Here is a 72,089-nt window from a genome sequence, read left to right on the forward strand (position 1 = left end):
ACTTCCCTGTTTTAATACTGCTTGTAGATAGTTCTTGGATATCTGCACAAGGGGCGTAACACCAATTTCCACAAAAATGACAATTTATCCATGTGGAAGCCTGTTTGTTTGATTGACCGCAGACTACACAGAGCTTCATAATGATTTGAATGGTTGATTTACTGTAATTCTACTAGCAACCTCTTGAATATTCTATTAAAAACCTCCTTAAATGAAGCTCTAGCTATTTGTATTTCTATTTCTAACTGTACTTGTATATTGGACAGCTTACCATGTACGTTCCACAAAGTCGGCATTTTAATTAAAAAAAAAACGGTCGGAGTTTTTTTTTTCTCATTATGCACTGCGTGCTCCAGGATTTTTTTTATATGGTGCACTCTGACCACACAGACCCATTCTCTCACATGTGAGCCTACCAGCTTTCTCCTGCCTGATTTGAAGCCGCTAGAATTTATGAGTATATATACGTCAAACACGGTACCTCGTAAACGTATATATACGGCCGCGACAGTCAAAGGGTTAAGGGTTAAGAAAAAGTTTGCAGAAAAATACGAAAGCGGTGGTGGTAGAGTGGTAGTGATGGTGGTAGAGGGTGGTAGCAGTTGTGATAGTGGTAGAGGGTGGTAGCAGTTGTGATAGTGGTAGAGGGTGGTAGCAGTTGTGATAGTGGTAGAGGGTGGTAGCAGTTGTGATAGTGGTAGAGGGTGGTAGCAGTTGTGATAGTGGTAGAGGGTGGTAGCAGTTGTGATAGTGGTAGAGGGTGGTAGCAGTTGTGATAGTGGTAGAGGGTGGTAGCAGTTGTGATAGTGGTAGAGGGTGGTAGTGATGGTGGTAGAGGGTGGTAGTGATGGTGGTAGAGGGTGGTAGTGATGGTGGTAGAGGGTGGTAGTGATGGTGGTAGAGGGTGGTAGTGATGGTGGTAGAGGGTGGTAGTGATGGTGGTAGAGGGTGGTAGTGATGGTGGTAGAGGGTGGTAGTGATGGTGGTAGAGGGTGGTAGTGATGGTGGTAGAGGGTGGTAGTGATGGTGGTAGAGGGTGGTAGTGATGGTGGTAGAGGGTGGTAGTGATGGTGGTAGAGGGTGGTAGTGATGGTGGTAGAGGGTGGTAGTGATGGTGGTAGAGGGTGGTAGTGATGGTGGTAGAGGGTGGTAGTGATGGTGGTAGAGGGTGGTAGTGATGGTGGTAGAGGGTGGTAGTGATGGTGGTAGAGGGTGGTAGTGATGGTGGTAGAGGGTGGTAGTGATGGTGGTAGAGGGTGGTAGTGATGGTGGTAGAGGGTGGTAGTGATGGTGGTAGAGGGTGGTAGTGATGGTGGTAGTGGTAGAGGGTGCCTTTTTCAGTGATTGTACTAACTCCTCCAATGTTGCTGGAGTTTTATATAGGGCCACAGAAAACTCCACCTCAGCTGCTGCTTCATCACCATTATGGACGGCTTATGCTCTCAGTGGCCCTTATACACCCAACAACACACCTCTCGTGACATACATAATGACTTATTTTATTCATTCTAGAGTATATTCCATGTTTCTATGTTATTAATATTGTTTATTATGTCATATTAGTTGAATTGTGATAGATAAATAAGCCGCAGAGTTGATAGTGTCATTCTCCAACATTAAACTCGCCTCCCCTCCCTCTGCCCTGTCTGCCATACACCATCAAGAGTCTTCAATAAAGGTAAGTGTGATGTTAAATGTTCACTTATACATTTTATTAGTGCTTTACATTTATTTGGCATTCTTTTCTGCATGTAAACCTATATTTAAGCTAGGGAAGTGACCCCTGAAGTGACTTAGAGCCCTTATGGAGGGGGATTCCCTTTCCAAACAATAACCTCTTCCCTATCTTCCATTCATCAACAACAGCCTTCAATAAAGGTACCTGTCATGCTGAATGTTCAGTCTTTTGTGCATGTAAATCTATCTTTAAGGCAAAAAAAAAAAATTTTTTTTGATACTTTTGGGTGTCTGGAATGAATTAACTGGATTTACATTATTTCTTATGGGGAAAATGGATTCACAAATCGTCAATTTCAGTAACAGTAACACTCTCTGGAACGAATTAATTACGAAAAACAAGGGTCCACTGTATTTGAGGAGGCAGATCATGGTACTGAATATGATATTGTGTATATGGACTTCAGTAAGGCTTTTGATAGAGTTCCACATCAGAGGCTATTGAGGAAACTTAAGGCACATGGAAAAGGAGGAGAAATTTTTTCCTGGGTTGAGGTATGGTTAACGAATAGGCAGTAGCGAGTTTGCATAAATGGGGAGAAATCAGAATGGGGGCACGTCACAAACGGTGTTCCACAGGGGTCAGTGTTGGGCCCCTTGCTGTTCACAATCTACATAGACAACATAGTTGAGGGAATAAATAGCAACATAAGCAAATTTGCTGATGACACCAAAATAGGCTGTCCAATTCATTCTAATGAGGACATTAGACCACTTCAGGATGATTTGAATAGACTGATGCAGTGGTCGGAGAAGTGGCAGATGCAGTTTAATATAGACAAATGCAAAGTTCTAAATGTTGGACAGGAAAATAACCATGTCACATATAAATTAAATAACGTAGATCTTAATATTACAGATTGTGAAAAGGTTAGTAATAATTTAAAACCAAGACAATAGTGCATTAGTGTTCGCAATAAAGCTAACAGAATCCTTGGCTTCATAGCAAGAAGAGTAATAACAGAAGTCCTCAGGTTGTTCAACTCTATATATCTTTGGTTAGGCCTCATTCAGATTATGCTGCACAGTTTTGGTCACCGTATTACAGAATGGATATAAATGCACTGGAAAACATACAAAGGAGGATGACAAAGTTGATCCCATGTATCATAAATCTTCCTTATGAGGATAGACTGAGGGCCCTGAATCTGCACTCTCTAGAAAGGCGTAGAATTAGGGGGGATATGACTGAGGTGTATAAATGGAAAACAGGAATTAATAAAAGGGATGTAAATAGTGTGCTAAAAATATCGAACATAGACAGGACTCGCAGCAAAGGCTTTAAATTGGAAAAATTCTGATCCAGGAAGGATATAAGAAAGCACTGGTTTGGTAATAGAGTTATGGATGAGTGGAACAAACTCCCGAGTAGCCTCATAGACGCCAAGACGTGTAGTTACAAAAATAGATTGGATAAATACATGAGTGGGTGTGGGTAAGTGTGAGTTGGACCTGACTAGCTTGTGCTACTAGGTCGGATGCACTGCTCCTCCCTTCAGTGACATGTCTGACCTCACTAGGTCAAGGCATTGGTTTAAGCTGGTGGGAGAAATGGGGATGCCTCGCATAGGCCAGTAGGCCTGCTGCAGTGTTCCTTCTTTCTTATGTTCAACAACTGAGGTTCCACTGTACCACATACTGAACTGTGCAGGGCTACTATACCTGGAGTATACCTGGAGAGGGTTTTAGGGGTCAATGCCCCCACAGCCTGATCTGAGATCAGACCACATAGTGCAGTGGTTCCCAAACTGGGGGTAAATTACCCCCTGGGGGTAATTTAACCATTTTTGGGGGGTAATGGAGGGGTGACAGAAAAAAAGTTATGAATTCTGAAAATCAAGAAAACAATGCGGTACCCGGTATGAGGATTATTGTTAACTTTGTCTTAGTATATAAAGTTGTAAAGTAAACCTATTATAAGTAAGTAATAAAGTTAAACCAAATAACAATAAACATCAAAAACTAATATACAGTATTAGAAAAGAAGAAATATATAGCTAAGTGTGTGGAAACCCAAAAGTATTTTGACAAGTATGCTTCAGGACAAAAGTCACTCAGTAGCCCAGATCGACCTGTCCAGTACGCGTCACTCACTTCCTGAGGCTGCCTCTATTTCACACTGTCAGTTTATCTGTGAGCATCAGCCGAGGTAGACATAAGCTGGTATGAAGCCAAGAATTCCTAAACTAGCTTCAAGTATGCAACTCCATCCATCCCACTGATGTTCTTGACATCTTTGGTAATAGTCATTAGAGATGCACAATGTTCAAATACAATAAATAAAAGAAAATATCTCAAGTGTTTTAATTTAGCCATATATATCAATAATAACAACATTTTGTGAAAGGGGTAACATGCTTTATGTGGCATGTTAAATTGGGTAACAAGCTGAAAAAGTTTGGGAACCACTGACATAGTGGATCAGGGTCTGACCAACCAGGCTGTTACTGCTGGCTGCACACAAACTGACGTATGAACCACAACTATTGCAACCAAATCTATTCATTTCTATGCTAAGGGCTCTGTGCCTAGGACACAGGAAGTTAGACACAGAAGTAGAATTAGGTGTGCTATGCACACCACAAACTTGTGTTAGTGACTTCCACCTGGATTTCTCTGGAGGTACTGCATGAAGATCTTATTCCTATGAACCGAATCTATAGGAAATGGTAAACCAACACCGTAACATACCATATACTATGTACTAAGAGCACAGGTCAGATTAGTATATGTCAGCATCATCCTACTATCATCTGAACTTTTGAAAAATACTAAGGGCACAACTTCTTTCAGATAGTTCTTTGACTTCTGGATTTCTTAGAAAAAATACAAGAAACAATTTCTTCACCTCAACAAGAAGGCAAAAGACCACCACAGTCACCTTAAACAGGATCTTCATTGGTTCAAGTCACAAAATAAGCATTAGCAGGAAAACAGGAAGCCATGGAAACCTTAGTCTCCTGCTTCACCTCAACAGTTGGGAAACTAAGCATCAAGACATCATTTTCAGTCTCCTTTACCTTCTTCACTTGAGCTGAACTTTGAGTCCTGAATTAAATCCATCACATGGCCAATGGCAGCAATGGTCACTGGAGCACCAGGGTTTGGCTTACTCAGAACCTGCTGATCCTCAGCCACAGTTATTAAACTTGATAACATGTGCCTTTCAAGCATGGAAATATAAACACACATGCAGTATAATGTGATCCTTTATTGACAACATTTCACCCACACAGTGGGCTTTATCAAGTCACAAAGAGATCTACCTGGGTGGAAGGTACGCGAGTATTTATAGGATGAAGTCAGGTTGAAAATGCTGGGTCAGGTGGAGAATGCTGCATGTGACAATCTACCAAGTAGGGTTATAGAGTCTAATACCTTGGGTAGCTTGGAAGAGAGACTGGACAAGTATATGAGTAGACCTTCTGCAGTGTTCCTCCATTATGATGTTCTTATGTGGGATAGCGATGAAGTTTCTTGGCAAGGGGTTCAGCTATGTTACAGAAGCCGTTGTTCTGGTTGAAGTTGATGGATATAGAGAAGTGATGATTCCAGGATTTCTCGGTATCGTGTGCTGTCTTCTCTGGCGATAAGTCTTGTGTTTCTGTAGTTGATTAAATGGTTGTGTGAATTTTGGTGCTGAACACAGGCATTCCTACTCATATACTTATCCAAGACTATAATCCTACTTGGTAGACTGTCACATGCAGCATTCTCCACCTGACCCAGCACTCTCAACCTGACTTCATCCTATAAATACTCGTGTACCTTCCACCCAGGTAGATCTGTTTGTGACTCGATAAAGCCCACTGTGTGGGCGAAACATTGTCAATAAAGTACCACATTATACTGCATGTGTTTATATTTCCATTGTGTTGGTATTTTATACCATTTATTTCCACCTTATGAGAATACATCTCCTCCCTCATTTTGCTTCTTCAATGTCCATCCTAACAACAACAAAAGACTGAAGAAAAAGAACAGCGCTCTGCTTCTCACCACTAAGGTTAGACAGCTTCTCATCCACCCATTAAGTTTTTTTTTTTAGCAAATTCATTCAAAACATTACCAACAACATCGCTCTCTGCATCAAACAGTCACAAACACCTTCTGGTCCACAGTCATCATAACTTTATTGATCTGGCACTTGGAGATAGTGATCCAGTTACCTCTTTAATCCTTTCACTGTCGCATAACCCGAGATTAATAGACTATCTCAGTCGTGTTTGAGGGTAATGTCTGGGTGCGAGTATTATGCAGAGAATTCAGAACTTAAAGATTAGATGAGGGGTTATCAATAGTATTGTTCAGAAGGCTGAAGAGGAGTTGAGATAGTATGGACATTTAGAGGGTATGAAGAAAAATAGCACAAGTAGGGGGGTGGGGGGCTTACAAATCTGGGGTGGAGGGAGGAGTAAGGATCAGCCTAAGAAAGGGGGTAAAGAAAGTTTTGAATGTCCAACAGGCTTGTGAATGTGTTAGAGTGGAGGTTTATGATTTGACTTGCAGTTTTAATGTGTGAAGGGTAACATTTATAAAGGGATTCAGGAAAACCAGTTAGCAAGACTTCAGTTCTAGTGGTGGAAAGTACAGTGCCTGCACTCTGAAAGGGATGGGAATTTTGCAGTTTAGAGGGTCACCTAAACTGTGATGTCAGCACACTTCTGGCAAGAATGAATGAGTGATGCCGAGTGTATTTGCCTCTTTTTTCAGGTTACCCTACCTCAGTGGATGTGGGCAAGTACTAAAAAAAATTCTCAGCCAGCTTTTTAACTTTGTTCAAAAATGTTCATAGTCTTTTACATATGTGCCTCTGGTCCCTGGGCAAGTATCTTAAACTTGCTGCCCAATACCTAGCAGCAAATATATACAGTGGAGCCCAGTGTTTCGGAGGCCATGATTTTTGTGAAATCAGACTTTCGGCAACTTTTTTTCGTCAAAATATAGCCTTTAGAAGTTCTGCAGCCTGTGGAACTCTCTGAAACATGGTATCATGCACAGTGGTGTTTTACACTCCTCACACATAAAACGAGTGTCTCTGCGTTGTTGTGGACGTTTTTTTTTGAATGTGCACAGAACACCTCTTCTGAGCCTTTTTCTTGAAAGCAGTAGCAGGCAGTTGTATTAGGAAGTGATCACCATGCTTCAGACAAGAAGGTAGTTGTTGATAATTTAGTGGGCGGTTTTCTATTGCAGGTGTTGCTCCTTGGTACTTGAATACTATTTGTCTGATGGCAGACAAATAGTATCCAAGCCTTATGGTGGTTTGTTTCTGGTCCTCATCTTGTACATATTCAAAGTTTATTCTCTATAAGGATTACAATGCTGAGTTTACAGAATTTGGTTATTGTGTGGTTTACATGTAGTAAAATAATAATTACAGAGTGTACCACTAGAACACCTAGCATGGCTAGGCATTTCGGGCAGACTTAAATTAAATCTTAAGTTTAAAATATTACAAAATTATGAGGTAAGTTGGTATTATGGCTAAGTGACTAAATACTAGTTTGTGAGTTTAGCAATGTGAATGCTTTTGTTTTGGCACTATACATAGTTTCAGTATTGGAGTATCACAGGCCAACTTATGACTAGTTAAGATTCATTATTTTGAGATTGAGATTGATATTTCTGTTTATGGTCAAATGGGTGAGTGAGTGTAAGTGTTAACCACGAGGTGGTATTCGTGTAATTAGTTGACAGGGTGTATCAGGGAGATAAGATGTTTTCTGATGGTAGTTTTGAAGGTGATGAATGTGTCTGCAGTTTTAGAATTTTCAGGTAGGGTGTTCCAGATTTTAGGGCCTTTGACATACATTGAATTTTTGTAACGGTTTAGTCGGACAAGGGGAATGTCAGAGATGTTTGTGTCTGGTGTTGTGCCTGTGGGTTCTGTCGCAACTATCAAGAAAGCGTTTTAGGTCAAGGTTAATATTGGAATTTAAGGTCCTGTAGATGTAGATTGCACAGTAGTAAGTGTGGATGTACTGAACAGGGAGTAAGTTTAGATCTATGAAGAGTGGGGGTGTGTGTTGCCAGGGATGGGATTTAGTGATTATTCTTACTGCGGCTTTTTGTTGAGTTATTATTGGCTTTAGGTGTGTTGCTGCAGTTGAACCCCAAGCACAGATAGCATAGGTGAGGTATGGATATATAAGTGAATGGTATAGTGTGAGAAGGGCAGTTTGCGGCACGTAGTATCATATCTTGGAGAGGATCCCAACATTATTATAAGCAATGAGCATGGAAATGTCAGGAAGATGGAAAAAGAGTTTTATGTACCACTTATAACTCTTGCGAACACAATCAGCAAACCCAATCTGCATGTCACATTTGTCCACTGAGCGCATATTGAAGGTGCAATCAATCACAGCTGCAAGTTTTAGAATGGGTTCATTGCTGTCACTATGCTGCCTGCCAGTATTTGTCATTTCGTTAGGGTGAACTGATGACAACAGTGTGACATCTCGTTTGTCATACCTCCGAAATGCCACGATGTCATTGGCAGCAAACGCCTGCACCTCACCTCTACTGGTGCCAGTGTTAAACCTGGGCATATGTTTACGATTTGCACGCACTGTGCCACACACATCTGTCATGTTCACTCGCAAAAAAATCACTGAGTGAAAGGCTTGTGTACCAGTTCTTCTTTCTTTCAACACACCGGCCGTATCCCACCGAGGCGGGGTGGCCCAAAAGGAAAAACGAAAGTTTCTCCTTTTGCATTTAGTAATATATACAGGAGAAGAGGTTACTAGCCCCTTGCTCCCGGCATTTTAGTCGCCTCTTACAACACGCATGGCTTACGGAGGAAGAATTCTGTTCCACTTCCCCATGGAGGTAAGAGGAAATAAACAAGAACAAGAACTAGAAAGAAAATAGAAGAAAACCCAAAGGGGTGTGTATATATATGCTTGTATATGTATGTGTAGTGTGACCTAAGTGTAAGTAGAAGTAGCAAGACATACCTGAAATCTTGCATGTGTATGAGACAGAAAAAAAAAGACACCAGCAATCCTACCATCGTGTAAAACAGTTACAGGCTTCAGTTTTACATTCACTTGGCAGGACGGTAGTACCTCCCTGGGCGGTTGCTGTCTACCAACCTACTACCTAGGTTGTGTACCAGTTATCAGTATACAATACATGTATATGCCCCTTACCAAGGTATGGTTCTATCATTGTTCTAACCACATCACCAGAGATGCCCAATAACTTACTGGTATTTTGCAATGTATAACTTCCAGTGTACACAATAATATCCAATACAAGACCATTGTAGCAATCACAAAGCACAAACAACTTTATACCAAAGCGTTTCCTCTTGCTTGGTATGTACTGCTTGAAAGAGTCTTCCTTTGAACAGAATCCAAGACTCGTCAATAACAAGCTTCCTGAAGGGATAAAAATACATATTGAATTTCTCTTTCAGATACACAAACACATTCCTAATCTTATACAACCTGTCGTTTCTGTCAGGCCTGGTTTTGTCTGAGAAGTGAAGCATACGTAATAGTAGCACAAATCGATTCACTCGCATTATATCACTGAAACCTGGGGTTGCAATCAGGCGGTCTGTTGACCAGTATGATTTCACAGTGTGCTTATACACATGTGGCATAAGCATTATTGTGGCAAAGAAAAGATACATCTCAGCCACAGTTGTCTCCTTCCACTGGTGTAGACGTGATTTTGATGAAAGTATTGTGTTCGCCATGGTGTAATTGAAGTATCTGTTGCTTTCCCTGACAACAATTTCCATCAGGGGTTCGTCAAAGAATAACTCGAAACATTCCAGTTCACTGGCATTGTTGCCCAGTGTACAAGATGGCCGTATTCCACTTTGGCTATCATCAAACTGGTGGGGATTTGGAACAAAATTGGCAGCTTCCTGCCAATCCCAGGTGCAGTCTGCTGGTGGGTACTGAACACTGACAGGTGGTTGTGGTTGTGGAGGTTGTGGTTGTGGAGGCTGGTGTGGTGGGTGGGTAGGGGATGGTGGCCTTTGTTGTAGATCAGCTGAGGCAGCGGTGTGGGTGGCAGCATAGGCCACTGCTGGTGCCTCACGGCCGGCACCACCACCACCATGTACATTTTCCATCCCAATTGCAACACTATCATCTTCATTTTCACTATCTGTTCCTGTTGTACAGTCACGGGATGTACTCCAAGATGTACTCCTTCCCCTTGGAATAGCATATGGCACACTACCAGAACGCATATATTGTCGTATATACTGACGCTTCACTGGAGAATATTCCGCTTCACTATTGCTACTGGAAGTGTTTTCAAGAGCTTGTAGTTCATATTCACTATCACTATCATCACCACTGCTCACATCTGAGTCCGGGATATGGGAAAATAGGGGTTTCCTCTTTCGTTCTGGTACAACTGAACGTGAACAAGACGGCCCAGCAGCAGAGGTGGAAGGCTGAGGGTCGTCTGGGTTTTCCCCACTATTACCGGTATTATGGTCATTAGTTTCGGTCACAACTTCATCAAAACTTTGAAACTCATCTTCACTGGCACTTCCATCTGTATTAGAACTGTCACTGGGGAACAAAAGTGTTCCAAATCACCGAGGAGTGAGGAGTTTCTTACCACGAGGCATGGTGAACAAGGTCTACTAAAATGGCGTTCCCACAATGCGCCACTAGGTCCCAGATTTTTTTCTACCGCGCACACCGACCACACACACCCATTCTCTCACATCTAGGCCTACCAACCTTTTCCCTTGAGATTTGAAAGTGCTAGAATTTATGCGTATTAGTACGTCAATAACCCTGGAACATAAGCCATACTACTACGTTGGAAACCCTGAAAGGGTTAAGGTATCAAAGCCCTATCTGGGGTTACTTCCCTTTTTTGTCTTTTACTGGCACTAGGACCAGCTTGAGAGTCACTGTACCCGTCGCACAAAAAATCTGTCCAGAGAGGTCTGTTTCTGGCGTCTCTAAGATCTGCCTAGAATGGGACAGAGCATTGTCATTGAACATGTTGCAGACACAGCCTGCAACAGCTTTGTTAGGGTGATATTTCTCCACAAAACTTTGCAACTCACTCCGCTTTGCACACGTTCTTAAATCACTGAAGAAGGCACATTCTCCCCTCTCTCTTCCTCCTCCTCCTCTGAAGCAATTTCCTCAGCTGCAATCTGTTGCTGCTCCAGTTAAAGGTCTTGCAGCTCTTCAGTGGTTAGCTCCTCCTGTGGTCGTCCACCAACTCTTTCACATTCTGGCCACTCACATCCAACCCCACGGACTTCCCCAAAGACACAATATTCTATCGTGTTTCTCGCCTTCTTTATCAAAGGGCTGGTACTCGGAACTTTCTTTGGCACCATGGTGGCTTATTTAGCAGTCACACTCAATAGACAAGGACAAAAAACAATGGATTATTACGAAATGTTTCAGATGAATGCACAGAGTGATGCTCACTCAATGAGAAACAAAGGCAAACTGAGTCACAAATGCATGGGATGCTTTGTGTGGGCGCTTGAGTGGTCGAGTCACGTGGACGCGTTTGGTACAGACCATTTTCAACTATGAAAACCGAGTGGGTGTACGAAAACTGGGACAAAATTTAGACAAAAACTCGTCAAAAACCGAATCCTACAAAAACTGGGGTATACAAAAACTGAGGCTCCACTGTATTTAGAAGTTTGGTGGTCTTGTTTATATTAACTGCTTAAAGCTGCAGTTTCCAAGAACCTATCAATGACGTTAAGTTAGGACTTACTGTATATAACTTGTAAAAGCTAATAAATCACTTACTATACCTAATGTCAGCCACAATACCAACAAAGAAAAACTTAATAGCAGTCACTGCTTGTTACAGCTGTATAAATTTACTTTACCTGACATAAAAGTATGCATTTTTTGAGGTGTCTTACCTTTCACATGAGCTGGAAGAACTGAACAAACTTCAAAGATCTGCTGCTCTGTAAGAACCAGCGATTCTAGGAAGGTCTCTGCTCGTGTCACAGTGTCCGTTTCTAAATCAAGATTTTCACACATTTTTACACAATTCACACACTGACTGTCTTTTTCATTCTTGCCCTTACACTTTTCTCTATGTGATTTGCTGTCACAACATACAGTTTCACTCTTCAAGAGCATGTCAGGTACACTGTCACCTAGTCTGGCCTTCTTGGAAGGTTTCGCTTCTGGACTTCCGGAATCTGAGGAATCACCACTAATTTGTCTCCTCTTTGAACTTTCTCGATGACTAGAATTATCTGTAAGCAAACTGGCTATTGACGTTAAACTGGGCACATCACCTTTAACATCTTTATCACACGTCCTTAACTGAGTTTTATTGGAAGAGCAAGGTTGACTTGTGGCTACCACACCCATATGACTATTGGCTGCACTATTCAAAACAGAAAAACTGATATCCTGTTTAGAAATCTCTTCAGCGTCACACACAACACTCTGCTTTTCAGATTTTTCTTTATTCTCTTCACTTTCATCTGTCTGCTTTTCAGATTTTTCTTTATTCTCTTCACTTTCATCCGTCTGCTTTTCAGATTTTTCTTTATTCTCTTCACTTTCATCCATCTGCTTTTCAGATTTTTCTTTATTCTCTTCACTTTCATCTGTCTGCTTTTCAGATTTTTCTTTATTCTCTTCACTTTCATCCGTCTGCTTTTCAGATTTTTCTTTATTCTCTTCACTTTCATCTGTCTGCTTTTCAGATTTTTCTTTATTCTCTTCACTTTCATCTGTCTGCTTTTCAGATTTTTCTTTATTCTCTTCACTTTCATCTGTCTGCTTTTCAGATTTTTCTTTATTCTCTTCACTTTCATCTGTCTGCTTTTCAGATTTTTCTTTATTCTCTTCACTTTCATCTGTCTGCTTTTCAGATTTTTCTTTATTCTCTTCACTTTCATCTGTCTGCTTTTCAGATTTTTCTTTATTCTCTTCACTTTCATCTGTCTGCTTTTCAGATTTTTCTTTATTCTCTTCACTTTCATCTGTCTGCTTTTCAGATTTTTCTTTATTCTCTTCACTTTCATCTGTCTGCTTTTCAGATTTTTCTTTATTCTCTTCACTTTCATCTGTCTGCTTTTCAGATTTTTCTTTATTCTCTTCACTTTCATCTGTCTGCTTTTCAGATTTTTCTTTATTCTCTTCACTTACATCTGTCTGCTTTTCAGATTTTTCTTCATTCTCTTCACAGTCATCTGTCTGCTTTTCAGATTTTTCTTTATTCTCTTCACATACAGCTATCTGCTTTTCAGATTTTTTATTCTCTTCACATACATCCATCTGCTTTTCAGATTTTTCTATGCAATCTTCACATTCATCTGTCTGCTTTTCAGATTTTTCTTTATTCTCTTCACATACAGCTATCTGCTTTTCAGATTTTTTATTCTCTTCACATACATCCATCTGCTTTTCAGATTTTTCTATGCAATCTTCACATTCATCTGCCTGCTTTTCAGATTTGTCTTTATTCTCCTCACATACATCTATCTGCTTTTCAGATTGTTCTTTATTCTCTTCATATACATATGTCTGCTTTTGTGAATTACTTTCTAACTTTACACTAATTTGTTTTTCAGAATGTTGAACCATTTCTTCACATGGCACTGTTTGTTTTTTTGACTGCTCCTGAACCTCTATTTCACAAGAATCTTCTGGTTTGCCACAATGTTGTTGAAACTTTCCTTCACATGACTCACTCTCTCTGTCACAAGATTGTAAAGTGTCTTCCTTCACAGGCTTGACCTGTTTTTCATTAGACTGCTGAACTGCCTTTTTTGTAAACTCTTTCAGGTTTTCAGAATGCTTTTGAAACTCTTCCTCTACCAACTGGCTATGTTCTTTAGAATAATTCTGAAGTACTGACTTGCTTTGTTCTATGTCTTTTTTACATGCCTCTCTCTCTCCTCGGGAATAATGCTGGAGGTCTTCCACACCTAATTCCTTCTGTTTGTCATGATTTTCCTGACTCTCATTATCACATGACTGACACTGAGTTTCAGAATGTTGCTGAATTTCTTCCTTATGCAACTCTCTCTGTTTTTCTGAATGCTGTTGAGCCTTGTTTTCACAAGAGTCACTTTGCTTTTTTGAGTGCTGGACCTCATTTTCACATGATACACACTCACTGTCTGAATAACTTAATGACACACTTTGTTTATCTGAATGCTGCTGAACATTATTTTCGCTAGGCTCTTTTTCAGCCTTTGAATATTGAGCCTCATTTTTATAAAACTCTTTTGGTTTTTCTGAATGTTGTTCAACATTTTTGCATGAGTTTTGTTTTTCCAAATGTTGCTGAACATTATCATTTTGTATTGTTTGATTCTCACTTACACTTTCATCACATTCATCATTATTCACATGAGGAGATTTGACTTTCTCTTCTTTTTCAGCATCATTTTCATGATGTGATGCACTGTTCTGTAGTTCAGCTGAAGTTTCAGATTCTGCAAGGTTTAGTGAATCTGTAGAATTCTGAAGAATGCTATTCTCTTCATCATTCAAATGTAATGATTCCTCATCTGTACCCTCATCTAGATCTTCCTGTGGCAGTGTCTCAGATATACCCCTTCTGTCCTGAGGTCTGCGACCATCTCGCCCATTTGCAGCTGGTGAAGAAGTTCCTGCCTGAGCGGAGCTCTTTCCTTTTTTAGAACTTCTAGGGGAATACTGAGGTGATGCACCATTAGTTTTCTTTGAATTAACTGTTGGTGGGCTATCTCGCTTCTTTCTTTTGCGTCCTCTACTTGTAGGAGGCGTAATTTGCAAGTTTTCTGATGCTGCACTCATCCCTGAGCTGTTACTCTCTCTCTGACCCCGTCTCTTTGATGGAGTTGAAGATGTAACACTGTTTCCCACACTGCTGGCATTTGAATCTGTACTTCCTCCTCTATTTCTTTGGCCCCTACCTCTCGGTGATATACTTTTGGGAGATTTATTTGAAGCAGCAGCAGGTGAGCGGCCTCCTGCACGTCCTCTGGGACTAGTTCTTTGAGGAGTGTCTGGTGTGGAAATGCCTCGACGGGTTTTTCTTGGAGGTGACTCCCGAGTTGTCTGTGTTGGGCTGGTATATGTAAGGTTCTTTCTCTGTCCCCGCAGAGTCTCTGGTGGAGTTACTGCAGCATTAGATGTAGAGGAACCCTCATCTCTTCCTCGCTTCCTTGTAGTCATTTTCTCCTCTATACTCTCATCTGTAATTGAAAGTAATATTTTAAAAAAATATATATTTATGCACATTTTCATTTTCCTTGCAGAGGCAAGTATAACACTCTACAAAGGATAATACTCTACAAAAAACTGAAAGAACTATTTTAGTATGAAATGAGAAACCTATCTCAATGTCAGGCAAGGTGGAATGTCTATGAATACCCTTTGATTGTTGCCTATCAGGGAAACAAATTATGGACAATATAATGTGACAAGTGAATATGAGGATTGGGTTTTTTAACAGTCATGCTGCTGCTGCAGCAGCAGCATGGTATGTACAATTTACCTAAAGGTTTCAATATACCCCCGATGAATACATGGTGCTTACCCTATCTTGTTTTTATACAATGCTCATCATGGTATTCTACTCTAACAAATTCCGAGAAAAAAAAAAAATCAAGTTATCCAGGTATGATAGTGGCTTTCTTTGCTCCAATTAAATTATGTAAACACACACTGTAACTTTAGCAAAGAAATAAATTTTTATTCTTATTATTATTAGGATGAACTGCTAATACAGTACTGTAAAATAAATGCAAATAATGGCAAACATGACTAAAACAGTTGAAATTAACCCATGTCTATAAAATTTTTAACACTGTCTAGATAACTTTACTACAAATTTCAAAAGGATAGGAAACTAAATCAATATTGCCCCCAGGGAAATTGAACATAATTTAGAAGTACAGTATCATACCCATTATTTACAGCCAGGCATTAACCCTTTCAGGGTCGACAGGCCCTCTCAGAGACTTGTTCTCAGGGTCGCCCAAATTTAAAAAAAAAAAATTATTTTTTCTTATGAAAAGATAGAGAATCTTTTCCCAATCATAATGACACCAAAAGTATGAAATTTGATGGAAAACTCATGGAATTATGCTCTCGCGAAGTTAGCGAACTTGACGATGTTTACGCATCGGCAATTTTGCCCACTTTGAGCCCTATTTTCGGCCAATTCCACTGTGCTAGTTGACAAAAATCATGAATATTTCGCTAGAACTTTATTTTTTTCTACCGAATGAGTGCAAGAAACCACCCATTTACCGATTTTAACTATCCAATACAGTGGTCAGAATTTAGCAATTTTGCCAATTTCACACAAATTTCAAAAGATGCCAATTCCAAATAGGGTCCAGAATCATTGTAAAATCACAAAATCATCTATGGTAATATGTCTTCCTTCAGAATGAGACCGGAAAACTAGAATACAAGATAAATCTATCAAATCATGAAGTCAGTGTTTTAACAAAACTGTCAAAGTTTTTTTTCATAACTGTGCTGCAGGATTTTGATATTGGAAAACACGGCCACATAGACCATCTTCATATGTAGGCCTACCAGCTTCTCACTAGATTTAGAGAATTTAGGGTACTTAAAGCAAAACCCTGGTGCCTGCGATTTAGTAAGGCCAACGAAAGGGTTAATACCTTGTATGCACTAATAGAAAGTTTATATTGTCAGGAAAATAATTAAAGTCAATTGAGGATTATATATTGAATTGATGATCAGTAAAATTTACAGAGTGAGAAATTATGCTAGGAACCTGAAAAATGCAAGTAAGAAGGACTTTTTTACATGCTGGTATGAGTGAAGTTTGGGGTGCCAGTGTAATGAATAGCCCTTTGATTGAACTTTGTATAGAGGGGTTTTATAGGTAATACATATTTTAAAAAAAAGGATAAATAAGTAACGATTGATGTAGGCGAAATGACAGTAGTTTTTTGGATTATGTATTGGTAGATAAAGACTGTTGAGTAACTTCCCCGGGTGTACATTTTATCGAGGGCCCAAAATATATCAGATCCTTTCTATTTACTACACCAGATAAAAAGGGAGATGGGGTCGGAGAATAGAAGCATCAGGAAGAGAGGGTGAAGGTTTATAAACTAAAAAGGGGCAGTTGGGTAAGATATAAACAGCTATTGGAGGATAGATGGGGCTGGAGCATAGGCAAGGGAAAGAAGGGAAAGGGGTAGGTTTAAAAAAGTAGTGTTAGGTGTTCAGCAAAATTTGTGGTTACAGGAAGTGGGTGCAGGAGGAAGGGCGATTGGGGGAATGTGATGTAAAAAGTATTTAAGGGGGAAAAAAATTAGCATATGAGGAATTTTTTCAAAGTAGAATGATGCAAAGGAGGAAGGTATATGGAGAAAAAAAAGAGGTTAAAGTGGTGAAACAAGTAAAAAGAGCAAATGAGGGGGAATGGGGGAGCTGTTTCAAAAATTTTTTTTTGAAAAAATAAAAAATTTTTGGGGAATTAACAAATTAAAAGCCCAGAAAAAAATGGTTTTCATTAAAAAAAGGGAGGAGAGTTATTAAATGATTAGAGGGTTTTGGGGAAAATGGAAAAATTTTTGAAATTGTTAAATGTTATAAGATAGGGGAAACTGTGATTTGTGTATGGGCGGAGGAATAACATCTTGTAGGGTGAGGAAAGACCAGTTGTGGTGTGGGGGGAAATTAAGTGAGGCGTAGGTAAAAGAGGGGGGAAGGCGGCGGGTTGTGGGATAAAGATGAAATTTAAAAACAGGGGGGATATGTTTGGGTAGTTTGGTGCAATTATTTAATAAATTTTGGAAGGGTAAGGTACCGGGTTGGCAGAGGCATGTAGTTCCTGTATAAAGGCAAAAGGGGGTAAAAATAAAAATTATAGGGGGTAAGTCTGTTGAGTGTCCGGGAAAAATGTATGGTAGGTTATAATTGAAAAATTAAGTAAAAAGAATGGATGCAGATGAACAAAGGCTTTAGGAAAGGTAGGTGTTGGACCAGGGGTTTTCAGTAAACATATAAGTGAACAGTATTTAGATAAGGCAAAGGGGCTTTGTGGCATTTTGGATTTGGAAAGGCGTTGACAGGGTGGGTGGGGGGGAATGTGGCGATGTTGCAAGTGTATGGTGGGAGGGGGTTACTGAAAGCAGTGAAAGTTTTTGAGGATAGTGAGGCTCAAGTTAGAGTATGAGAAAAAGGGAAACCCAGTAAAAATAGGCCTTAACAAAAGGGTGTGTGATGTCACCGTGGTTGTTTTTAAAATATTTATAGATGGGGTTGTAAAAAAAGTAAATCAGTCTTGGGAGGCGTGGGGTTAAAAAATGGGGAAACACACACATGGGAGTTGTCCAGCTTCTTTGCTGATGACACTGTCTCTTAGATTCGAAGAAACTGCAAGTTTGGATGAATTTTTGGGGTGCAAAAAAAAAATTAAAGGTAATACAGGAAAAGTAGTTAAGGATAACAAAAAGATTAGGCGATAAAGATTGAATATCAGATTGGAGGGGGGAGTATGGAGGAGGTGGCGTTTCAGATATTTGGGATGGGCGTGTCAGCGGATGGGGCCATGAAAAAGGAATTAAATTGATGAAAAAGAGTGAGTGGTGCCAGGGGTCTGTGGAGACAGAAAATTTGTCCTTGGGGGCAAAAGGGAATGTGGGGGTATGGTTTTTCCGCTCTTATATGGGTGTAACATGGGTATAATGTTGCGAGGGGGAGAAGGCAGGCGTGGAGATGTCATGTCTGAGGGGAATTGTGGGGAAAATAATGCAGAGTCGTAGTTTGGAGTTGGAGGAGGTGCGGGATTCCCAAAAATGTTGTCAAGAGGGCTAGGAAGGGGTTTTTGGTGGTTGGACATGTAGAGAGGGAAAGGGGGAAAAGAATAACTTCAAAAATGTATCAGTCTTGTGGAAGGAAGGCGGGTAAATGGCCTAGGAAGGGTTGGAGGGGAGAAGGGGGGTGCCGGACCCCGGGGATGTGGCGTGTTTGATAGGAGTGAAAGGAGACAAATGGTTTTTTAAAACTTGATGTGCTGTTGGGTGGAGCAAAAAAACATTTATGAAGGGGTTCAGAAACCCGAGGGGGCTTGAGTCCTGGAGATGGGAAGTGTGCTTGCACTCTGGGAGGTTTAATGTTTCAGTTTAAAAAAATGAGTGAAACACCCTTCTGCAAAACATGATGGGGTGAATGATGGTGAAAGTTTTTTTTTTTTGGGCCACCCTGCCTTGGTGAGAATGGTCATGTGATAATAAAAAAATAATAAAATATCCCCATTTACAGCCAGGCATTCCCTTTCAGTAAAAACCACCCATTTACCGATTTTAACTATCCAATACAGTGGTCAGAATTTAGCAATTTTGCCAATTTCACACAAATTTCAAAAGATGCCAATTCCAAATAGGGTCCAGAATAAACAAGACAGACATTCCTGGCACTAAAATGACATTTCCCCTGTTATCAGTCACGTCCCAATGCCCTTCTTACATTCTTTTGCTTTCCACTTTGAATTTTTATTCTCACAAAAAATAGAAGATTTACTGTTATGCAGACTACTGCATTAGTGTAAAAAATGGTATAAATAATGTCGGCACACTTGTGAAAGAATATTAGACTCGCCAGTTGACATGTATTGGACGCTTAGCACGATTTGTTTACTTTTGAACTTTGGTAAAAATCGAACATTTCTGCTACTTTGAGCTCAATTTCAAGGTACTTTTCATTGTAAAATCAGTCAAAATCATCTCAATTTCTGTAATATGTCTTCCTTCTATAGAATGAGACCAGGAAAACTAGAATACAACAATAAATACCATACAAAAATACAGTGCAAAGTCGCTGTTTTAATCCAAAAACACTGTCAAAGTTTTTTTTTTTCTCATTACGCACTGTGTGCTGCAGGATTTTTTTTATATTGCGAAACACTGGCCACATAGACCCATTCTTTCATATGTAGGCCTACCAGCTTTCTCTCACTAGATTTGAGGGCGCTAGAATTTAGGGGTACTAGTACGTCAAAAACCCTGGTGCCTAAGCCGTACTAGTAAGGCCGAAACCCTGAAAGGGTTAACTACCTTTTATGCAGCTAATTAGGCAATAGTTTATATTGTCAAGGCTAATAATAATTAAAGTCAATTGAGGATTATGCATATTGAATTGATGCATTCAGGTAAAATTTACAGAGGTAGAACATTATGCTCATAACCTGAAATACCTGGGACTTATTCCCAAGTTAAGACATGGGACTGTTTCCTTACACTGCTGCCTCTGTATGAGATGCATCATATAAAAGAGAACCAAAGGAACTGACAGAAATACTGCAAGTCACTGCTTGGTTGCCTTGGGTTATCCTGGGTTAATATGAAAAATGTCTTTACAGCGGTGACAAATGATGAAGATTTAACCTAAGATAATCCAACAGAGCTAAATAACGAAGAAAGAATTGTTATCTAATTTAATGAAGCTACAGATTATTCTAATCAATTTAAGCACTAAACCCTAAAGATCATATAGCACTGCAGGGAGGGATATTCGAAATTAGAAATGTGCAAAGGTTAGAAATGAGCGAGGGGTAAGGGTGTGCAAAGTTAGGGGTTAGTGGAGGTGGGGGGGTTGATGCACCAGTAAAGCTGAAATAAAAAAAATGATGCAATAGGTTACTTTCTGTTAAAAAGCAAGAGCCTGTATCAGTTGTGGGACTTTCAGGGAGGTCAGAAAGTGTGATTATGTTATGGCAATTTAAACATTGGAGGTGTATCCTCTGATAGACAAGACAATATACAGTGGACCCCCGGTTAACGATATTTTTTCACTCCAGAAGTATGTTCAGGTGCCAGTACTGACCGAATTTGTTCCCATAAGGAATATTGTGAAGTAGATTAGTCCATTTCAGACCCCCAAACATACACATACAAATGCACTTACATAATTGGTCGCATTCGGAGGTGATAGTTATGCGGGGGTCCACTGTATTAAGATATGTTGAACAGACAGTGAAACTTGACAGTTCTTGCAGAGGGATGCTGGTTGTTTCTCCACATGGTATCTAATTCGCGAGTGTCCAATACACGTGCACAAGAATGCAGTCTCCCAAACAGAAAACTTGTGGGAAGATGATGGCCAAAATCCCTAATGTGGTTTCACAGAATCCTTGTTGTTATCTAACATGGACCAATGTTGTTGCCAGCAGTGGCGAGAGAGCACTTCAATACAGACCGAGTAAGGAATACCACTATGAGAAATCTGGAGATCCTAAATACGTAGTTGACTGAGCAGCCAAGTCTGCATGTTCACTGCCTGAACATTGACATGTCCAGGGACCAAGCAAAATAGATTACAGTAATTTGTACTTATTTGAAATGCAACATAATCAATACAGTATATATGAAGGATGATGGGATGAGAGAAGTTATATACAGCAGGGCCCCACTTTATGGTGTTCCGCTAATACGGACATTTCAAATTACAGCGGTCCCTCGTTTTTTGTAATTAATCCGTTCCTGGAAGTGTGACTATTATCGAAATTGACGATTTTCGAATCCATTTTCCCCATAAGAAATAATGTAAATCCAATTAATTCATTCCAGACACCCAGAAGTATCAACAAATTTCTTTTTTACCTTAAAGATAGATTTACATGCACAAAAGAATGAACATTCAACATTACAGTTACCTTTACTGAAGGCTATTGTTGATGAATGGAAGACAGGGAGGAGGAGAGTGGGAAGAGAGGTTATTGTTTGGAAGGAAAATCCCCCTCCATAAGGACTCTAGGTCACTTCAGGGGTCACTTCCCTAGCTTAAATATAGATTTACATGCAGAAAAGGATACCAAATAAATGTAAAGCACTAATAAAATGTAAATGAACATTGGTAATAGGGGTAGTTGATGAGTGGAACGGTCTGCCTAGTAGGGTGATCGAAGCTAAAACATTGAGTAGTTTCAAATTTAGGTTGGATAAATACATGAGGGAGAGGAGTTGGATTTGAGTCAGACTTGCACCTGAGCTTTTTACTTGGGTAGCATTTGTTCTGTTAGTGGGTTGGATTTGTGAAGGGCCTGCCTAGTATGGGCCACCAGGCCTGTTGCAGTGTTCCTCCTTTCTTAAGTGCTTATGTTCTTATTTAACATCACACTTACCTTTATTGAAGACTTGGTTGTGCGAGGGAGGGATGGCGAGTTTATTGTTGGAGAATATGACACTAATATCAACTCTGCGGCTTATTTATCTATCACAATTCAACTAATATGACATAATAAACAATACTAATAACACAGAGACATGGAATATACTCTAGAATGAATAAAGTAAGTCATTATGTATGTCACAAGGTGTTGTGTTGTGTTGTTGTTGGGTGTATAAGGGCCACTGAGAGTAAGCCGTCCAGAATGGTGGTGAAGCAGCAGCTGAGGCGGTGGTGTTTTCTGTAGTCCTATATAACTCCAACAACATTGGAGGAGTTAGTAGTATCGCTGAATCACTGAAGAAGGCACCCTCTACCATCATCACAACCACTACCACCATCACTACCACCTTCTATCACTATTGCAACTGCTACCACCATCACTACCACCTTCTACCACTATTACAACTGCTACGACTCCCCCCACCTGACTTTCTAATAGTCATCACATCCCACCTAGTTTGTTTACATTCTTCGTGAGAATCACGTTTCTCCATTATGTCTGGAAACCTTCCAAAATTTTAAGTATTTTAAAGTTATTTCATGTTTTATATACAGCGGACCCCCAGCTTACAATCAGCTCTCAACTCGAACAATTATGCAAGTGTATTTTTGTAAGTGCTTTTGTAAGTGTATTTTTGGGGGTCTGAAATGGACTGATCTAATTTACAATACTCCTTATGGGAGCAAATTCTATCGGTAACAGCACCTGAACAGCCTTCTGGAATGAATTAATATCGTACGTCGGGGGTCCACTCTACTATACTACAGTGGACCCCCGCATAGCGACTTTAATCCGTGCAAGAGGGCTGATTGTTATGCGAAATGATCGGTACGCGAATGAATTTTCCCCATAAGAAATAATGGAAATCAAATTAATCCGTGCAAGACACCCAAAATTATGAAAAAAAAAATTTTACCACATGAAATATACATTTTCCTACACACAAAGAGAAGGATACATGCACAATAGTAGAGTAGTACATGCACGATATTGTGCATGTACTACTCTACTAAATGAAGAATAAATGACACTTACCTTTATTGAAGATGCAGCAATGACTGATGAGACACTGTGTCCTGGGAGTGCCTTTTCCTCCTGAGTACTGTAGGTCCTGTTTGGCATTTTCTTCCAGAACAGGCCTTATCACACTGTGTATGCCACTACGATTCTTAAATCTCTCAAACCAACCTTTGCTGGCTTTAAATTCACCAATATGAGCACTAGTTCCAGGCATTTTTTCCTGTTCACCTGGGTGTTAGTCAACTGGTGTGGGTTGCATCCTGGGAGACAAGATTAAGGACCCCAATGGAAATAAGTTAGACAGTCTTCGATGACACTGACTTTTTTGGGTTATCCTGGGTGGCAAATCCTCTGGGGTTAATTGTTTCTTGGTATTCTCAATAAGCCACACCAACAACGGTGCTACAGCAGCAGCAGCTGACAGTGCTACAGCAGCAGCAGACGATGCTACAGCAGCAGCAGACGGTACTACAGCAGCAGCAGACGGTACTACAGCAGCAGCAGACGGTACTACAGCAGCAGCAGCAGCAGCTGATGGTGGTACAACAGCAGCAGCAGCTGACAGTGCTACAGCAGCAGCAGACGATGCTACAGCAGCAGCAGACGATGCTACAGCAGCAGCAGACTATGCTACAGCAGCAGCAGACGGTACTACAGCAGCAGCAGCAGCTGTACCACCAATAGTAGCGATGGTTGATTGGGGTTTATTATACAACCTGGCCAGCTCGGAGACACGCACTCCACTTTCATACTTATCAATGATCTCTTTCTTCATCTCTATAGTAATTCTCACCCTTATTGCTGTAGGGTTGGCACTAGAAGCTTTCTTGGGGCCCATGGTCACTTATTTTCCAGATAAATCACCAAAAACACTGTAATAATACGAAATGTTCCGATTGTATGCTTGGATGTTACCGCGGAGGCTGGCTGGTAAACAATGCCACCGGCGGCACATGTGAGGCTGGCTAAGGGCACACATTGGACGCGTCTCGGACGAAGAGCGGTGAGCGGGTTTTGGGGCGGTATGCGAGGCAAAATTTTTGCGATAAAAGCGAGCAGTACGTGGATTGAACGGTATGCGATGCGTACGGTATGCGGGGGTCCACTGTACTCTGATGATTATACATGTGTGTACCTGTACCTAAATAAACTTACACAATGTGCTGGCATGCAGGTACACATTAAAATCACTGTCTTATTAGTCTTGAGGGCCCCATATTAATAATGATAATAATAATAATAATAATACACAGTAATAATCACTCTGAGGCACATTAAATGTCGTATATTACATTAATATATGTATGTACACATTTTTAATAATCTATCTATGACATTTTTTCAAAATTATACAATACATACACTTCCTAACATATAAACATGATAAATACACCCCACAGTAGAATAAATTAACATACGTACAGTGGACCCCCGCATAGCGAACTTAATCCGTGCAAGAGGGCTGGTCGTTATGCGAAATGTTCGCTATGCGAATTAATTTTCCCCATAAGAAATAATGGAAATAAAATTAATCCGTGCAAGACACCCAAAAGTATGAAAAAAAAATTTTTTTACCACAAAAAAATGTTAATTTTAGTACACACAAACTGAAAAAGGCATGCACAATTACATGACACTTACTTTTATTGAAGATCTGGTGATGATTGATGGGATGGGAGGAGTGGAGAGCATTATCTTCTTACTGTTTAGAAGGGGAATCCCCTTCCATTAGGACTTGAGGTAGCAAGTCCTTTTCTGGGGTTACTTCCCTTCTTCTTTTAATGCCACTAGGACCAGCTTGAGAGTCACTGGACCTCTGTCGCACAACAAATCTGTCCATAGAGCTCTGTACCTCCCGTTCCTTCAAGACTTTCCTAAAATGGGCCATAACATTGTCATTGAAATAGTCACCAGCACGGCTTGCAACAGCTGTGTCAGGGTGATTTTCATCTATAAAGGTTTGCAGTTCAACCCACTGTGCACACATTTCCTTAATCTTTGAAGTAGGCACAATGGATTCCACAACTGGCATAGGCTTCTCAGGGTTAGCCCCAAACCCTTCAAAATCTTTCTTAATTTCCATACTAATTCTCACCCTTTTTACCACAAGGTTGGCACTAGAAGCTTTCTTGGGGCCCATGGTCACTTATTTTCCAGAAACAGCACCGAAAACACTGTAATAATACGAAATATTCCGAGTGTATGCTTGAATGTTACCGCGGAGGCTAGCTGGTAAACAATGGGACGGGCGGCACATGTGAGGCTGGCTGAGGGCCCACATTGGACGCGTCTCGGACGAAGTTCGCCGAGCGGGTTTTTGTCTACTATGCGGGGCAAAATTTCAGCGAACAAAGCGTTCTCTATGCGGATTGTTCGCTATGCAAGGCGTTCGCTATGCGGGGGTCCACTGTATATATGAAATGTTTTTCTAGTTGTCAGAGTGTTGGAAAGAACAAAGTTCTCTCTGTTCAACACCAAAGAAAATGTGTACACAATAATATTACTGGGGGTAAAGAGAGAAAGCTTGCACAGTGTTGGAAGCTAAACAATATTGTGTATTTATCATTATCATCATTATCATATTACGAGAAATAGAGTTATGGTAAAACTCCGGTTTTCGTCCAGTCCAAATATCGTACAATTTGGATTTCGACCACTTTATTCTGAGAAATTTTAGTCCGGGTTTCGTACATCAACTCTAAAATTGTCTGTAACAGACGCGTCCGCCTGCCCGGGTTGCCACTGCCTGACTCAGTCCACGTCTGTCACTTGTCGAGTGAACAATACTCAGCGCGTTCATCATTTTTGGTGCTTGTTTATTGAGTGAAACTGCAAAATAAGCCACTATGTGGCCAAAGAAAGCTCAGAGTGCCAGCCCTTTGGTAAAGAAGGTGACAAACAAGATAGAATTCAAGAAAGAGCTTGTACAGGTCCGCCATCACAAATCCGGCAATCAGTTATTCGGTTCCTTCAGTTATTCGGCACTAATTTTGGCTAGCATAATTTCAAATTTCCAGGGTCGCCACACCAACCTGCTAGTACTGTTTGGTGGTGTTACTTGCTGCATAAGTCATTCCAATTTCTTTTTCTCCATTTATTGTTTTAACCCTTTGACTGTCGCGGCCGTATATATACGTCTTACGAGGTACCGTGTTTGACGTATATATACTCATAAATTCTAGCGGCTTCAAATCAAGCAGGAGAAATCTGGTAGGCCCACATGTGAGAGAATGGGTCTGTGTGGTTAGTGTGCACCATATAAAAAAAATCCTGGAGCACGCAGTGCATAATGAGAAAAAAAAATCTCCGACCGTTTTTTTTTAATTAAAATGCCGAATTTGTGGTCTATTTTCGTACAGTATTTATGGTTGTATTCTCGTTTTCTTGGTCTCATTTGATAGAATGGAAAACATATTATAGAAATAGTGGTGATTTTGATTGCTTTTACTATAAAAAGAACCTAGAAATGGAGCTCAAAGTAGGGGAAATGTTTGATTTTTGCCAATGTTCAAAAGTAAACAAATGATGCCATTGTGCAATAAATATCCAACTAGCCATTCTAATATGCAGTAATGAATGGGTTGATGCTATTTATACAATTATTACAGTATTGCAGTAGTCTGCATAATAGTAAGTCTTCTATTTTTTGTTTGAATAAAAATTCAAAATAGAAAGCAAGAGTAATATCAGAGGGACCTGGAGATATGACTGATGAACAAAGAAAATGTTATTTTAGAGCCAGGAATGTCTGCATTGTTCATTCTGGGCCTTATTTTGAAATTGTCATATTTTTTAGTTTTCGTGAAATTGGCCAAATTGCAAATTTCTGACCACATTATTAGGTAGTTGAAATCGGTAAATGGGCAGTTTCTTGTACTCAATCGATAGAAAAAATAGAGTTCTAAAGAAATAGCTATGAGTTTGGGTGACTGGAACAATGGAATTAGCCGAAAATAGGGCTCAAAGTGGGCGAAATCGCCGATTTGTAAACAGCGCCGAGGTCGCTAACTTCGCGAGAGCATAATTCCGTCAGTTTTCCATCAAATTTAGTTTTTTTGGTGTCATTACAATCGGGAAAAGATTCTCTTTCATTTCATAAGAAAAAATAATTTTTTTTTTTTAAATTTTGCGACACCAGGAGACACCTCAGGATTGGGGGTTACGACAGTCAAAGGGTTAAGCTGCTTACTTTTAGCCCATGCAATGGTTCCAATGAATAAAAGAAATGCTTCTCATTATGTAAAGGACCTACACAGTACATTATCCATTAAAGATAAGGTGGCTTTGAAGCCACTGTCGGCTGCCATGAGCTCAGTCTCATGATGCAGGAGAATATGCTTTATTATTACGCTAATATCAACACTACAGCTTATTTGCCTATCACAACTTATCTAATATGACATAATAAACAATATAAATAACATAAAACATGTTAAATACGCCAGAATGAATAATATTTGGCATAATACCGAGCAGTTCGATGGAGGTATGAAGAGGATATGGTATACAAATACCATTCTCCTATCCCTGTCTTGGGAGCTTATACAGTGGACCCCCGACATTCGATAAATCCGACATTCGATGCATTTTAACGCAAAAATTTCTCCTCGACATTCGATGGAAAACCCGACATTCGATGTGTTGGGAAACCAACACATACTATGAACACACCATGGCAAATACAATTCTCTCACCAAAATCATGGCTACACCAGTGGAAGGAGACAACTGTGGCAGAGATGTACCTGTTTTTTGCCACAATAATGCTTATGCCACATGTGTATAAGTACACTGTCACCACATACTGGGCAACAGAACGCCTGATTTCAACTCCAGGTTTTAGTGACATTATAGGCGTCAATCGTTTCCTGATACTGTTACGTATGTTACACTTTTCAGACAAAACCAGGCCTGACAGAAGCGACAGGTTATACAAGATCAGAAATGTTTATGTACATGAAACAAAAGTGCTGCATGTATTTTTATCCCTTCAGGAAGCTTGTTATTGACAAATCCTTGATTTTATTCAAAGGAAGACTCTCATTCAAGCAATATATACCAAGCAAGAGGAAACGCTTTGGTATAAAGTTATTTGTACTGTGTGATTGCAGAAGTGGTCTAGTTTTGGATATCATTATGTACACTGGCAGTAATACTTTGAGAGATACCATGAAGTTATTGGGTATCTCTGGTGATGTGGTTAGAACAATGATGGAACCATATCTTGGTAAGGGGCATATGTTATTTACTGATAACTGGTACACAAGCCCCATACTCAGTGATTTCTTGCGAGTGAACTTGACAGACGTGTGTGGCACAGTGCGTGGTAATCGTAAACATATGCCAAGGTTCAACACTGGCACTCGCAGAGCTGAGGTGCAAGCCTTTGCTGCCAATGACATCATGGCATTTCGGTGGCATGACAAACGTGATGTCACATTGTTGACATCAGTTCACCCAAACGAAATGGCACACAGTGGCAGGCACAACAGAGAGACCAATGAACCCATTCTAAAGCCTGCAGCTGTCATGGACTACAACCTCAATATGCACTTAGTGGACAAATGTGACATGAAGATTGGGTTTGCCGATTGTGTACGCAAGAGTTATAAGTGGTATATAAAACTTTTTTTCCATCTTGTTGATATCTCCATGCTAAATGCTTATAACATATACAAGTTGAAGACCAACAAAACACCAAAATATGGTGAATTTTGTTTGTCAGTGATCAGACAAATAATCGCAAAGTACCAAGGAGCAACACCTGCAATAGACCAGCGCCCACGAAATTACCAACACACGCCATCTCGTTTCAGGCCTGGTGATCACTACTCCATACAACTGCCTCCTACTACTGCCAAGAAAAATGCTCAGAAGAGGTGTTATGTATGTACACATACCACAAAACGCCCACAAACACGCAGAGACACTCGTTTTATGTGTGAGGAGTGTCAAGTGCCCCTCTGCATATACCCATGTTTCAAAGAGTTCCACAAGCTGCAGCAGTTCTAGGAACATGTTCAGTGACTGTACATATGTATATATATTATGGAACAATAGTAATAAACATTGTTTTGTATTGTTTGTTTGTGTAAACAAACTGTATACACAAACTAATAGTGATAAAGTTTGTTCAGTTATTGTGTTGTAAACAATGAGTGTATATTTGAACACTGCACCTTATATTGGTCTCACAGGCCACATAAGTTACTTGGAAAAGAAAAATATTGGAAAATACAAGAAACTTTTGAATTGGAGTAAATAAAAGAATATCGGGTGGGCGGCAGTTGCCGCTGTTGCTGTATGCACCTCACTTTCTGCAAATTTTGCGGCTCTATATCTCAGTAGGTACTGATGGAAAAAAAAATTTTAGGCTTAAAACACTCAGAAAAATAATCCTAACATTTTCATAAGAAAAAATAATTTTTTTTTTCAAATATTTTGCGACATAGAATGAGTTTCAGAAAGGGGCCTGCGACAGTCAAAGGGTTAAGGCCAGCAAAGGTTGGTTTGAAAGATTTAAGAATCGTAGTGGCATACATAGTGTGATAAGGCACGGTGAGGCTGCCAGTTCGGACCACAAAGCGGCTGAACAATATGTGCATGAACTCAAGGAGTACATAGAGGCTGAAGGATTGAAACCTGAACAAGTGTTTAACTGTGATGAAACAGGCCTGTTTTGGAAGAAATTGCCAAGCAGGACCTACATTACTCAGGAGGAAAAGGCACTCCCAGGACATAAGCCTATGAAAGACAGGCTTACTCTGTTAATGTGTGCCAATGCTAGTGGTGATTGCAAAGTGAAGCCTTTATTGGTGTATCACTCTGAAACTCCCAGTGTGTTCAGGCAAAAGAATGTCCTCAAGGCTAATTTGTGTGTGCTGTGGAGGGCAAACAGTAAGGCATGGGTCACTAGGGACTTTTTCTATGACTGGTTACACCATGCATTTGCCCCCAATGTGAAAAATTACCCAATTGAAAAGAAATTAGACCTTAAGTGCCTCCTGGTATTAGACAATGCCCCTGGTCATTCTACAGACTTGGCAGAGCGACTTTCTGGGGATATGAGCTTCATTAAGGTCAAGTTTTTGTCTCCTAATACCACTCCTCTCCTGCAGCCCATGGACCAGCAGGTCATTTCCAACTTCAAGAAACTGTACACAAAAGCTATGTTTCAAAAGTGCTTTGTAGTGACCACAGAAACTCAACTGACTCTAAAAGAGTTTTGGAAGGATCACTTTAATATCCTCAGTTGTATAAACCTTATAGGTAAGGCTTGGGAGGAAGTGACTAAGAGGACCTTGAACTCTGCTTGGAAAAAACTGTGGCCAGAATGTGTAGACAAAAGGGATTTTGAAGGGTTTGAGGCTAACCCTGAGAATCCTATGCCAGTTGAGGAATCCATTGTCGCATTGGGGAAGTCCTTGGGGTTGGAGGTTAGTGGGGAGGATGTGGAAGAGTTGGTGGAGGAGGACAATGACGAACTAACCACTGATGAGCTGCTAGATCATCTTCAACAGCAAGAGGCCAGACCTGAGGAAACTGCTTCAGAGGAGGGGAGAGAGAAATTGAAGAAGTTGCCTACTTCAAAGATTAAGGAAATGTGTGCAAAGTGGCTTGAAGTGCATACCTTTTTTGATGAAAATCACCCTGACACAGCTACTGCAAGCCGTGTTGGCAACCTGTACACTGACAATGTTGTGAACCATTTTAGGAAAGTCATAAAGGAGCGAGAGGTACAGGCCTCTATGGACAGACATGTTGTACGACAGAAGTCCAGTGACTCTCAAGCTGGTCCTAGTGGCATTAAAAGAAGAAGGGAAGTAACCCCAGAAAAGGACTTGCTACCTCAAGTCCTAATGGAAGGGGATTCCCCTTCTAAACAGTAACAACCTTGACACTCTCCCCTCCTCCCATCCCATCAATCATCACCAGATCTTCATTAAAGGTAAGTGTCAATTATTCTATTGTTATTAATGTATTGTTATAGCTGTTATTGTAATTATTTTATTGCATTAAACTTAATATTTCATGTGGTAAAATTTTTTTTTTCATTCTTTTGGGTGTCTTGCATGGATTAATTTGATTTCCATTATTTCTTATGGGGAAAATTAATTCGACTTTCGATATTTTCGACATTCGATAGCTCTCAGGAACGGATTAGTATCGAATGTCGAGGTTCCACTGTATAAGAGAAAATGGAGTATAGCACAGGGCTAACTGTGATATACACTCGTACTGCACCATAAACCTGAAACAAAAAAGTTATTTTCTCTATATAGATTATCACACATAGCAGCATATGTGTAGAGAACCTAAGATAACCCAAAAAAGTCAACATGGCTTATTGTTAGTACCTGGCTTGGGTTAGCATACATGATTTTTGGTAAATATTTGATTCCCAGCCAGGGTAGAAACATTAGGCGTGTTTCTTTACACCTGTTGTCTATGTTTACCAATCAGTAAATGGGTACCTGGGTGTTAGTCGACTAGTGTGGGCGTTATCCTGGGACACTGACCTAATTTTCTTGAAATACTCTGCATAACAACAGCTTTCTATATAGTAGTATGTCACTGATGTCAGCTAGGCCTGTATACCTTGCACGTGTAGTAAATAAAGATACGTACACCTACCATCCGACTTACGACCGAGTTCGGTTCCGAGAAACCGGTCGTAAGTCAAACATTACTACTGAATATCAACAAAATATTTTTGTAATGATTTTATTTTATTGTTTTATTTTGGTATTTCATGTTTTACTTTACTTTTTATGTTGTTAGTACTGTCTTTTATACTGTAAGGTTTAGGATAAACACTGTGTACAACACAAATAGTTGTTTATTTCCCAGAAATTTAGCATAAAAAGACGGTCGTAAGTCGAGTGGTCGTAAGTCGAGCAGGTCGTAAGTTGGATGGTAGGTGTATTATTATTATTATTATTTTCTCAGTTGTTTGTTGGGTTATCTTATTCAAATTTGGGCAATGTATGATGGAAAGATACTTCTTAACGTACACCAAAAATGAAAGAAATCACACCATAAATAGCGGAGTTCACTTCTCAGCCATTAGCGGCCACTTAGCGGCATATTTTTGTATGTTTTTTATGGTTATATTCTCATTTTTTCGGTCTCATTTGATAGAATGAAAGATATATTACAGAAATACACCTACCATCCGACCTATGACCGAGTTCGGTTCCGAGAAACTGGTCGTAAGTCGAAATGGTCGTAAGTCGAAATGGTCGTAAGTCGAAATGGTCGTAAGTCAAACTTTACTACTGAATATCAACAAAATATTTTTGTAATGACTTTATTTTATTGTTTTATTTTGGTATTTCATGTTTTACTTTACTTTTTATGTTGTTAGTACTGTATTTTATACCGTAAGGTTTAGGATAAACACTGTGTACAACACAAATAGTTGTTTATTTCCCAGAAATTTAGCATAAAAAACATGGTCGTAAGTCGAGTGGTCATAAGTCGAGCAGGTCGTAAGTCGGATGGTAGGTGTAGATAGGATTTTGATTGCTTTCATGATGAAAAGTACCTTGAAATTGCGCTCACAGTAGCGAAAATGTTCTATTCTTTAGCGAAGCTCAAGAGTAAACAAAACCTGTCCGCCTGCCAGTCCAAATTCCAATACGCAGTCAAGAATGGGTTTACATTATTTATACAATTATTACAATAATGCAGCAGTCTGCATGACAGTAAATCTTCTATTTTTATGTGAATAAAAATTCCAAATGGTAAGCAAGATTAATATAAGAGGGGCCTGGAGCCATGACTAATGGACAGAGAAAATGTTATTTTAGTGCCAGGAATGTCTGCAATGTTTATTCTGGACCCTATTTTGAAACTGGAATCTGTTGAAATTTGTGTGAAATCGGCCAAATTGCCAATTTCTGACCACTTTATTGGGTAGTTGAAATAAGTGAATGGGCAGTTTCTTGTACTCAGTTGACAGACTAGAAGTAAATAAGTTTATTCAGGTATACACAAATACAGTTACATAGATTATCATACATAGCAGTGTATGTATAGAGAACCTAGGATGACCCAGAAAAGTCAGACAATGTGACTTATTTCCAGTACCTGGCTTGGGCTTGCCATATATGATTTTTGGTAAATATTTTTTTTCTCGGTTGTTTGTTGGGCTATCTCATTGAAACTTGGGCAATGTATGATGGAAAGATGCTTCTTAACCCTTTGACTGTCGCAACCCCCAATCCTGAGGTGTCTCCTGGTGTCGCAAAATTTAAAAAAAAAAAAAAATTATTTTTTCTTATGAAATGATAGAGAATCTTTTCCCGATTGTAATGACACCAAAAAAACGAAATTTGATGGAAAACTGACGGAATTATGCTCTCGCGAAGTTAGCGACCTCGGCGCTGTTTACAAATCGGCGATTTCGCCCGCTTTGAGCCCTATTTTCGGCTAATTCCATTGTTCCAGTTGCCCAAACTCATAGCTATTTCTTTAGAACTCCATTTTTTCTATCGATTGAGTACAAGAAACTGCCCATTTACCGATTTCAGCTACCTAATAATGTGGTCAGAAATTTGCAATTTGGCCAATTTCACGAAAACTAAAAAATATGACAATTTCAAAATAAGGTCCAGAATGAACAATGCAGACATTCCTGGCTCTAAAATAACATTTTCTTTGCTCATCAGTCATGTCTCCAGGCCCCTCTGATATTACTCTTGCTTTCTATTTTGAATTTTTATTCAAACAAAAAATAGAAGACTTACTATTATGCAGACTACTGCAATACTGTAATAATTGTATAAATAACATCAACCCATTTATGACTGCATATTAGAATGGCTAGTTGGACATTTATTGGACAATGGCATCATTTGTTTACTTTTGAACATTGGCAAAAATCAAACATTTCCCCTACTTTGAGCTCCATTTCTAGGTTCTTTTTATAGTAAAATCAATCAAAATCACCTCTATTTCTATAATATGTTTTCCATTCTATCAAATGAGACAAGAAAACGAGAATACAACCATAAATACTATACGAAAATAGACCACAAAGTCGGAATTTTAATTAAAAAAACGGTCGGAGTTTTTTTTTCTCATTATGCACTGCGTGCTCCAGGATTTTTTTTATATGGTGCACACTGACCACACAGACCCATTCTCTCACATGTGGGCCTACCAGCTTTCTCCTGCATGATTTGAAGCCGCTAGAATTTATGAGTATATATATGTCAAACACAGTACCTCGTAAGACGTATATATACGGCCGCGACAGTCAAAGGGTTAATGTACAACAAAAATAAAAAAGACGGATGATAAATAAGGGAGTTCACTTCTCAGCCATTAGCCGCCTCTTTGCAGTATATTTTCGTATGTTTTTTATGGTTGTATTCTCATTTTTTTGACTCATTTGATAAAATAAAAGATATACTACAGAAATAGACATGATTTTGATTGCTTTCATGATGAAAAGTGCCTTGAAATTGAACTCAAAGTAGCGGAAATGTTCGATTTTTGCCGATGCTCAATGAACTTTGTGCAAGTCAAGTTTGTTAATTTTATTAAGTGTATTCTAACCTAACCACTCTGTAATCTGGCAAACTCACTAATCCAGCACACTACAGGTCCCAATGATGCCGGATTTGTGATGGAGGACCTGTATCAATATACGAAAGTGGCATACATGCGGCCGAGCTTGCCAGGATGTGTAGGAAGTCCAAATCAACAATCAGTTCCATCCCAGTGAAGAAAGTAAAAATCAAGGAAACTGATGTTGCGAAAGGGGCAAACATGCTAACGAAACAGAAATCACAAACAATCAAAGATGTAGAGTTGTTGTTGGTGTGGCTCAACGAAAATACAGTTAGCAGGAGATAGTGTTGTGGAGGGGATAATTTGTGAAAAGGCAAGGCACTTGGATGCGGATCTCGTAAAGAAAATGCCTGTAACGAGTGCTGCTGTTAGTGAATTTAAGGCCAGCAAATGCTGGCTCAACAGATTCAAGAAGTGAAGTGGCATACATGGTATGGTAAGGCATGGTGAGGCTGCAAGTTCAGACAAACGTGCAGCTGAAGAATTTGTTGATGAATTCAAGGAGTACATAGAGGCTGAAGGATTCCTCCCCCAACAAGTGTTCAATTGTGACGAAATAGGCCTCTTTTGGAAGAAAATGCTGAAGAGGACCTACATCACATAAGAGGAGAAGGCACTCCCAGGACTGACAAGCCTGTGAAGGATAGGCTAACTCTTTTGTTCTGTGGTAACACTAGTGGGGATTTGAAAGTGGAGACTTCACTGGTGTATCACTCTGAAAATCCCAATGTGTTCAGGAAAAACAATGTCATGAAGAGTAAATTGTGTGTACTGTGGAAGGTTAACAATAAGGCATGGGTCACGAGGCTAATTTTCATTGAGTGTGAAGAAACACCTCCTGGAAAATAAATTGCCACTCAAGTGCCTCCTGGTAATGGACAATGCTCCTACTCATCCTCCAGACTTGGAAGACCAACTGTTTGAGGAGTTTAGTGTCACTAGCACGTTAAAAGACCATACAATAAGTGTCAGGGGCCCGAGACTTTCAACTGCCTCCCAGCATACATAAGGGGGATTACCAACAGACCCCTGGCAGTCTTCAAGCTGGCACTGGACAAGCACCTAAAGTCGGTTCCTGACCAGCCGGGCTGTGGCTCGTACGTTGGTTTGTGTGCAGCCAGCAGCAACAGCCTGGTTGATCAGGCTCTGATCCACCAGGAGGCCTGGTCACAGACCGGGCCGCGGGGGTGTTGACCCCCGGAACTCTCTCCAGGTAAACTCCAGGCATCACAGTGAAGTTCTTGCCCCCTAATACTACTACTTTCAGGAAGTGACTTCCAGAACAATGAACTCTGCTTGGGACAATGAACTCTGCTTGGAGAAAACTGTGGCCAGAATGTGTCCAAGAGAAGGATTTTGAAGGGTTTGAGGCTGACCCTGATGACCCTATGCCTGTTGTGGAATTGTGTCTTTGGGGAAGTCCATGGGGTTGGATGTGAGTGGCCAGGATGTGGAAGAGTTGGTGGAGGACCACAGGGAAGTGCTAACCACTGAAGAGCTGCAAGACCTTCAACTGTAACAGCAACAAATCGCAGTTGAGGAAATTGCTTCAGAGGAGGAGGAAGAGAAAGGGGAGAATGTGCCTTCTTCAGTGATTAAGGACATGTGTGCAAAGTGATGCGAGTTGCCAAGTTTTGCGAAGACTTATCACCCTAACAAAACTGTTGCAAGCTGTGTCTGCAACATGTTCAATGACAATATCTTGTTCCATTTTATGCAAATCTTAGAGACACCAGAAACACACCTCTCTGGACAGATTTTTTTGTGCAACAGAGGTGCAGTAACTCTCAAGCTGGTCCTAGTGCCAGTAAAAGACACAGAAGCGAAGTAACACGGGCCAGGGCTTGGATACCTGAAATCCTTATGGGGGGGATTCCCAAACAATAACCTCTCCTCTCTCTCTCTCTCTCCTCCTCGCTTTCTTCCACAAACCAACAAGAGTCTTCAATAAAGGTATGTAATAGTGATTTAAATGTTCATTTATCCATTAAAATTAATGTTTTATATCTACAGTGGACCCCCGCATAACGATGGCATCACATAGCGATTTTTCCGCATACCGATTACTTTTATCGCAAAATTTTTGCCGCGCATACCGATTAAAAACCCGCTTACCGATTTTCGTCCGAGACGCGTCCAATGTGCCCTCACATGTGCCGGCCGTCCCATTGTTTACCAGCCAGCCTCCGCGGTAACATCCAAGCATACACTCGGAATATTTCGTATTATTACAGTGTTTTCGGTGCTGTTTCTGGAAAATAAGTGACCATGGGCCCCAAGAAAGCTTCTAGTGCCAACCCTGTGGTAAAAAGGGTGAGAATTAGTATGGAAATTAAGAAAGATTTTGAAGGGTTTGGGGCTAACCCTGAGAAGCCTATGCCAGTTGTGGAATCCATTGTGCCTACTTCAAAGATTAAGGAAATGTGTGCACAGTGGGTTGAACTGCAAACCTTTATAGATGAAAATCACCCTGACACAGCTGTTGCAAGCCGTGCTGGTGACTATTTCAATGACAATGTTATGGCCCATTTTAGGAAAGTCTTGAAGGAACGGGAGGTACAGAGCTCTATGGACAGATTTGTTGTGCGACAGAGGTCCAGTGACTCTCAAGCTGGTCCTAGTGGCATTAAAAGAAGAAGGGAAGTAACCCCAGAAAAGGACTTGCTACCTCAAGTCCTAATGGAAGGGGATTCCCCTTCTAAACAGTAAGAAGATAATGCTCTCCCCTCCTCCCATCCCATCAATCATCACCAGATCTTCAATAAAAGTAAGTGTCATGTAATTGTGCATGCCTTTTTCAGTTTGTGTGTATTAAAATTAACATTTCATGTGGTAAAAAAAAATTTTTTTCATACTTTTGGGCGTCTTGCACGGATTAATTTTATTTCCATTATTTCTTATGGGGAAAATTCATTCGCATAACGATTATTTCGCATAACGATGAGCCCTCTTGCACGGATTAAAATCGTTAACCGGGGGTCCACTGTATTTCTCATTGTTTTCTGTATGTAAAATTAGTTATTTTCTATAAAATGGTTTTTGTTAATATTTTTGGGTGTCTGGAGCAGATTAATTGGATTTACATTATTTCTTATGGGAAATATTACTTCGGTTTTCGTCCATTTCAGATTTCGACCAGCCTTCTGGAACGGATTAGGTAAAATAAGATTACCTGTACAGTGGTACCTTGGGATACGAACAGCTCAAAACTAACAATTATGTAAGTGTACATGTATTTATGTAAGTGCTTTTGTAAGTGTATTTTTGGGGGGTTTGAAAGGATTAATCTAATTTACATTATTTTTTATGGGAACAAATTCGTTCGGTATCGGCACTCGAACAGCCTTCTGGAACGAATTAAGTTTATATCCCGAGGTACCATTGTATACTTTATTAAGTAAATTCTCTTATTGTTAAGTAGGTTGTGCAGTACAGACAGTTATATTCTGAGCAAATAGGAATAAAGCTTTTCTGGTAAGTAAACTTAATAGCATAACCTAACCTAGATCATGAATGAAATTCTAGGTTAGGCTGTCTTTCATTAGCTTAGGTTATATGAAAAAGTTTCTTCCTACAGCATTTCTACAAAATACAGCTGGCTCCACTGCACAACCCACTTATATGGGAGAATTTACATTGTAAAAAAAAAAAAAGGAGGGGGGGATAAAGTACAAATAGATCTAACTCCTTAAGCTGCCACTAAACTTTTACATTACGTATATAGAGATGCATAAATTACAGGAAGTTCCTCATCAGTTTTAATTTAATCATATCTCTGGTCATTATTTCATTATTACTGTACATTCCAATTTGTTTTTTAATAATCCTTTCGAATTTAAGACAAGCCTGGCTGAGATGGTAGGAAAACTTTTGAAAGCCTTCAAAGGTCGATATTTCAATTTACCAATATATTATAATTTAATACCTTTTACTAAATGCTGAATATTTACCATAATTTTTATTACACTACTATGTAATTCTATATTTTAGTGTACTACATATATATAAATAATCTGGTTTAAATTTTTTTGTTATTTTTAGTATTAGTCCAAAATTTTGACATTCATAGATGCTTACAATTTTGTTACAGGCTATGTATTTTTCCTTGTAAGAAATAAATATTTAACCTACTACCATAATTCAAATGCATTTTCTTGAGAAACAACCATGTTTCTAAATATAGCAATTAAACCCATAGCAATAATAATATTCATAATAATAATATTCAGGGGGAGTGCTAAGCTTGAAGGAGTTATACAGCATCTGGAGAGACTAAGGCATTCAGGCTCAATTCAAGGAATGGAAGCATAAAGTCAAATTGCTTAATCAAGAAGTTCCCACCAGAACCTAGGAACCTCCACTGAGGGGGGCCCCCACGGGAATAATTAGTTCATTTTAGCATGTTTGAAAGGTTTAGCCACAATATTATACATAACCATAACTTGGTAAACCATATACAAACTAATGTAATGTATAACTAAAATAATTCTTTAAGTATAACCTCCAGATGTTTTTACAACTCCCAGCAGGAAAAATATGCAGCAGGAACTCCTTTGTACATAAGAAACCTTTAGTGTAGTTATATACCAATAATTTTTTACAGACAATATATATTTTAGTGCTTGCATTATGGGCATGATTGTTATTGGTAAACACTGGTGATAAATTATGAATAACCAAAAATTCCTCTCAATACAACATTTATTAAAACTAGTGTAAACTTGGAGGGGAGAGTTGATAAAGACAGGAGAGATGATGGTAAGAAAAGTGTAAACTTGGAGGGGAGAGTTGATAAAGACAGGAGAGATGATGGTAAGAAAAGTGTAAGGTTGTGTAGTGTTGGTACAGACGTGATCATTACTGTCAGCTGGTGTCCTCCTGGCCTCATGAACCTCCCTCTACCTCACCTAGAGTAATATACCCACTCATGGCGTGTACAATATACTGGAAGCTTCCCGCTGCCTCACCTCCAGCCTTACAGTGAGATGAACAACACTAAAACGTGAGTAGCAGCCATGGTGATGGTGGTGGGTGAGGGTAGTGTTGGAGCCTGGGTGGTGGTGGTGGTGCTCTTCCCCCACCAACCATACACTCTACTAAACCATCACCACCACTTACTCTTCCATCACCACTACACATCAACCACAGCCTCTCCACCACACTACTTACTGCTGGTTTTCTTAGTTTTCCTGCGGGACGTCATGTTGCTGCAAGTCACTCAAAAGTCAACACCGTCACCACGACGCGCGCAAATTATGAAGCTGCTGGTAAATTATTACCTCAATATTCCTCTTTTACTGCCTAAATAAACCCTCACACATATTTAAACATACCCTATATTTTATATAGTAAATACCTCTATAATAAAGTCAAAGACAATTTCTTATAATATTATTGCAACACTTATATCAGTGACATATACACATGTCACCATACTGACTTTATTTATTTATAATTTATAATTTGAGCACACTTACAGAGGTACAAAAAAAAAAAAAAAATACAGATAAGAGCAGCATGCTCATTATATTTGACTCTTAATCTTATTTACTAGTCAACCCACAGCGTCAGATGGTCAACCTATCATCTCATGAAAGTTCTGGAGATAAATAGTGGAACTTCAATTAAGAAAACAAATACTAGGGTGATAGCAAAAACTGCAAGAAGTAACTGAAGAAAGTACAGTTACTGGTGCAAAATGTAGTACAAAGACAAATGCTAAGTTAACGTTCCACTGATCAGACCCTGATCCACCATAAGGCCTGGTCACTGAGTGGTTTATATTTTTCAGTGTAAATATGAGAGATTACTTTAATCCTTAAGTTAAGGATTAATATAGAAAACCCCACTGTGACATGGCCCAACTCTTAAATCTTCTGTCTTGCCTCATAGACGATTTTTCCTCTTCTATCTGTTGCTAGTCTTGCAACATTGCATAGCTCTTGACGGCACGCAGAGAGTGCGAAAGATTTTGAGCTAAAGATTTCTATCCCCATATGGTTTGTTCTGCATTGTTAAGATTGTCTTTTTGCGATTGTATTGCAGTAAGGATTAACATATTCTTGACTAGTGGCGAACAGTTAGCATGCATCTCCTATGACCCTCGTATAGTCGATAGGCTTTAAACTCCACTAAGTAACCAACTTGTCAGGTTGGCTCTTCTTATTTCTCCCAAGGGAAGGTGCCTTGATGCCTGTGAAGGGCTCTTGATCCAAGGAACCACTTAACCTAGCATTTTATGGATCAAACTTGCATGCCTCTCATTCATTAATCATTATATGACCCCTACAGGGTTTAGATCTTCCCCTTCCCCTTCCTCCCAGCTAAATTAAAATAATATACTTGTTCTGCCCTAACAAAATTAGTGAAAAAGTGACTACAAATATCCGAAATCAAATGAAATTTATCTTGGACTATGTGGCTCACTTGATAGCGGTCTCAGCTCTCAAATAAGGCAATGGGTGTGGAAAATTGCATTTATCTGAATGTAACTAATTATGTACATAACAGTAAATGATAACAAAGATAATTATTATTTATCAATGTTACATAGACAAGTAGGAATTTGGGACACCTAGGTCGTAAAAAATGTCCCCCTTCGATACCTACCACTGTCATAACCACAAGTTGCTCTGGACCTATTAATTAAATGAAATATACATACACCAGGAATACTGGTAAATATATAAATTTGTGGACTGTATATTAAAAATAATAAATGGTTATATATATACACAATTACATAACAGAAGGAAAATATATCTTAATATCACTCACCAATTTGACTGGAGATTAATGTGTATCATACTCAGAAAACCTCACTCTAACTAAATGTATGAAAATAATGCTGGCCAGAATTACACACAAATCTAGAAAGCTTATCTGAGGTTCCTGGAGCTATCTTCTCCAGTCGTCTGATATCTCAAGTTATGCAGGAATGCACATCCACCAATTTCGCCTCCTATTTGAGAGGTGTCAACACAATTTTAACCTCTAGAGCACGAAAAATTCTTCCCATTACACCAATGTTTGTACAAAATTCAAAACCAAGATGGCGAGTCTCCTGCACAGACGCAGACTCTCCGTTTTCTATGACATAAATATTATTAAATACAGTATGGCCATCTATATACATATAAATACTGAATTTCTGGAAAATATATACAGTATTTTCCACACTGCGGCCGGCCGGAGTTCGTTGCTAAATGACTCAAATTGCTTATTTGACAATGGTGGAGGACCTGGGTACATATAGGATCTGGCATCCACAAGGCGACATATTACACAAGATTTAATCACCCTTTTTACACTTTGCCGTCCTTGTGGAATCCAGAAAGTTTCCCCTAATACAATTTAAGGTATCTTGTACCCCACCATGCATTACATTTTTATGGGCATTTAGAACAATCAATTTTGTTAGATGATGAGTTTTGGGCAGTAAGATAGGGTGTTTAGCATAATCACCCAATTCAGCATTTTGTAACCTACCTCTGCACCTAATTACATTGTTCTCTAAATACAGCTCCAATTTCTCTATTATGGAACCTTTCACGATTTTTCTTTCCATCATCAATTTAATCTCATTTCCATAGATTTCCTCCTGTACCCTTTTTATCCAATATTCAAAAGGATGGGAAAACTTAAATGAAATATTCATCTTGTTTAGAAATTTAAACACCAACTTAGTTACACTGATTAGTTTGGGTAAAGAAGAATACCTATTTATATCAATGGCTAAGGGTGGATAAACTATTGGAGCGGTGGTCACAGTAATTTCAACAGGAGCAATATACGCCTTTTGTACAGGCCAATTAGCTTTATTTACCAACCAGCTCGGTCCCTTAAACCATGATACAGGTATATGATTAAATGTTAACATATGCTGACCCAAACTATTATACTTCTCTTGCATCTGATAAATTTCAGCGACTCTGTTTTGTACGTACACAATTTTACTGTTTCCATTGCGAATCCATTGTAAGGATACCTCATTATCAGACCAAATTACAGTGTCGCTAATATTTACCTCATGCAACTTATTTCTTATATAATTAGCTAATTTGACACCTACATAAATGGCTGTTAATTCCAACTGAGGCAAGGTATGTGATTTAATTGGAGACACTTTAGCCTTATACATAACAAGAGAAATAACACTATTACATTGAAGGTAAGCAACTGCTCCATATGCCAATTTTGAAGCATCACAAAAAATGTGGAGTACATTTTTCCCATTTGGATTGGCCACCTGGCGTGGGAACTCCAACACTGGAATTTTTTCATAATCACCAATTAATTCATCCCACCTGTTAATGAATTCCTCAGGTAGAATTTCATCCCAAGCACATTTAAGTTTCCATGCTTCCTGAATTAATAATTTCCCTCTTATAGTAAGGGGTGACACTAAACCTAGTGGATCAAAACATTTGGAAACTTCAACAAGCAAAACTCTCTTAGTTAATTTATTGGGCATACTGTAATTATTAGGTTTTAGCATTAACAAATCTCTCTCAGTATCCCAATTTAAACCCAGTACATTACTACATTTTGGCACTTCATCTCCAGGGTAATCTTTACTTATTTTGTCCTTCAATTTGGACGAATTACTATTCCATTCTCTCAGAGGCATATTTGCACTTTGCATTATTTTATTAGCCTCTCCATAAGTCATTAACAGTTCCTCTTCAGTTGACGTCACACCCAGGAAATTATCCACATAAAATTGTTTGCTCATTACTTTACTCAATGGACTTTCCATACGTTTAAGGTGTGCATTTATCGTCGCTTGAAGTAGGAACAGACTGGATGCAGCACCAAATAATACGCTACTAAAGCGAAAGGTTTTCAGAGGGCTAAGTGGGTCACTAGGATTCTCAGGCCATAAGAAGCGGGTACAATCCCGGTCAGCCTCTCGTAAACCCACTCTTAGGAAAGCTTTACTTATGTCAGCCGTAAAGGCATAATTCTTTACCCTGAAATTTAATAAGATATCTCCTAATTTTTCCGTCAACGACGGACCTGTCATCAAACAGTCATTTAAACTAGGTACATTTTTGTAACTCCTGGCACTACAATTAAGCACAATCCTCAAAGGAGTGGTCTTAGAATCCTTCTTCACTCCGTGATGTGGCAAATAGTGACCATAAATTTTGGCTTGCTCAGGAGGTACCTCTTCTATAAATTTATTAATTAACTGCTCAGCAATTATATCATTATAGGCAGTTAACAATTCTGGTGTCTTACTCAGTTTGCGGAGCTGAGCCTTTAGCTGCCCATATGCCATTCTGTAATTAGTGGGCAATTCTGGATGGTTCAATCTCCACGGAAGTCGTACCCAGTATTGTCCAGATTCAAATTTTACATCTTTCAGGTACTGCTCCTGACGTACTCAGTATTAGAATGTTGAGAAACGAACCAGACACTGTCACAGTGAATCTTACCAAGTGTCTAGAGGTAAATACACACAGATCTAAATGGATTGTGAAAACGTGCAATTGCATTAAGTTTTATAACCTACATGAACTGTATCACTGTAGGCAACAAGAGCATTTCACCCCTCCATGGAAGATGTGTTCATTTAATATCACATACCCACAAGTCCCTCCCAAGAAGCTCATTGCTAGTAATCCCTTCCTTAAATCTCTTGTTAGAGAAACTGCTCAAGAAGAAATTTCTCACCTAATTGGTAGTAATAAGTTATCACAAGTTATATACACTGATGGATCTAAACAGGAGTCTTCTGGCAGGGCTGCATCTGCTCTTGTTGCCACCTCCCTAGTTAAGAACGATAATAAATTTGTTGAGTTAGGCATAAGAATTAACAACTGGGCGTCTACACTGCAAACTGAATTGTTTACAATCCTAATGGCGCTAAAGCTAACCTATGACACTGAGCTTGACTCTACCATCATTACTGATTCTATGTCATCATTGAAGGCTCTTGACTCATATAATGACTCCAACAACATGCTCATTGGGGAAGCCAGGTATAGATACTCAAAAATTAGGGACAAAGGAATTAATGTACAATTGCTATGGATCCCATCACACATTGGATTACTCCTTCATGATAAAGTTGATATGTTAGCCAAGAAGAGTACCCAGAAGGAGAATGTAGAATATAACTTTGGTATAACTGTGTCTAGCATTAGGAATAATATTAGGAGAGAAGTAAATAATGAAAATGATTGTTATAGGAATGCAGTTAGAAGCCTGAGTAGATCTATAACCCACTATGATAACATGAACGTAGATAAGTATGTTTATGGAGCAACTTGCAATGTGAACAGACAGACTGATGTAGTGGCCAGGCTTAGGCTTGGTTACAAGTACTGACTGATGTTGTAGTGGCCAGGCTTAGGCTTGGTTACAAGTACTTCTGGCAGTTTGGGAGACACACAGATGATGATCAAACTAAATGTAAATTATGTGATCACGCATATGGTCACTGTCTTGAACACTATGTGCTTAATTGTGCACTTATTGAGGAATACAGAGACAGACAGTATAATAACCTATGTGACATGTCAAGATATCTTATTAATGAAAATAAGATACCAGATATACTAAGCAAATTTCCTAAATTTGCTTGTAACAGATAAGTGAACTATAGATATGTAGATATAAATCCATATGTATTCCTGTTAACCCTTTGGGGCCTAGTTCCTAGGCCTTTTGTGTATCCATATGCTCTCGCGCTACCGTCCACAGGATGGATATGGGGTGCACAATAAACTAGCCACTTCGGTGGCAAAATCTAAAATCTAATCCTGAGTAAAAGAATCGTCTGGACTTTCTTCATTTACATTTATTCCAATGCTGTCTAATTCCCACAATTTATGCACTGGCTCAACACCATCCTCTATGGAAGAATGATACTGGGGTACAACTTCATGAGTAAGACACACAGTTATGGTATTTGTAGTTTCCTCTAGTCATGAATTATTATTACGAGGAATCCTACCATACATTACATGGCCTCCTGCAGTCTTCAAAAGGGTGACACCACATTTCTTTACCATACCCTTTACAAAGGAGGCATAATAGTCACTACCTATCAAAATATTTATTGGGCCTACAGAATCATCACTTACACCAGAAGGCGCTAAATTTACATTATGTGAAAGTCTTTCTGTAGCTTTACTAAGCCCTACTGTAGATATTTTCTCTGGAAGTCTATCTACAATTACTGCATTAACACGTTTTTTCTCATTGCCCAACCTGGCAGTTACATAAACAGTGTCATACAATTGAGCCCTTTTATCCGAGAGAAAACCAGATAATTTTAAAGTTGTGGGATCTCTCATCTGTACTTTCATACCATCAAGACATTTACGTTTTATGAAAGTACGCTGGGATCCCTGGTCCAATAATGCAGTTACCTTTTTTGATTTATGCCTTTTATTATCAATTTTTACCTGTAACACAGGTAAGGCTACTTCAGCAAAACCATCATTATTAACATTACAGCAATTTTTACATTAGCTACTGTTGTGTCAAGATTGTCAACATTATCATCATTATCAACATTATCATATAGACCTTTACACATGACTATATGGTGTCTTCCTTTGTGACATTGATAACAGAAGTTTAATTTGGCATAACAATCCTTTACATTGTGATTACCCAAACACCTGATACATCTGTCAAGTTCCTCCAATCTTTCAACTTTATCATTCCATGAATTGTATGCATTGCATTTCTTAGAAAAATGAGTACCCTTGCAGAAAAGACAATCTCTCTTTTCTCTGACTGGTTTCTTATTAACTGGGCTATTCTTAGAAGGGTACTTATTCTTCTTACCTTGTGGAGAATCATTATTTCTGATTCTTGCTACTTGATATGCACCTATGCAACTATTTTTAGGAAATGAATTTTGATTATTACTATTGGGATAATTTCTCCCTTTGTGAAACTTGACAGATACCTCAGAGTTATGTGTTGCATCTTTAAAATGAGTTAGTTGGCTGGTCTGCAACTGCACAATTAATTCTTGTAGACCTAGTCTTATTTCCTCCAGTCCCAAATAACCCTTGTGATATTTGTTTGAGAGTCATTCAAGTGTTTTACAGCTTAATTTATTCTGTACCATGGCACTCAATAACCAGTCTGAATCCTTCAGATTATATTTATTACTTAAAGTTTTGAGAGTGCTCTCCAGTTTAACTCTAAACTGCTGTAAACCTTTGTAAGTGTGATCTGGAGATTTTAAATTAACAATGATATTCACTAGATCCAACCTACTTTGTTCTATATTACCATAAGTGACCTTCAACAAGTCAACTGCTTCCTTGTAAGAGTCATCTACATTGGGAAAGGCTTGTATGAGTATGTGAGCATCTCCTCTTACCTGTCCTCTGAGGTTAAATAATTTAGTTACGCAGGCTAGGTCACTCCTGTCATGCACAGCTGCTTTAAAAATTGACCAAAATTCCTCCCAATTTTCTCCAGGATTAAACACAGGCAAACACAATTCTGGGAGTTTTGGCAAAGACATATTATTTGTTGGAGCAGACTGATTAACTGCCTGGTTTACACATTTTAATTTATTCAAGGCCTGACTTTTACAAGAAAGAATCTTTTCCTCTAATTCATAATACTGATTAATCATGAGATCTATTTCAGTCTCATCTACATAGTTTACTAATAAATCTCCTTCATATTTGTTGTAATATAATTTGCATGAATCATATCTATTCCCTAAAGCATCTAAATACAATTTTAAATCATCAGTATTCACAGTTTCTTGATTCATTAGTTCCAAACATTTATTATATGCCTTGGTTACATGACATTTTCTAGCTTGCAGTGATGCTTTCTTTACTCTATATTCCATATGTTTGTCTTCTATATTAATTTCCTCATTTTCAGCCATGATGCAATGTATTAAATTCAACTTTATTAATAACACTGATTACAACTTACAACACTGATACAACTTACCTTTGAATAAATCCTAGCTACTTGAGCTTAGCAATTACATGTATTTTTTCAATTTTGGGAGTATCCGGATTCATTTTTTAAGATTAGATTAAATTTTTTTATTAAAAGGAGGAGGAAGGGGGAAACCAGGGTATTGTGAATTGGGGGCGGGAAAAAGATGTTTTTTTTTTGAAGGTATGAATTGTCTGCAGCTGGGTTCGGGAGGGATTCCAGATTTTGGGACCAAATAATTGAATTTTAAAAGGGTTACGGAAAGGAATTCGAGAGAGTGTCGGGTGTTTCCCTGGGTTCGTCAAAACCCATCAAGCTTTTTGGGTCAAGGTTGATATTGGTTTTCCCCCGGATGTGATCACAGTAGGGTGGATGTACTGAACAGGAAAGTTTAGGTCTTGAAATGGGGTTTTTGGGGAATGGTTTTGGGGATTATTCTACGCAGTTTTGTTGTATTATTTTTTGGGTGTGTTGCCAGTTGACCCCAAAAAACAGGTGAGTAGGGAAATAAGGGAGGGGGCATTTAAAGAATCATCTTGAGGACCCCAACCTTTTTGGATACTTTTGTTTTTTGGGATATGGTGCTGAAATTCGGTTTTTGTAGTTTGGTTTTTGCCCCATTATTTTTTTAAACCGTGTTGTCAATTTTAAGAATTTGCATTTTTTCCCGTACCAAACAAAATATAGTAGGTTTGTCAGGTTATGCAAAGGGATTTTGGGGCATCCAAGTTATTTTAAAAGCCCCCATCCAGGTGTTGAGGGAAAAGGGGGAGATAAAAGGGCGTCAGAAAGAGAATGGGTTTAGGTGTTTGGGGTGTTTGAATTTGATTGAGAAAAACGGGACCAGGACACTTCCGGAACCCACACCCCGGGTTTTGGTGCTTTCAAGGGACAACTGATACCCATTTGAATGTAAGATTTGGCAATGGGCCTTCTTTCATTTTTAAACAGAAATGAAAAAAATAATTTTTCAGTTAGACAAGTGGGAAATTTGGGGCACAAAGGTCGGTGTCCCCCCCTCCTACTCTTAACCAAAGTTGCCCAAAAAAATGAAAAAAACATCACCAGGAATCAAATATATAAATTTTGGGCTGTATATTAAAAAAAATAAATGGTTATATATATACACAATTCATTAAATAGAAGGAAATATATCTACGATTGTAACATCACTAATTGATCAAAACTGAGGTGTAATATATGAAAATAATAACTGGGCCAGAGTTATAACATAACAGATCATCCTATTCCTGAGCTGTCTTGGTCCAGTCACCTGATATCCTGTTATGCAGGAATGCACATCCAATAAATTTTGCCTCCTAACAGATGTGTCAGCCTAATTTAACCTCTGAGCACAAAAATTCACCTAATACATCCGAATTCAAATTAACAATACACTGTCCAGGACGCAGGTCATTTTCAGACATAACATACTAAATACAGTATGGCCACTCATTTACATATAATCATTGCATTTCTGGAAAATATTCTGGATTACTAGATTGACACTGTAAATAATTAAATTCACAAGCTTCTCTCTACCTGGCCTGCCTGAGTCGCCTACCCTGGCAAGCTCTGTTGACACCGAGCTCTGAGGTCGGTACCTCAGCCTCACAAGTGGCTTATAGGACATATTTTCATAAATGACTGATGTTGCAAGAAATCTCGCCTGTATGCATGTTTAAAGGACTAACTTACTTGGTGATGTAGAAGCTATTCTGGTCTTCAACCTCCCTAAGCTTAGCCCCTTGGACTTCCCCTCAGAAACCACGTGCAACCAGGAGCCTTAATTCCTGCAATATTCAGTCGATATTAGTGACCTGCCTGCACCTCAGAAATTCCTGTATCCAAGAGGGTGTGTATCCCCTAGTATAACTATACAGAAACGGACACTAGCTTCTAGGTCGACAAGAGACAAAGTACGTACTGGTCATGAACTGCCGGCTGCACAAAGGCCTACAGCTCAACTCACTCGCAACTTTCCCCAGACACTGGCCAGTATCCTAAGAAAAAGTGGAGGTCTTGTCTTACTGTATGGGCCTGACAGAGGAGGACATCTACGGTACGTCGAGGTGCCTCCACCAGATTTCCCCAGGTCTCATATGTGAAGACACGTGGGGGCGCTGCCTGCTGATCACGGCACGTGTTGTTCAGATGGTGTCTAGTCATAGAAGAAAGCTCTGGTATCTTCGAGACCCGCGCCTCGTCATTCAAACTTGGGCTGCAAGTTCTCCCTAGCTAACATAACTTAGTGTTTGCCTACATTCGGCCTATTACTACCTATGTTAAGGTCTACATTATTATTATCTACAGTTGCCTCAATAATCCTAATATTAGTGTACTAACAGTATAAACTACCTACTTCTTCCCTGAAGGGTAAATCTATCAATTAAGAAGTACCTTCCAACCACCTTCGCCAATCCGGGTGAGTGTGTTTGTGTGTTGGGTGGGTGTAAGGGCCCTCGAACGGTGTGTTTTTCCCCGTTGGGACTTCTCGGACCGAATAAGTTCCAACACGCCTACTATTAAAATATTCTTACCTTGATTAACAGGGAAATCAGTGGTACCTTCAACCTCACTAACCACTGAAGTACACTCGTCTTGGAGAACAGAATCGATTTCCTACCTTCACATCTCTATTAACTCTCCTCATCTTCCTTCTTGGCCCGGTGGCCTGGTGGCTAAAGCTCCCGCTTCACACACGGAGGGCCCGGGTTCGATTCCCGGGGGGTGGAAACATTTCGACAAGTTTCCTTACACCTGTTGTCCTGTTCACCTAGCAGCAAATAGGTACCTGGGTGTTAGTCGACTGGTGTGGGTCGCATCCTGGGGGACAAGATTAAGGACCCCAATGGAAATAAGTTAGACAGTCCTCGATGACGCACTGACTTTCTTGGGTTATCCTGGGTGGCTAACCCTCCGGGGTTAAAAATCCGAACGAAATCTTATCTTATCTTCTTCCTGAACTGTGAACCACTTGCCACTTAAAGCGGCTGCCACTATCACTGCTGGTGACCATTCCTTCCTTACCAGCTAAATCCTTCTCACACTCGCTCCCAAACTCATCTATGCGAAGCTCCAGCTTCCTATTTTCCTCCTGAAGAAGTAGAATCTCCTTCTTCAACACATGAACCTGGGATTCTAAAGCACTACAACAAGCCATAGTATGGGTAACAGCCCACGCTCGGTCTTCAAAATTGGCAGTAAGATATTCTAATCTAGACACTATTTGTGAGCAATTTTATAAACTTGATTTAACTTCAGTTGTTTTACTCTATCTTCAACATTCAGTATATCCAGCTGCTGTAATTCATCCTGTAATTCATCAAGCAGGTTGCAACACTAGGGTTGGAAACAGTAAATGTATAAAAGGCATTCAGCATGAAGTTATAAATAAAGACAATAGAACAGGTCAGCAAACAAAGGGGGACAGCAGAGGGCAGCAAGGGACTAGCTCCCTTAAGGTTTACTATACTAATAGCAGGAGTGTTAGAAATAAGATAGATGAGCTAAGATTAATTGCAAGTGCAGGAAACATAGATATTATTGCTATAACAGAGACCTGGCTCAATCTGAAAGATAGAGAGATGCCCTCTGAATGTCACATACAAGGCTATAAATTATTCCACACTGACAGGGTCAACAGGAAAGGTGGTGGAGTAGCGATGTATGTCAGAGACAATTTAAATTGTTGTGTTAGACAAGATATTAAATTAGAAGCGTCAGCCACTGAATCTGTTTGGTTACAGCTTCTCGAGGGCCGAGAAAAACTAATTTTGGGTGTGATTTACAGGGCCCCAAATCTTGATAGGGAGTGCAGTAAACTTCTATGGGACGAAATTCGTAAGGCATCTACATACGAAAATGTTGTGCTAATGGGAGATTTCAACTATAGACAGATTGACTGGAGCAATTTGACAGGAAATTTAGAGTCGGGTGACTTTCTTGATACGATCCAGGATTGTTTTTTAAAACAGTTTGTGACAGAGCCAACTAGGGGAAATAACCTCCTTGACTTGGTTCTTGCCAGTAGGGAAACACTAATTAATAATCTTGAGGTTAATGATGAGCTTGGGGAGAGTGATCACAAATCACTCAGTTTTAACATATCATGGAATTCCCCTAATAATGGCAATCAAGTCTCCGTCCCTGACTTTCGCTTGGCTGATTTCATAGGACTGAAAAATTACTTAGGTGGGCTGAACTGGAATGACCTGACTAGGGGTCAGGTAGGTGGTGATGGTTGCCGATATGATGCTTTCCAGGGCATAGTTCTAGCTGCTCAGTCAAATTATGTTCCAAATAGGGAAATCAGATCTAACAAAAATGATCCTAAATGGATGAACAATAGATTAAAATATCTGATTGGTCAAAAGAGAGGCATATATAGGCAAATCAAAAGAGGAGAGGGGCAATTAAGAAATCGATATATTCAGTTAAAGAGAGAAATAAAAAAGGGAATTAGAAAAGCAAATAGAGAGTATGAGGTTAAAGTTGCAAGAGAATCGAAGACTAACCCAAAAGGATTCTTTCAGGTATACAGAAGTAAGATCAGGGACAAGATAGGCCCACTCAAAAGTTCCTCGGGTCAGCTCACTGACAGTGATAAGGAAATGTGTAGAATTTTTAACACATACTTCCTCTCAGTTTTTACACAGGAGGATACCAGCGATATTCCAGTAATGATAAATTATGTAGAACAGGACGATAATAAACTGTGCACTATTAGGGTCACAAGTGACATGGTCCTTAGGCAAATAGATAAATTAAAACCTAACAAATCCCCAGGCCCTGATGAACTGTATGCAAGGGTTCTAAAGGAATGTAAAGAGGAGCTTAGCACACCTTTGGCTAATCTTTTCAACATATCACTACAAACTGGCATGGTGCCAGATAAGTGGAAAATGGCAAATGTGATACCTATTTTCAAAACAGGTGACAGGTCCTTAGCTTCGAACTATAGACCAATAAGCCTAACCTCCATAGTGGGAAAATTTATGGAATCAATAATTGCCGAGGCAGTTCGTAGCCACCTTGAAAAGCATAAATTAATCAACGAATCTCAGCATGGTTTTACAAAGGGGCGTTCCTGCCTTACGAATTTATTAACTTTTTTCACTAAGGTATTTGAGGAGGTAGATCATGGTAATGAATATGATATTGTGTATATGGACTTCAGTAAGGCTTTTGACAGGGTCCCACATCAGAGACTATTGAGGAAAATTAAAGCACATGGAATAGGAGGAGAAATTTTTTCCTGGATAGAGGCATGGTTGACAAATAGGCAGCAGAGAGTTTGCATAAATGGGGAGAAATCAGAGTGGGGAAGCGTCACGAGCGGTGTTCCACAGGGGTCAGTGTTGGGCCCCCTGCTGTTCACAATCTACATAAACGACATAGATGAGGGCATAAAGAGCGACATCGGCAAGTTTGCCGATGACACCAAAATAGGCCGTCGAATTCATTCTGACGAGGACATTCGAGCACTCCAGGAAGATTTGAATAGACTGATGCAGTGGTCGGAGAAGTGGCAGATGCAGTTTAATATAGACAAATGCAAAGTTCTAAATGTTGGACAGGACAATAACCATGCCACATATAAACTAAATAATGTAGATCTTAATATTACGGATTGCGAAAAAGATTTAGGAGTTCTGGTTAGCAGTAATCTGAAACCAAGACAACAGTGCATAAGTGTTCGCAATAAAGCTAATAGAATCCTTGGCTTCATATCAAGAAGCATAAATAATAGGAGTCCTCAGGTTGTTCTTCAACTCTATACATCCTTGGTTAGGCCTCATTTAGATTATGCTGCACAGTTTTGGTCACCGTATTACAGAATGGATATAAATTCTCTGGAAAATGTACAAAGGAGGATGACAAAGATGATCCCATGTATCAGAAACCTTCCCTATGAGGATAGACTAAGGGCCCTGAAACTGCACTCTCTAGAAAGACGTAGAATTAGGGGGGATATGATTGAGGTTTATAAGTGGAAGACAGGAATAAATAAAGGGGATGTAAATAGTGTGCTGAAAATATCTAGCCTAGACAGGACTCGCAGCAATGGTTTTAAGTTGGAAAAATTCAGATTCAGGAGGGATATAGGAAAGTACTGGTTTGGTAATAGAGTTGTGGATGAGTGGAACAAACTCCCAAGTACCGTTATAGAGGCCAGAACGTTGTGTAGCTTTAAAAATAGGTTGGATAAATACATGAGTAGATGTGGGTGGGTGTGAGTTGGACCTGATAGCTTGTGCTAACAGGTCGGTTGCCGTGTTCCTCCCTTAAGTCAATGTGACCTGACCTGACTAGGTTGGGTGCATTGGCTTAAGCCGGTAGGGACTTGGACCTGCCTCGCATGGGCCAGTAGGCCTTCTGCAGTGTTCCTTCGTTCTTATGTTCTTATGTTCTTATGTTCTCTGGGACTCAGGTCCAGGATCAATCTTACTACGCCGTTCCCATTTCTTTCATGGCTCAAAGGTGGACTTGTTTTGGTTATCCTATGTAATTTACACTACGTATGTTAATAATATTTATATGTACCTGTGCCTAAATAAACGTACTTACACATTATTATTATTATTATTATTATTATTATAATCAAAAAGAAGCGCTAAGCCACAAGGGCTATACAGACACATTATTATTATAAAGGGGAAGCGCTAAACCCGTAGGATTATACAGCGCTTGTGGGGGTATGCGGAAAGTATTCAGGCTTAATTTAGGGAACTGAAACAGATCCAATTCCCTTGATCAAGAGCCACTCACCAGCGTCAAGGAACCTCCCTTGAAGGGATATACTTCCAGAGGGAAGCAAGGCGTGATACAAGTTAAGCTGTCAGTGGCCCTGATAAACCCAACAAACTACGTGTCCATTACTTTTACCTGTGCCACCTGACCTGCTAGTTTATTAAATATATAAGTTTATTTAGGTAAAATTTACACAAGTACAATTACATAGGCTTTGGGCGATCACAAGGACCTTAACAGAGGTAAGTCACTTTGTCAGACAAACTTAATGTAGTTCCATTGGGCTGTTTGTGCACCCGTGTGCTCATCCTGTTAGCGGTAGGGCAAAAAATAAGATAACAGATTACAGTGAGTAGTAGACCCCACTGGGTGTCGTTATATATAAAATTCCTTGCTTTCTTTGATTATAATAATAATATATATAAAATTATATTAATTCATTTCATATATGTATTACAATTTTCTATATAGTACGTGGCTAACGCTCTGGCTTCACAGGGCGACCCCTCAAGGAAGGTTCCTTGATGTTGGTGAGGGGCTCTTGATTTAGGGAATTGGATCTGTGCTCCAGTTCCCCAAATTAAGCCTGAATGCCTTCCACATCCCCCCAGGCGCTGTAAAATCCTACGGGTTTAGCGCTTCCCCTTGATTGTAATAATAATAATTCACAGGGCAATGGCTTGGGTTCGATTCCCAGCCAGAGTAGAAATATTGGGGGTGTTTCTTTCCACCTGTTGTCTATGTTCATCATCAGTAAAATGGGTACCTGGGTGTTAGTCGATTGGTGTGGGTTGCATCCTGGGACAGACCTAATTTGCCTGAAATGCTGGGCATAAGGGGCTTTCTATATAGTACTATGGCATTGATGTCAGCTAGGCCTGTATACCATGTACATGTACTTGTAGTAATTAAAGATATTATTATTATTATTATTATTATTATTATTATTATTATTATTATTATTATTATTATTACAAACAAACTTATAAAATTTAAATGTTAAGTCTAAAAAACAAATAGTCATTATTGGGTTGCAATCTCTTGATAAATAATTCATTCATTTAGTCAGTGGAAAAGAAAAAGTAGACACAGTTTCAAGATTACAGATAAATTATCATTAACGATGAAGGCTGTATGACCCTTGTGGGTTTATATCTTGATTTTGATTGTAATAATAATAATAATTAACAAGTAAGTGTTTTTCCATATCTTCTAGGGTTTGTGTGGAGGTCTCTGCAAGGTTGGATGTTTGGATACTGAGATGTAGTGTTCCAGTTTACCTGGAGAGAGTTCCGGGGGTCAACTCCCCCACGGCCCAGTCTGTGACCAGGCCTCCTGGTGGATCAGAGCCTGATCAACCAGGCTGTTACTGCTGGCTGCACGCAAACCAACGTACGAGCCACAGCCCGGCTGGTCAGGAACCGACTTTAGGTGCTTGTCCAGTGCCAGGTTTTTTACCATATCTGATAATTAAAATTTTCCCATCGTTGAATTTTCAATTGTCTTCTGAACCCACTGAAAGTTTTGGGTTGATGTCCCCCTGAGCCGAGTGTTTTGAAAGGAAGACACTATAAAGGCATTTTTAGTGTCATCTGAAAAGGAAGACACGGTGCGGGGCTGACATTTTTGTTTATGTGGGATATGAGGTTTGGGGAATAAGATGGGGGGCGATACGGCCCCTTGGAACAGAGTTTTTTCCCCCTACTCCTTTTGACTTTACTCTGTTGACACTACTCTCTTGTTCTTTACTGAGGAAATTTAGATCTATCAGTTTTTCCTTTTTTCCTTTAACCATTTTGTCCCCTCTTCCATGGTCAACTTGTGGCTTTTGCAAAATCTGTATATATTAAAATCTGCATTTTTTTTTGTTTTCTAGTGCATCTGGGCCCCTTGTAGGACCCCAATAGTTGAGACAGACGGGGGAATATTCCAAAACCTATTTTCCCCGGGGTTGTGAACTGAGGGGTTTTTTTAGAGGGGGGTGATCTTGCTTTTTGGGCCCCTTTCCCAAAAAATTTTTTGGGATTGGGAAATTTAGTGTTTTGGTCTTTTAGTTCTTTGCTGTTGCTTTACTCCCCTTTGTGGGGGGGCCCATTTTGTTTTTAGTAATTGGGGCGCCCCTGTCCATGCTCCCTCCCCAAAGGAGGGAAAAAGGTCATGATGGGGCTTTTGCAGTTCTTGATGAACCGGGTTCCATGAGTCTCCCCGGGGGGCAGAGTGCAGGGGCCTGCTTTTATCCCCTGTTAAGTCTTTTTGGCATCAGGATAACATCGGATAGGCTTGTGTTAAAAAATTCTGGGGTTTCCTGTAAAAAAAATTTTTGATCTTTTGACTTTTCCCCCAAAAAGGGCGGGTTTCAAAGGGAGTCATATTGGGACTTGAGAGCTCACCCATTTCCTTGCTGTCATCTGTGTAGGACCCATCTTGTTTAAAGGGGGCCCAATACTGGTGTTGTTCTCGACATTTGGCAAAAGGAAAGAAGAAATCTTTGGTTTCTTTTTTCATTTAACTTTAGTTCTTCTCGCTTTCCCGGCTCCTAAAAAATTTCCCTTTTAAGCAAGTTCAAACTTGCTTTTCTCTAACCAGTGTCTCCCTATTTCAGATATACCTTTAAGCTGCTCTGTTATTTTTTCCAAGTTGAAAAGGGGAAGCCCCTTTGTCTTTTTTTTATTTTAATCTACTCACCCCCTTTTTAGGGGAATAACCCTTTTTTGCATACATTGATGCCTAAAGTTAATCTTTTCTGGGCATAAGTTGGGGTCTGTTTGTTAACATCCCCCCAGTTTTTATATTGGTTGGGGGTTTTGGTCACATTTTTATTTTTTTTTGTTATTGGAATTTAAATTTGGGAAATGCTCCCCCGTGATAATCTCATTATGTGGTCGGGGCTCCACGAACATGTCTGAACCTCAATTATGTTGTGTCTGAGTATATTTTTTTGATATTTGACATTTCTTATCAGATCAAAAATTAGTAAAGATGGGTCTAGTTATTCCCCAGTCTAGAAAGTTATTATTTTGGTTTAAATTGAATTTTGTGCAGAAAATTTAAAAGTTTTGGGGATTTATTTTTCATCAGGCTGCCCCCGGGGTTTTTTTTAAAAACAATATTTTTCCCTATATTCCTCCTTTTTTAGGTGCCTTAAAGTTGAAATCCCAGGGCGGATTTTGGGGGCAGGAGCGGGAAGATTTTCCAGACAGTGGTCAATTTTTAAACCATTTTCCGGGAATTTGCGGGGATTTGCATCCGGGGGGGCTTTAACTCCCACAATGTGGTTTTTGGGTTTCCCGACAAAAAAAATTTTCCACTACATCATTTGGGGCCCTTAAGCAGTTCTGTGCAAACAAGTGATTTCCTCAATTCGGAAACCCCCCCCCCTTTTGCCTGTTCCCCCTTCCATCTGTTTTAAGGTTGAAAACCTTTGGGACCCAAATTTCCTGTTGCCCAAGTAAATCCCTTTTGGGTTCGGGAAAACCCAACCAACATTCCCTTTTGGCCCTAAACAGTCCAGGGGTGAAAGGTTTTTTTGTTGTTTGTTGCTGGTTTTTACCCCCCTAATTTGCAAAAGAAAAATGTCTTCGGACTGGTGGTATTTTTTGGTACTGGGGGTTTTTTTTCTGGCATTAGTATTCTTATCTGTTTTTTTGGGGAAAGGATGACGGTTTTTCCCCCGGGAAATGATTTAATTTGGGTCTATTTCGCCTTTTCCCTGCCATTTTTTCCCTTCCGGGGCCCCAAAAACACCCCCTTTTAGGGGTGTTTCCCAAATTTTTTCCATCCTGGATGTTTTGTATCTTTTTGTTTTTTGATGGTGTTTTAAAAATTTGGTTAAAACAAAGTCTTTCCTACCGGGAAAATTTTTTCATGGTAAAAATTTAAGGAATGGGGGTTTTTTCCCTGCGTCATATGGGCACGGCATTTTCTGGGTGGCCTATTTTGCCGTTTTGGGTGTTTTTTTCCAGATTTATGCCTGCAGATGCAAGTTTTGGTATGTGGGGGCTTGGTTTCCGTTCCTTGGGGGTTTTTGTGACGTATTCCCTGTTGGTGCATTTTTCCCCTGTCTTTTTCCCTTTTTATCCCCCTGCACCCCCAAATGGGGGCTCCACCATTTTTTTTGGTAATATATCCTCCCTATTGCTAGGGAGTCCTTTTTTTGCTATTTCCTGTTTTTTTAGTTTGCAATTTTGGGTTTTTATTTTTATCTTTGACTCCCTTTTTTCCCCCTCGGCCCCTGTCCCCTATGGGGTAAATTTATATGACCTTTCCAAAGTAAAATTTCCCCAAATTAGGGAAAAAATTTTCCAAACCCAATTGCGGGTCTCCCGGGCCCAACACCCCCTGTTTCACCAAAATTTCTAGGACTGAAACCTTCACCCCCACATTTCGCAAACCAGGACATCACCTCCAGCCTTACATTTTTGGAATTCCAGGTTAATAAAAGGCAGTACCATCCCCAATTTTTTAACCCCCATCTTTTAAATTTTTCCGGGTTTTTCTAAAAAGAAAGTTTGATTTATCCTCTTTAATACCCTTTGGGGATTTTTCACAGATTTATCTCTTTTGGGTATACCAAAAACACTTCCTGTTTTAATTTTTCCTTGAAACTGTTTTTAAATATTTTTAAAGGGGCGTGTTTTCCTTTTTCCCAAACAAAAGGGAAATTTATCCATTTGGAAGCCCGTTTTTTGTTTTGATTGGGGAGACTAAAAAATTTATAAAGGGTTTTTAAAATTTTTGTTTTACTTAATTCAAAGAAACCCTCGAAAAATTTTACTAAAATTTTAAAATAAGGCTTAGCTATTTGTATTTCTATTTCTAACTGTACTTGTATATTGGACAGCTTCCCAGTTAAATTTATTTATTTTTGTTTGTGTTTGAAAAAGGGGCCTCAACCCCATCCTTTTAGAGTCTGCTTTATTTTCCAAAAAACCAAAAAGAAAACCAGAAAGGGGTTGGGATTAAATAAGGGGTTTTGACCAGTCTGATCTGATCAGTGGGTCATTTTTTTTAAAAAATACTGGTGGGGTGATTTGGGTTTAACACATAAAGGGATCTCAAAAATTATCTACCCGGGAATATGGGGGATTGATACAAAAGTTAAATTGGGGTGTTGAAGAAACCGGGGATTTACTTTGGGTCTAAAAAACCCCAATATTTTGCATTTTATATCATTGGCATTATTATACAAAGTACTGGCAGGGATGTTAATAGCCTAACATTAGTTTAGCAGTAGCAACATCTTGCACTCTATTAACCCCAAATTCCTTTTTTTCTTAAAAAGTTAATTAATCTTTTTGTTAATTTTTAAATTTTTCGTAAAAAGCCCCTGATCAAAAGGGGCTTTTGTACAACTATGTATCATGTCAAAATGAAATATTATTATTATTATTATTATTATTATAGGATGGGGTCAGCATGCACAAGTATCATTCAGAATGTTAGTGTACAGTGACACCCCAGTTTTTGTCCTTAATCCATTCCAGAAGGTTTTACCTGGAGTTTACCTGGAGGGAGTTCCGGGGCCCGCCCTTTGGCCCCGGGGGTGAGACCAGGCCTCATGGGGACCAGGCCCGGGTCAACCAGGGTTTTTACTTTTTCACCAATTCCCAAAGACAAGCCACAGCCCGGCGGTCAGGGTTTTTAAATGCCTGTCCCGTGCCCCGTTTAAGCAGCCAGGGGCCCCTTAAAATCCCCCTTTTTTGCTGGGAGGGAGTTTAAAATTTGGGGCCCGACACTTTTGTTGTTTCCCCTTTGGGGTGCTATTTACACCCCTCTTTTTATTGGAGGATGTTGCCCTCATCTGCTTATCTTTTTTTCCCAGAGAAGTGATTTCCTGGTTCAAGTTTTGGGGCTGGGCCCAGGGGTTTTCCAGATGATATAATCATTTTCTTTTCCCCCCTGCATTCCCGGGGGTACAGGTTCAGGGAAACCCAAACGCTCCCAGTAATTGAGGGGTTTTTTCTCTGTTATAAAATGCCGGGGAAAGGGTTTTCCGTACATTTTTTGGGGGCCAATTTCCCTTGCCTTGGAAAAAGGGGCTGTTGGGGTGCAGAATATTCCCGCCTGAAGAAAAGGTTTTTGAAGGTGTTTTTATTTGGGGTTGGGATCCTAATTTTCAAAATTTTTATTATCTCCTGTATTTTTTTCCCCCGATCAATTTATACAGTGTTTTTGGCCTTTTAAGGGGAGACCCCCATTGATCATTCCCCGGTCTTTTACCTTATTTTTTTTTTTTTGTGTGGCTGGGAAATTTGTTTTTCCCCCTGATGAAGTTTTTAACCCCTGTTTACCAAAGGAGAATTTAAATTTCCCCAAAACTTTGAACGCCCTATTGTTTTTTGCAGCCCCTTGAAAAATTTTGTTGATGTCCCAAATCTTGCAGTGCCTGGGTGGAAACACTGTCACTGAAATTTTGGGTGTCATCTGCAAAAGGAAAAAATGGGAAATTGGGGGTTAAATTTTGGGGAAAAGCTGAAAGGGTGAGGGAAAAAGATGGGGAAAATACTGTGCCCTTGAACAGGCTTTTTTACTGTACCCCCCAAATTTTTCTCTTTGACTAATACCCCTTTTGTTTCCCCCTTTTTGGGGGTTATTGATCCATTAAAAATTTTTCCCGTTATTCCTTTGATTTTTTTTTGTGAATTATTTGCCAATTCCCCCCTTGAAAGCTTTTCAAAGTCTATTTCCACACCCGCATTCTTTTTTTGTCTTTTTGTGCAATCAGGGCCTTTTTAGTGGTCCAATAGTTGGGAAAACCCGGGAAATCCCCAACTTGTTTTTTTAAATTAAAAGGATCTTGATGGGTGGCCTTTTCTTAAACCCCTTTTTGATTTTTATGATATGGAATGTTAGGGTATCGAATTTTGTTCTTTGCATTTTTCCGCCTTTTGGGGAGGCTATGTTTTTGTTTTTAGTAACTGTGGAAATTTCCCCCCGTTCATGTCCTTTCCCAAGGGTGTTTAAAGCCGGATGGGGGTTCTTTCAGTTCTTGATAACAAGGGTTCCCAAAAAGGGTCTGGCCCTGGGGGAAAAATGACCAATACTTTCACTTTTGGGAAATCATTTGGAAAGAGATTTAATGATAAACTGTTTCCCAAAATTTTGTCCCCTTTTTAAAAATAATTTTATCTTCTCTCGGTCTGGTGGCGGCTTCCTAATGGTCAGGGGACTTGGAAAAAGCTCCTCATTTCCTTGCTGTCATCTGTTTGGGTTTTTTTTTAAGGTCCCAAAACGAAAGTAGTTTTTACTTTTTTTTTGGAATAACAAAAAAATTTGGTTTCGATTTAATTTTTCGCCTTTTGTTCTTCCTAAAATTTAAATTTATAAGATTCCTTTAGCTTAAGTTCGATGTTTGCTATTTCTCTTTCCATGCCTGCTTCACATTACAGATATTTTCTTTTTGTTTTTTTATTCCTTTTTCCCTGTAAAAGGAGCCCTTCTTTTATTTTACCTCCTTTTTCTTAAAGGAATGTCCTTTAATAAATTGGTTACGGAAAAAAATCTGTTCAGGCATAAGTTGGGGCCCGTGTTTTTAGTCTATCATTCCCCCGCTAAAATCATTTAGGGCTTGGGTTTCGGTCCCACCCTTTTTGTTCCCGAATTAAATTGAATTTGGTGGGAAACCCCCCGTGACTATCCTTTTTGGGCTGGGGGTGTTGGGCCCCTGAACCCCGAATTTTGTTGGGGATCCAAAAATATTGTTTTTTATATGGTGACATTTTTTATCAGATTCCATTTTAGGAGATAACCCTGTATTCTCCAGTCTGAGGCCTTTTTGCTGGTTTGGGTTTAATTTGTGCAGAAGGTTTGCCTTGTGGAAGCAGGGGCTTTGTAGCTGCCCCCCCTGGAATCACCAACAACATTATTTTTCTATATTCCTCCATTTTTTGGTGCCCTTGTTGAAATCCCCCGGGCGATGTTGGGGAAAGTTGGAAAAGGTTTTCCCGAAAATTAATTTTTTTCAGGGTTTCCGGGTTTTTGGGAAACTTTTAACCGGGGGTTGTAGACTACCGTCAGATTTTTCTTTGATCTTTGCCAAAAATTCCCTCAACTTTAGGATTTTTGCAGGCCCCCAAATAAGTGACTGCAATAATAAGCCCCCTTTTTTGGGTTTAAAAATTCGCACCCATGGGTTTTTTAAAACCCGGGGTCCAGAGGTTTTTCCAAGTGATCCCTTTTTGTGGGTCTCTGTGAAAACCCTAACATTTACAAGCCCCTGCAAGCAGTCCTGGGTGAAAAGGGACATGATTTTGTTGTTGCCGGCTTTAGACCTTGTATTTTGGAAAGAAGTCATTGGGTTTTTGGGAAACAATAGCCCTTTTTCCCGCACTAATATCTGATTTTGTTGGTTTTTGGGGAGGCCCTGGGGCTGGATTCCCTCCATAAAGAATGATTTGGGTCAATTTCTGCCATTTCGGCAGTTTTTTTTTTCCCGGCACTTGGGGTTTTTAAATCCAAATGGGAAAAAGTTAATAAAATTTTCCCCCAAAAAAAAAAATCCCAAATTTAAACCCTTCCCGACACCCCAAAAATTAAAATTTAAAAAACCCTTTTATGAGAATAACTATAATTTTAAAACCCCTGGAACCCAGTTTGGCTCTCCCGAGGTTTGGGCCCCCTTGGGTTTTACCACTTTTTACTTAGTCGGGCCTGTGCCCTTTTTTTGGCCGGGATACCAGACCTGTCCGCCCGCCCATGGGCGCGTGGCCGTTTTTTGTTTATCCCGGTGGGAAAATAAATTATTTGTTTTAAAAAAATTTTTATTGGTGCGCTTTCCCCCATGGGCATCAGGGCCCAGCCAAGGAACTTTTTCAAGGGGGAAAAAGAGAGGAAGGAAGGCTTTATTCAGTGATTAACCCATTTTCCCCAAAGGGGAGTCTTGGTTTCCGGTCATACGTTTTGAAGGGGAATTTTATTTAATTTTAAAACTTACATAAAAAACGAAAATCCGTTTGGGCAGTTTTAAAGGTTAAGGGCGGGGAAAAAGTGGAAAGTTTTGTGGGTCTCCCAAGCATGTTTAAAAAGCCATCTTTTTGCAAAAATTTCCCGTGACAAAAAAAATGTCCCCTTTTGGGAAAAACTTAAAGGGAAAACAATTTTTTTTTATTTTGTGAAAAAACAGGTCCCGTGACTCTTTGGGTTTTGGCTTTGTGGCAATTTAAAGCAAAAAAAAGTTTAACCCCATAAATCTTTATGGGAAGGGGGTTCCCCCTTTCCCAAAAAAAAGTTTTTTTCCCCTCACTTTCCCGATGCCAAAAACCCTTTTAATAAAAGGAAATAAGTTTATTTATTTAACTCATTGTACTTTTATGTATGTTTCAAACCCTTTCAGGGTTTTGGATTTTAATTTCCAAAGCACCAGGGTTTTTCCCTATAGTTTTAAATTCCAGCACCCTCAAATTTTGGGGAGAAAGCTGGTAGGCCTAAAATGAAAAATGGGGCTATGGGTAAAGGTTAGTATAAAACCCCACAACAGTCAAAGAAAAAAAAATTTGTGTTTTTGGTTTTAAAAGTTTTTTTACTGTATTTTTGTTGATTTTTAAAGATGGTTTTAGTTTTTGGTCTTTTTTAAAAATGGAAGAAGGAAAAAATTGGGGAAGATTTTTATTGGTTTTTTAAAAAAAAACCGAAATTGGGGCTCAAAGAGCAAAACCATTTTTTCCAAAGTTCAAAAATAAATAAATCATATTCGGCCCACAAACATCAACTGGTGAGTCTAATATTCTTTCACCCAAATCCTTTATATTAATATCATTTCTACACTAATGCAGTGTCGCATAACAGTAAATCCCCCTTTTTTGGGAAAAAAAATTCAAAGGGGCAAAAAAAGTAAGAGGAGGGGGGGCGAACTAATGAAAAGGGAAATTTTTTTTAGTGCCCGGAATTTTTTTGTTTTTCTGGGCCTATTTGGAAAATTGGGATCTTTTGAAATTTGTGAAATTGGCAAAAATTCAAGAACATACTTCTGGAATGAAATAATATTGTAAGCTGGGGGTCCACTGTAATTGTATTTACATTATTTCTTATGGGAAATATTACTTCAACTTTAGGCCGTTTTGAGTTCAGGCCTAGCTCTTGGAATGGATTACTGCCGAAACTCGGGGTTCCACTGTACAGAAAACAAATAAATATAAAGCACTAATTTTAATGGATAGATAAACATTTAAATCACTATTACATACCTTTATTGAAGACTCTTGTTGGCGTATGGAAGAAGGCGAAGAGGGAAGAGAGAGGAGAGGTTATTGTTTGGAAGGGGAATCCCCCTCCATAAGGACTTCAAGTATGAAAGCCCTATCCAGGGCTACTTCCCTTCTTTGTCTTTTACTGGCACTAGGACCAACTTGAGTCACTGCACCTGTCGCACAAAAAATCTATCTAGAGAGGCCTGTTTCTGGCTCGGTCACACGTATGCCACTTTCGTATTTTGATACAAGCTCTTCTTGAATTCTATCGTGTTTCTCACGTTCTCACTCTGAACTTTCTTTGTCCCCATGGTGGCTTATTTCGCAGTCGCACTCAATAAACGAGCCCCAAAAACAATGGATGAACAATGAATAAACAATACTCCGCATGCACGGAGTATTGTTCACTCGACAAGTGACAGAGGCAGACTGAGCCAGGCGGCGGCTTCCCGGGCGGGCGGACGCATCTGACATGGACGATTTCTGAGCCAATGTATGAAACACTGAGTAAAATTCTCCAAAAAAAGTGTTTGAAATCTGAATTATACGATATTTGGACCGGACGAAAACTGGAGTTTTACTGTTATGGGATGTATACAGTAGGGCCCCGCTTTTTATGTTTCGCCTTATGGCGTTCCACTAATACAGCAATCTCAAATTATGACCAAAACTTTCTATACGGCAAGTGGTCTTTCAAATACGGCGCACACCACCCAGTCTGTTTACATTCTCCATGAGCACATCTCTCTATTATGTAATAATAATCTCTTGGGCACATTAAATGTCTAATTTTACGTCATTAATCCATCTATGATATTTTCTTCAAAATTACATAAACACTTTACATAGCATATAAACATGCTGTTTATATGCTATGGAGCTGTAGTTGCCAGGTGGAGGGAAACATTATGTAATACTAATAATAATCACTCTTTGGCACATTAAATGTCTTATTTTACATTACTATAGACATTTTTATTAATCCATCTATTATATTTTCTTCAAAATTATATAAGAAACACGTTACATAACATATAAACATTTTATGTTTATATACTATGGAGGTGTGGTAGCCGGGCAGAGGGAAAACATTACGTCACTCCCCTTAATTCATAACGCTTTTGTTTACAATTCTCGGCATGAATTATTCATTACTTCTCCATTTGTTTATGATGGCATCTAAAGGTAGTGATAGAAACGATTAAACTCAGTGAACATGGTATGTCGATGGTAATAATATGGCTTTGGGCCATGTTAAATATCATGTAGCTATGTAGGTAGGTGTAGGTATGTAGCCCAGGTGGCCTACATACCTACATTATTATTATAACTGATATTTATATGTATGTGTGCCTGTACCTAAGTAAACTTACACACTGTGTTGGCATGCAGGTACACATTAAAATCGCTGAGAGTGTGTTATTAGTCTTGAAGATGCCATATTAGTAATGTTAATAATAGATTTTGATTTAGCTTTAGATTTAGATTTTTTTTTAATTTGACAAATTACATGGTTGTACAGAGGGAATATAATAGTTGGGTGTACATGCCAAAAGCCCCTCTGTATGCCGAGCATTTTGGGCAAACTTAAAGATTAACTTAAGACTAGTAAGGAATAATACATAGTTTATATGGTCATTAGCCCCTTCAGGGTCCAAGGCCAAAATCTGAAGTGGTGCTCCAGTGTCCAAGAAATTAAAAAAAAAAAAAAAAATTTTCTTACAGAATTAACCCCATGACTGTCGCAACCCCCAATAGTGAGGTGTCTCCTGGTGTGGCAAAATTTAAAAAAAAAATTATTTTTTCATATGAAATGATAGAGAATCTTTTCCCGATTGTAATGACACCAAAAAATCGAAATTTGACGGAAAACTGATGGAATTACGCTCTCACAAATTTACCGACCTCGGCGATATTTACAAATCGGCGATTTTGCCCACTTTGAGCCCTATTTTCGGCTAATTCCATTGTTCCAGTTGACCAAACTCATAGCTATTTCTTTAGAACTTCATTTTTTTCTATCAATTGAGTACAAGAAACTGTCCATTTACCAATTTCAACTACCCAATAACGTGGTCAGAAATTTGCAATTTGGCCATTTTCATGAAAATTAAAAAATATGACAATTTCAAAATAAGGTCCAGAATGAACAATGCAGACATTCCTGGCTCTAAAATAACATTTTCTTTGTTCATCAGTCACACCTTCAGGCCTCTCTGATATTACTCTTGCTTTCTACTTTGAATTTTTATTCAAACAAAAAATAGAAGATTTACTGTTATGCAGACTACTGCAATATTGTAATAATTGTACAAATAATGTCAACCCATTCATGACTGCATATTAGAATGGCTAGTTGGATATTTATTGGACAACGACATCATTTGTTTACTTTTGAACATCGGCAAAAATCAAACAGTTTCCCTATTTTGAGCCCCATTTCCAGGTTCTTTTTATAGTAAAACCAATCAAAATCACCTCTATTTCTATAATATGTTTTCCATTCTATCAAATGAGACCAAGAAAATGAGAATAGAACCATAAATACTATATGAAAATAGACCACAAAGTCGGCATTTTAATTAAAAAAAGCGGTCGGAGTTTTTTTTCTCATTATGCACTGCGTGCTCCAGGATTTTTTCCAGAGTCTTGTCCGGAGTTGAAAGCAATTGCGAAACAATAATACTGGGCGACTTCAATATCTGTTTTCAGCAACAAAATAACGGGCTATGCAAAAGGTATAAGCAAATTCTAGGATTAAATAGCTACACCCAACTAATTAATAAACCAACCCGGATCACACAGTTCTCAGCCACCCTAATTGACCACATACTTTGCAACCGCGCTGAGAACATTAGTCAGTCAGGCGTCATAACCACAGGTCTTAGTGATCATTTCATCATTTACTGCACCAGGAAAATCACTAGGGATAGGATAGGCCTACACAGGACAATAAAAATGAGGTCAACTAGAAACTACAGTAAAGAAACACTGGTAAATAGGCTACACAATTGTGACTGGACAGAGATAACAAGTTGCACGGACGTAAACGATGCCTGGGAAAAATTCAAAACAATGTTCACTACCATTCTTAATAATATTGCACCAGTTAAAGAGGTTAGGATTAAACAAAGAACTGAACCCTGGATGACTACTGAGATATTAGATAATATGAAATTCAGAGACCAGCTGCTAAAAAGATTTAAAGCAAACAGACAGGATATTGCAGCACTAAATGAATTCCAAAGGGTGAGGAACAGAGTACAGAGGCTTATAAAAGGAGCAAAGGCAAAGCACTATTGCTCAAAAATTGAAGAATATAAGCATAAACCCAGAAAGCTCTGGCAACAACTAAAACAGTTGGGATATAGCCATAAGCCAGTAGATAGGTCTAACATAGTACTCACTATCGATAATGAGGTATGCCACGAAACATCTAAGGTGGCAAATTGCTTTAATTCCTACTACACATCTGTTGCATCAACACTAGTAAGTAAACTACCAGCTGCATCAAATACCTTTAACACAGACTCTGATAAGTTTCAAACATACTATACCAATAAAGGGGTAACCCCAAACAGTTGTCAACTAGTAAGTGTATCTCATGACTTCATTCAAAAAGAACTAAGCAGGTTAAACCCAACTAAGAGCACAGGCCCTGATAACATCCCATCTAAGTTCCTAAAAGATGGTGCTTTTGAACTGTCAATCCCTATTGCTCACATAATAAATCTATCAATCACCACTAATACCGTACCGGAGGGGTTCAAGGAGGCCAGAGTTACTCCTATCTTCAAGAAAAATAATAGGTCTGATGTAAGCAACTATAGACCTGTTAGTATACTCAGTATAATATCTAAAATTCTGGAGAGGGCGGTGTATTCTCAAGTAGTTAAGTACCTTAATGACAACAGCATTCTCCATAGCTATCAATCGGGCTTTAGGAGATCCTACTCAACCGATACCTCCCTTATTAATCTGATGGATTACCTGAGAACTGAAATGTCAAAAGGGAACCTCATAGGTATGGTAACCTTAGACCTGCAAAAGGCCTTCGATACTGTCAACCACAATATATTATGTAATAAACTTCAATCTATCGGTATAGGTTCTGTAGACTGGTTTAAGTCCTACCTTAGCAACAGGAGACAAATAGTCAAAATCAACAAAACGGAATCAGAACCCCTGCCGATAACATGTGGAGTTCCCCAAGGTAGTATTCTGGGTCCCTTATTATTCTTATGTTATGTCAATGATATGCCTATCAGTGTCAAGTGCAAACTCCTACTGTATGCAGATGACAGTGCTCTGTTAGTGACAGGTAAAGACCCACAAGATATTGCTAATGTTTTAACACTGGAACTGGAGTCCTGCAGCAAATGGTTAGTAGACAACAAACTATCATTACACCTAGGGAAAACTGAAGCCATTCTCTTTGGAACGAAACATAAACTGAGAAGGGTAAATAATTTTAATGTTCAGTGTAATGGGGAGTCCATCACTTTGGTTTCATCAGTTAAATATCTGGGAATCCCCTTTGATCCATGCATGTCAGGAGAATTGATAGGGAACAGTGTAGTAAAGAAAGCGAATGCCAGGCTGAAGTTCCTGTATAGACAAGCACAGTGTCTACCTACTGAGGCTCGCAGGACCCTATGTCTAGCCCTTATACAATGCCATATGGATTACGCTTGCTCTTCTTGGTACTCTGCCTTGACAAAAAAACTGAAAGATAGACTGCAAATCACCCAGAACAAAATCGTAAGATTCATCCTGGGGCTGGGACCAAGAGAACATGTAGGCCAGGATGAATTACAGCAGTTGGATATGCTGAATGTTGAAGACAGAGTAAAACAACTGAAGCTAAATCATGTTTATAAAATTGCTCACGAACAGTGTCCAGAATATCTTGCTGTCAATTTTGTCAAGGTTGGGAACCAAAGCAATCATAGTACTAGGGGGAGAGAGCACAACTTTGTAGTACCCACAGTCAGTGGCCAGGCTTCAAACACCTTTTATTGTACAGCAATAAAGGAATGGAACAGACTACCCACAAATGTCAAGGCCAGTCATAGCTTGAACCAGTTCAAGAAGACTGCCAAAAAGTGTCTGATGAATGAAGCAACAGAAAGGGAGGGGAATGATTTTCTATTTTTTAGCTAAAATACGTGTAAATTTTACCTTATCCCTAGTAATGACCCTCGTATTGTAGATAGTCGTAATGACCCTCGGGTAGTAGATAGTCTTAATGACCCTCGTATTGTAGATAGTCTTAAGGGGGCAGGCGGGCAATTTTCCGCGCGCGCTCACCGAAAAATCGAAAAAATATGGAAATTGAGTTATATATACTGAAAAATAGCTCAACTCTTTGGCAACACAATGGTACCAGAATGAATGTTCTACGACGTTTCTACAAGAAATTATAGTCATTTATATCAGGTATGGTGACGGCGATGTTGGTACCGAGTCTGCTCACGGCCTATATATTTTTTGGAGTTATTTTCTTGTTTTTTATCGCCTTTTCTTGCATTATTCTTTCTAATATAATAACTGACTATTTGGCATCATAAAACAGTAGGTGGAGCTTATCGGCAGACTTAGTGACTACCGGGAACCAGACGGGAACGCTCAGCAGTGTTCCTGCTCCCGAGGTGCCAGCCAGGAATCACCCATTATTTCGCTTATATCAGCTTATATATCAACTCTACGGCTTATTTGTCTATCAGAATTGATCTAATATGATATAATAAACACTCTAAATAACATACAAACATGTTATATACTCTAGACTGAATAAAATAGGCCATAATATGGCCCAGAGATTATCGGGAATATTTCGATATAAAAGTGTAACTGGTCACCCTGTCGTCTCTGAGTAAGAGAAAACGGTGTTTAGAGGCTAACTGCACTAGAACATCAGTTTACTAAGAAATACACCCAAACAAACGCGATTTTCGCGAAAAAAATTTTTTTTTTTTTTTTGAGACGGGGGCCGGCCGGCGTTCCCGGCCGATATCTCGGAAGTAACTTATTCACCTATAATTTGATGTGGGTCCTTTATTACTTAATTAAATGGAATAATATTCACAGATATTGTAGAATAATGATTTCTCTTATTTTGACCGTAGAATTTTTGGAAATATTCCAAATACTTCGGGAGTTATGTGGGAGTAAAGGGCAGATTTTTTTGCCATATTCCAGATACTAACAAACTTTATTTTTTTGTGAAATAACGATAAGGTATTTAGAGGGAAATCTTACGGTCCGAATTAGTATTAGCATTGTTCTCTCGGCACCAAGTGTCCAAACCACCTTACGTAGCCGCATATAAGAGTTACATCAACATCAAGGGCATTTTCAGTAAATCAGTCTTTTCTCAGTTGTTGTTTGAGGTATATTTTTTATAAATATTTTCAAGAAAGAGTGAGAACACTTTGTCTTGTGCACCAAAACTGGAGAAAATCGGACGGTAAATAAACGAGTTACGAAATTTGCCCTGTAGCCCCCTTAATGACCCTCGTGTAGTAGATAGTCTTTTTAGTATGATAATAAGATGTTATCTTCATTATAGAATAATAAGAAAATATTATAACCTTTATATTATAATAATAAGGTAAAAGGACCCCAATGGAAATAAGTCACTCTGTCTGACTTTTTTGGGTTATCCTAGGTTCTCTACACATATGCTGCTATGTATGATAATTCTATGTAACTGTATTGTGTATACCTGAATAAATTTACTTACTTACTTACTTACTTACTTACCATCTGCTGCTGCTGTAGCACCGTCTGGTGCTGCTGTAGCACTGTCAGCTGCTGCTGTAGCACTGTCAGCTGCTGCTGCTGCTGCTGCTGCTGCTGTAGCACCGTTGTTGGTGTGGCTTATTGGGAATACCAAGAAATAATTAACCCCAGAGGGTTAGCCACCCAGGATAACCCAAAAAAGTCAGTGTCATCGAAGACTGTCTAACTTATTTCCATTGGGGTCCTTAATCTTGTCTCCCAGGATGCAACCCACACCAGTCGACTAACACCCAGGTGAACAGGGAAAAATGCCTGGAACTAGTGCTCATATTGGTGAATTTAAAACCAGCAAAGGTTGGTTTGAGAGATTTAAGAATCGTAGTGGCATACACAGTGTGATAAGGCCTGTTCTGGAAGAAAATGCCAAACAGGACCTACAGTACTCAGGAGGAAAAGGCACTCCCAGGACACAGTGTCTCATCAGTCATTGCTGCATCTTCAATGAAGGTAAGTGTCATTTATTCTTCATTTAGTAGAGTAGTACATGCACAATATATATTGTGCATGTACTACTCTACTATTGTGCATGTATCCTTCTCTTTGTGTGTAGGAAAATGTATATTTCATGTGGTAAAATTTTTTTTTTCATACTTTTGGGTGTCTTGCACGGATTAATTTGATTTCCATTACATGTATTTCTTATGGGGAAAATTCATTCGCATAACGATAATTTTGCATAACAATGAGCTCTCAGGAACGGATTAATATCGTTATGCGGGGGTCCACTGTATATACGTCAAACACGGTACCTCGTAAGACGTATATACATGACCAAAACAATCAAAGGGTTAAAGAGCATATTTTTGTGAAGGTAATAAGACAAAAAAAAAAATCTGATCAGTACTTACCGAGATACAGTGCCGAGAAGTTTGTCCAAAATGAGCTGGTGGCGGCAACATCGACGAATTCCACATACGCGCATTACTTTATTTAG

At 39.3% G+C, this 72,089-nt stretch overlaps 3 protein-coding genes across 13 annotated transcripts in view; 1 reads left to right on the forward strand and 2 right to left on the reverse strand.

Moving 5' to 3' along the window:
- Positions 1-4,977: 4,977 nt before the first annotated feature.
- On the reverse strand, positions 4,978-39,760 carry LOC128695003 (glutamic acid-rich protein). 3 transcript variants are annotated; one of them, XM_070080205.1, is made up of 3 exons: positions 39,386-39,641; positions 11,627-14,914; positions 4,978-5,341 (listed from the first exon to the last, which is right to left on the reverse strand). In XM_070080205.1, exons 1-3 carry the CDS (start codon positions 39,405-39,407, stop codon positions 5,190-5,192), a joined length of 3,462 nt encoding a protein of 1,153 aa, XP_069936306.1. In that variant the 5' UTR covers positions 39,408-39,641; the 3' UTR covers positions 4,978-5,189. The 3 variants fall into 3 exon arrangements, with proteins under 3 accessions (XP_069936306.1, XP_069936305.1, XP_069936307.1); XM_070080204.1 differs by lacking the exon at positions 39,386-39,641 and adding an exon at positions 39,648-39,760 and having other exon boundaries at positions 4,980-5,341; XM_070080206.1 differs by having other exon boundaries at positions 4,980-5,341; positions 39,446-39,641.
- Positions 8,389-10,309, reverse strand: LOC138851269 (uncharacterized; the record flags this gene model as incomplete). Its single annotated transcript, XM_070080215.1, has 1 exon — positions 8,389-10,309. A coding segment is annotated over one exon (1,290 nt), but the record flags the coding sequence as incomplete, so codon positions are not given.
- A 14,439-nt stretch (positions 39,761-54,199) lies between the features above and the next one.
- The window catches only part of LOC138850893 (uncharacterized), a 114,022-nt gene continuing 96,132 nt past the window's right edge, over positions 54,200-72,089 (forward strand). For 4 of the 9 annotated variants that reach the window (XM_070080208.1, XM_070080207.1, XM_070080211.1 and 1 more), the window contains exon 1: positions 54,205-54,409. The gene's annotated coding sequence lies outside the window, so the exon portion shown is untranslated. Of the gene's footprint in view, positions 54,410-54,446; positions 54,516-72,089 lie in introns of those variants that run through there. The other 5 variants (XM_070080213.1, XM_070080212.1, XR_011391106.1 and 2 more) reach the window with 4 other exon arrangements.

This window comes from Cherax quadricarinatus, unplaced genomic scaffold, assembly GCF_038502225.1.
Source record: "Cherax quadricarinatus isolate ZL_2023a unplaced genomic scaffold, ASM3850222v1 Contig224, whole genome shotgun sequence".
NCBI classification, from domain to species: domain Eukaryota; kingdom Metazoa; phylum Arthropoda; class Malacostraca; order Decapoda; family Parastacidae; genus Cherax; species Cherax quadricarinatus.

Coding starts and splice junctions, on each gene's coding strand:
- LOC128695003 (XM_070080204.1), bottom strand. CDS start 39,681: ATGACGTCCCGCAGGAAAACTAAGAAAACCAGCA. Junction 14,915..39,647: donor GAAAACTAAGAAAACCAGCA/GTAAGTAGTGTG, acceptor TTTCAATTACAG/ATGAGAGTATAGAGGAGAAA. Junction 5,342..11,626: donor TCTTCCAGCTCATGTGAAAG/GTAAGACACCTC, acceptor AATCAACTACAG/AAACACAAGACTTATCGCCA.